This window comes from Melospiza melodia, chromosome 3, assembly GCF_035770615.1.
Source record: "Melospiza melodia melodia isolate bMelMel2 chromosome 3, bMelMel2.pri, whole genome shotgun sequence".
NCBI classification, from domain to species: domain Eukaryota; kingdom Metazoa; phylum Chordata; class Aves; order Passeriformes; family Passerellidae; genus Melospiza; species Melospiza melodia.
Window position 1 is genome coordinate 26,397,742 of NC_086196.1, and position 71,843 is coordinate 26,469,584.

General features: G+C 41.1%; 2 protein-coding genes across 2 annotated transcripts; both read left to right on the plus strand.

Annotated features, from left to right (window-relative positions):
- The first annotated feature begins 7,379 nt into the window (after positions 1–7,379).
- Positions 7,380–16,997, plus strand: LOC134416693 (nephrocan-like). Its single transcript, XM_063153436.1, has 3 exons — positions 7,380–7,565; positions 12,506–13,407; positions 16,550–16,997. Exons 1-3 carry the CDS (start codon positions 7,380–7,382, stop codon positions 16,995–16,997), a joined length of 1,536 nt encoding a protein of 511 aa, XP_063009506.1.
- Positions 16,998–20,267: 3,270 nt separating this feature from the next.
- On the plus strand, positions 20,268–36,442 carry NUS1 (NUS1 dehydrodolichyl diphosphate synthase subunit). Its single transcript, XM_063151065.1, has 5 exons — positions 20,268–20,649; positions 29,035–29,157; positions 31,299–31,451; positions 35,410–35,509; positions 36,209–36,442. Exons 1-5 carry the CDS (start codon positions 20,268–20,270, stop codon positions 36,297–36,299), a joined length of 849 nt encoding a protein of 282 aa, XP_063007135.1. The 3' UTR covers positions 36,300–36,442.
- The last annotated feature ends 35,401 nt before the right edge of the window (positions 36,443–71,843 follow it).

Sequence of the window (71,843 nt, forward strand, 5' to 3'; positions counted from 1 at the left end):
AAAAAAAAGCTACAGATGCCTTTACAAACACCTACAGAAAACATTCTGGCTTTGTAAATCAGTGTATTCAGAATAGGAGCTGAGAAAAGGCTGTAAGTGCTTTGGAGAGAGTCCAGCTGCACAGAGCATTTGCCTGACCTTCATCCTGATTTTCATTCTTCACAGTTGTATCAAATGTCTTTTTTGCACAACAGCATCCAACAGAAAATCAAAGTATTTGCTGGCTCAAAAGCCAAACTAGTTTTATTGTTTAAATTATTTCAGCCACACAAGAGAATTAATTATTTCAGGACCACCAGTTTTAATGTTTGATTCAACTTTGAGTCTGGTACTGCACTGGAGAAGTACCTATAGAAATCTGTTACATTCTTTGCCTTTTTTAATGGAACAGTAATGTATCACGTAGCCAAAAATTGGCAGTTTCTGCTCATATATCTCTATCCTTCATTTGAACAGCACCTCCCCATCTTGACAGAGAAGTTTCCCATAGTTAGTATGTAACATATCTATAGCAAATACTGCCTTCAAAAACTTTGACATGTAATTTACGTATGACTGCTTCTTTTTAAAGAATCACTTATTCTTAGTTTTTTAGTGTCCTTTTCCTTTAGCTCAGGGGTCAGTCCCACTCTATCTTTAATTTTCTTTATCTACAGTGGTATCAGAGCTCTGTGGTCATTACTTTTAATTCTTTCATCCCTTATCAGTGCTACCTTTGCTTTGCATGTCCTTACATTTCACCACTCAAACAAGGTTTTGTCTTTACTTATTCCACTCAGAGATTAGCTTCTCAAATAAAATCCTTTTAGAAGCTTACCTGCAGTATAGTATCTGTCTAATACATGCTGGCTTATGGATAAATGAGAAGAAATGCTTAAAGAAACATTTTTTAAAAATCAGTAAATGTAGCTATTATTAGCTATTTATATTCCTCACTAGAAATACTGTGTAAAAGAGAGGTTGAAAGTAAAAGCAAGTATCACTTGCTTTTAAGGGTAAACGCACAAATAATTTAGTTATCTCAAAACTATGCTTGCAGGTCCCCCAGAAAATTCTGATCAATTCCAGATACCCTTGAAATGCCTCCCAAAATTCCCACGAGCAACCATAGCTCTGTTCTGTAAGGAAGCTGTGCAGTAATTATGGAATTGAACCTAACAAAGGTTAGTAGTTTTGGCCTTCAATTAGATTAAATCAATTTAGAGTAAACTATAGCATACTACACACTGATAACATCAACAAAGTAATTGAAGAACATTTAAAGAACAGCAGTAGTCTGAGTCAGCTGGTCCAGTAGTAAGAATCCTTTCTACAAGGAGTATTTCTAACAATCATAGAGCTGAAGCAAGTTATATGTCAAGAAGAATTTGGATTTGCTGCCTTTAATGTCAGAGATTTCACTGAAAGCTTTGTGATCTGCTCCTTTGACCTTATCTACGGAGTGATAGAGCTGGTGAAGCTAATCACCAGTTAATTCCTCCACATATAATTTATGTACATAATTTCAGTTATTTTAGACAACGTAGAGAGAACGTGAGATCTCCTTATCACACTGATATTAAGTACATTTAAGTACAAATGGTCCTTCATAAATTAAAACCTGCATACTTTAATTGATTACTGGAGTACCTAATTAATCATCTGAAAACTTGCTTCGAGCTTTAAGAGTAAATGACCTTAAGCGTGAGGAGGACATATTTTCAGACAACAAAAAAAAAAATCCAAAGTAATACTTGAATCAAAATTTAAAAATAAATTTCTTGGATCGACATCTCCAATGCTGTAGATTTGCTATCTAGTGTCCATGCCTAGACTGGGAAAGTGTTGTGTGAGATGCAATGCAAACCTTTGGTTAGCCCTAGCCCCTGCACAAAGAATTTACAATATAAACATGTGTGTTTGCACATGAGGGTCAGTCCACCCTCTGTAATTGCAGCTGCCCAGCTGTGCGTGCCAGGCTGCAGCGCCTGCACATGTCAAGGCCACCTTCTGTGTGGTTTGTGCTGAAGCATCTTGCGTGGTTGCATTGCCTGGGGGGCTGTGCAGTCACAGGTGGGGGCACCAAAGGGGAAATGGAGAGAAAACAGGCAATATCTAACAGCATCAAAGGATGGGAGAAAATCAGAGATGGTAAAGCAGGAAAAGGAGTTAGAGAAGATGATTACAATGTGCCTGTCTAAAGCACACTCCTTTCTGAAAGAGAGGAGGGAGTTGTCCATTTGTACTGATACTTGAACAGCCATACATTTTTGGTTGTCATTACAGAAAATTTTTGCTGACAAACCCCAGAGATTCTGGTTTTTATATTTTAGGTGATTCCTGCCTTCAGGCCTAGCTAGTTCATAGTTGGCTGCATTTTACAATCCATGGGTGCAACAGTTTACTGATGACTATTCTGAATACCCACTCCCTATTGCTCTCACAGGTCACTTTTCAGACCAGCTTTTCTTTTTTAGAGTGCTATTGTGATCTTAGTCTCATGCTTCTTTCTATGTATACACTTAAGCTTAGCTATTTTCATTCTGAATTTTTGTTTTGTTTTAACAAATGAATGAAAGACATGACAAAAATGTTCGGCTTTACAGCATGCAAGAATGATACCCTCTTTCTATGCACACAGTGTGTATAATTTAAAAATTGCTGTTTCAGAGTCCTGTGCCTTGCAGTTTGAACAGCAGACAATTTTTACAGTTTAAGCTCCATTCTGATTCCGTTGGATGTTCAGTTATGAGCAGGCTGCTTTAAAAGCTAAAGATATTCACAGGAAATGGAAGGGCCAGAACTAACTTACTCCCTACAGGACTAGCAAAGTTCCATTGATTTTTCAGTTCCCTTATTGACTGGATAATCTTTCCCTTCTACTTTACTTTTAGGTGGTACTGCACAAGACACGGTCTCACATACATTAATTACAGATCTTATATAGCTCTTCACATACAAAAGACCTCTGTGTTTAATTCTAGGCTGAAAACAGACTCAGCCATCAGATCTACCCTCTTTACTTCCCCCCTTTTCATTCCTTTTTGGAAATTACTTGTAATGTCATTAATAGGAAACTGTCATTATACCATACCCTAATCTCTCATTTCATGGGCAGAGCTCTCCGTGGCTCAATTAATGAAAAACATTCCTCCATCAAGTGGATGCCATTGCCTACAATACTTTGAAGGGCAGTTGCAGCATCATTAGTGGCATATGTGTATGAAATTATGTAAATTGACATCCTCCAGGAGGGTTGTTTTTTGTGGGGTGCCTGCCCCAGATGCATCTGATCTGGGCTAGAATCCCTTAGTACTCATAAAACTGGCAATAAGTAAAACTCCTCAATATGTGGATTTCCATTTAACAAAATTTCATTCCTTTCAATCTGTTTCAGCGTGCTAGCTCCTCTGGAATGCAAATGTGCCCTGGACAAGCGAAATGCAAGAAATTCCTAAGGGGTCGTCGTTTGCATCTCCTCTATATTGCCAGCATGGAGGAAGAAAAGGAAACCTACCTTTTTGTGTGGAAGAAAAATCTGCTTTAACTCATCCAGCAGCTGTTTCCAGGGTATGAAGATGACCTTGCCTGGAGTTAGAATACACCTTTTCCACATACTATGAAAATGGATAAAAATAGTTCCACAAAATTCTTGGCTTAAGAAAATTGAGATACCTTTTTTTTTCCAGACAGGTCTCTGATTGTTTTTGTGAAACTCTGCTTTGTAAGATTAAAACACAAAATAATTCTTTATAAATTTATAACCTGTATATTAATTACGTCTTAATAATTGGCCTAGAATCCATTTGCTGACATTCTTGATTCAGTGTAACCCTCTGAGGCTCTTTGTTTAGGAAACATTTCTGTAAAACATTTCAGGACATTTCAACAGATGATTAAGAGACTCATAACATTTTGAAAAACAATGTTATGATTGTTTCCCTTAGCAGCCTGATCCACTCTGAAGAGAAGTGCTTGATTGGAGGTAACCTTTGCAGCAGACAAATGCCATTTGCTGTCCCTATGAAAAACTGGTCCAAATCCAAATTAAAAAACTCCAGCAAAAAATAATTATAAATTCACACGTACTCAGTGGCAGGCACTTGATAGCATATGGCACCTGAATGTGCCAAGGATTCTTTAGAGCATACGCCATCACTTAGCAGTTCCTACTTGCCAAACTGCTTCTGCTTGTGACATCCCTCAGGGATCGCGCTCCTGTCTGTGCCCTGTGCAAGCCCTGAGCTGGACTTTCGCTGCAATATTTCCTTTCCATAGGCAAGGGACACCCCAACTGCAAGAGCTCAGCTTCTCCATGTCTTTTGTGATAAGACAGCATCTTCCTTTGCATGGTCTGTGCCATCAGGTACATTACAAGGGATATGCCTGTGGGTTTGTGGGCTTTCTTCAGACATTTCTAAACACGCCATAACAAGAGTTCTGCAGGTTCATTCTTCCAATTTTAATGTCATCTTACTTTTATGTCATTTTCTAAATCTTAGATTATAAAGTTATGCCTTGACCTGAATATGTGTGTTTTGTCAAAAATGTGACTTTGGTGAAGAAAGAAAAGGCCCATACACCAGTACTGCTGAAATATTGTATGAGGAAAGGTTTGTACAAAAATAGCATATTTTTCTTTGGCTAACTGATATATTTGAAAAAAATCCACCAAACTTTACAGTCCTTTATGAGCCCTACTTCAGATTTGAAATAAACGCAGCAATCCTGAAAGATGTAATTTCCAGCAACTCAAGCTTGTGCTTTATGCAAATTTGTCCAATATATTTAATCAATGTACTTATTAGCTGCCAACAAGACAATGTCTTATGCAGACTTGGGATTTTGCAGGTTTTGATCTGAAGTGCTTACCTTTGGTTAAAGCACACACAGTGTAGGATGTGCCTGGGACTTCTCCCAGGGGCAGGTTTGGGGGCTATTGCTCATTCCTTCTGACACAGAAGTCATGGAGTGCTACATGATGCCTTTAGTCCTGCAGAAGCTGGGGAGAGTTTGCATAAAAACTGCTGGCAGGAAATGGCCACAGTGATTCATCTTCCTAATAAGGTTGTGCAACTCATGGGCCAGCAATGCCACGTCCTGTACAGAGATTCTGAAATGTTTATAAATCTTTTTTTTTTTTTTTGGGGGGGGGGAGGTTCATTTTGGTTTGCTTTTTTTGATTTGTTTTGGTGGGGTTTTGTTTGTTTGGTTTGGTTTGGTTTTGGTTTTTGGTTTTTTTTTGTTTTTTAATTATTGCATAGTCCACAACTTCCTGCTAAGCTTATGCTCATACAGTTCTGGGACTCTTTGTCTGTTCTGCTGCCATCAGGTCTCCTAAAGTCAATAAATGCCTGCAGGTCATAATTTTATGCAAAAGCAAAGTCATCAGCTCTGGTGTGAAAATTTGTACAAAAAAGGTTTAATAGGACATCATCTTTTATAGCTATTGCTTTAAATTACCTAGCAGCCAAAAGCAGACATATATGAGAAATTAATGGATATATAACATCATTCTTGATTAAATCATTGTTGTAAATATAATGGAAATGAACTATTAAACCAATAACGTTTCCTTTCATTAGTTTGAAAAGACCAAGGATAGAGACATTGCACAAAAATGCCAAGAGCCAAGAATATTGCACCTTACTATGGTGCAATTACCTTGGAACCACAGCTGGGAATTCTGACAGCAGCTGATTGACATAAAATATACAAAATAGGGAAGGATGCAATCTGTGATTCTTACAGGGATTTGACTGACTGCAGTACTCTAGAGTCTCAAAACCAAAACATAGGGTTGGATCTTCCTTTCTTTTTTACCCTCCGTGAGCAGAAAGCAGTTGGTTTTGACGACATTTTTAAGCAAGAGAAATTCCTACATAGGATGCTGAGCATTAGAATGTAAGCCCAAATCAGTGGAAAGATGGAATCAAAGAAATATACCACAAGTAGCTGTCAGTATGCAGAAAGGATATACACTCTTGTCTGAAAACTTTGACTCTTGTAGGGGAAAAAAGAAGTCAAAGCCACAAGCCAAGTATGAAACCCTAGACTGAGATACATTAAAACACTTCTTTTAATGCACAGCTGCTAAAGCTGCCCACTCACTCATTTTTGCTCGAGTGATCACTATGGCATAAGTCAGGCAGTATTTTTCTGCATAGCTTGTTAAACATGCCAATTTCACAGGCTGCTTTTGGAAAAGGTTTCTGCTCTTGTTGCTTGGTTTAGCAGATGCTGGCTTGCAGTTCTGCACTCACAGTATAGAGGATTAAGGAAACAGAAGGATCTTCAGGAAGGAATATGGCAATTGTCCAGTGTAAGCCCAGCTGCATCCAAAAGGCATTCCCATCAAGGACTGCTATCCATTTGTCAAATCAACTTGACATTATCTGCTTGGAAAAATAACTAGCCTAGTCTGCATTTAAGGAGTAGGATTACCTGCTTCTCAAGATATGATGGAGAGGATGGAGGCGAGCAGGTAACAGTGCAAAGCAGATCAGTGTGATAAGATACAAAGGTTTCACACTGGTTTGTATATTATAAACTGCTTGAGTGCAAAGGAAAATGATCACAACCAAACCCTTCAAAACTTCACATCTCCAGCTGGCACAGCTAACAGATATGTCAGAGAAGCACTAATAAGCACAGAGAAACCTCTAGGGGAAATCTTTCTGTTCTCCATCTGTCATGCAGTAAATAGGTCTTATTGATTATCTACCACTTGATTTATACTAAATGCTTTCAAACATTTCCCATTTATAATTTTCAAATACAAGAATAATTAAATTTTGATTTATGGGAATTGCACAAGATGATGTGATTTTTTTTGTCCAGTCAGCAGCACTCAGCTGTACCACAGATATTAAGAAAACTAATAGAATGTTTTAGCTTTAAAATAGTAGCAGCCTGAGTTTTGAGGTTTTGGGTGGTGGTCTGAATAATGCAAGAGGAAGAGCAAAAAAGCTTCAGTGTTGGCTGTAGTTGTGTTTTTACTGTTTCTAATTCTGGGTCACAGAAGATACAAAGGTTTTACAGCCCCACTATAAAACAGCTCTTTATCTTTTCTCCACTAATTCCGTGGTGTCACATTTAACAAAACTAGGAAACTGAAGATAATATGGATGTTTGCAGATTAGCTGTCAGGTAATAAATAACACTAATTTCACATACCTACAAATGTAAAGGCACCTTATCACTGTTTAAGTTTCTCACTCTTTGTAATGCCTGCCAACATTTTAACCCAGGCAAATTACAGTATTGTTTTTGCTGTTTTTTCACTGGGATAAATACACAGTCATAATATCCTTTTATCAGATTTCATGGTATAAAAGGGCTTTGGTGCTTAATTCAAGCTGTATATTGCTGAGGCAATTCCAGAGTTCCTGTTTTGGAAGATGTATTTGTCTTGCCTTTTAGTTGCCTTGTCTTTTCACTGTGCTCTAAGTACCACTTGCCCGAGAAGATGCAGCTGTGACCCTGCCCAGTCAGTGCAATGCTACAGGGCTACAGAGATCCCCAGAGAAATTCCTCTTGCCACCAGGAGACTCTTCATCAGCCACAGCAAAATTAAGCAACTCCAGGTAAGAAAACCCAGAAAAAATACTTTTTGTAGTGCACTGTAACTGAAAGTTGAATTTCCCAGATGGTGGTGGCATCTAGTGAGGAGAGAATCTTATTCCATGTTCTAAAAACTGATGAAGTGCTGCCAGATCTGGTTTTATTTTTACTTACTCTTCAAGGATATGTAAATATATTCCTGTAGTGTTTTCATGTTCCTGCAGTCTCTAAGCACACAGTTCACACTGTCAAAATTATATTTTGTATGAAACTCAAAAAAAAATAGTATTTTACAACTAGCAGCCAAAGGTTGACTTGTTTTATACATGACCAAATAACTATTGACTTTCAGAGTAATTTTTAACCTGTTAAAAGCTTTTTCTATTGTTGGTACAATGTAATACTTTTTCACAGTAAAATGAAAGGGTTTATGTCATTAGAACAATTTCCCTAATGAATGAAATTGAAGCTCTTTTTTCCCCTCTCGAGCTGTCAGGTACAACTGCTATTAGAAATGGTAGAGGAAGTAAGTTTGAGTCTAAGGCACAGCATGAGATATTTCTAAAAGCAAGGCCAGGGCCTATCTAATAACCCACATAAGTGAGATCAGCTTCTAACCAAAGCTGCCAGCTATTTGTGCTATGGAAAAAGTTTATTCTGGGTTTCTTGAGGCACCACTGGTTTGCTTTATTAAAGGCATCAGCTTATGCTCATCTTGCACTGCACTCTGGAATGGTGCTTCTTTGTTTCCTATCATGGAATAAATATCTTTATTTAATAAATTCACCTTGTATAGATAGACACAAGGGAAATAAAACCACCTGTATTACACATGCTTGCTGTGTATCAATTTGCTACAAATAATAAGAAATGTGCAATTCAAATGAGATACATTTTCTCTTACAAAAATTTAACTGCTCTGAAATGCATCTTTGATTTTGCCCTCAGGACCAAATGGAAATAGGCTAGAAAGCAGCTTAGAGCAGCATCTAGAATTCCTGTTGCCCACAGAGAAATAGTGATTGTAGTTTTCCTCTAGGAAAGTTTACTCTTTTAGCTGCTACTAGTATCTTTGGTTTTTTTGTTTTATCTCACACACCCACAAGAGTCAAACATTGGTGTGATTTAGCTATACTTGGGGTAAACAAAAGGTTTGTGAAATGAATTCTGTACTAGGAAATACATTTTCTGTGCAAACTCTTCCCTCCTCCTCCCCATTATTTTCTTTCCAAGATAAGTAGGATGAGCCATTTTCTGTTTCTTAGGCTAGTTGTCCCTACCTGTCAGCAACTCCTCAGTTACAAGTGAAGTGGCCTTAGGTTCTGACTAAAGCAAAAGACAAGTGTCATAAAGCATTTAAATGTTGGATATAAGTGAATGAAGTGGTGAGATGAATGTTTTATGGCCAATCAAAACAAATGGTGTGTGAAACCATCTAAGAAGAGAGTTTTTTCACTTTGTACATTAATTCCACTGGCTATGAGTCTGCCTTACTGCTGCTACTGACTGCACTGAAAGGAAAAAGTCCTTTCACACTACATCCTTGTAGTTATGTAGGCTGTTTCCTTGAGATTATACTGGCACTTTGGATCTATGTTTTTCTTTTTTTTTCCCATGCAACAAATTATACTTCTGAGGTCTTGACATCATAAATACCTATGCTTAATTTCACACAGCTGAGCAATTCCCCTGGCACATATTATAGTGCTTAGGGAAACATTTCTGCTTGTAAAGTACCTGTCTGCAAGCACTGAAATAACTCTATAGGATTTTAGGGTTTTGGTGTAGGATTTTTGTTCATTTGGCTGGAATGATTTGGGTGTTTTCATTTGTTTGGTTTAAAAAATTCCTTTATTTACCTATTCATAGAGAAAATAACATTTTTTTCCTAAAGAAATTGAAGGGAAGCCTAGAGCTCCCACAGCTGACCTCCCAGAGACTTTTATATCTAAGCATTCACAAATATTATGGTTTGGCAATTAGCTGCCTCAGAAGAATAAAAAAATATTGTTTCAATTACTTCTTCATCTTAATTTGCATTGATTATTATTACAATTGTGAAGAAATAGTATTGTAAAAAAGAATATATGTTTGCATGCTAAATCCATTATGTAAAAAAACCCCAAGAAATATAGTCGATATTTTGGGGGGTTTTTTTGGTTTTTTTTTTTTTTTTTTTTTTTTTACCCTGGTCAATTTTGTATTTGTTCTGACAGGGCTCATCAGTGTTAAAAACAGTGGCTGGCACTTTTTCTTTTGGTAATTTTACAGCCTGGGGTTTGTTATAATAAAAGACTTAATAATATCCAAACCAGATTAATTTTAGCATCTTTTTTCAATATTTTCTGCTCCCTCCTTGACTTGAAGATCAAGTATAACCTTTTAACTCTTAATTTAAAATTTAGTTTATATCTTACTATATTAATAAATGGGGTTTTATCTGCTAAAAGAAAATTATCTACCTTGCTTAGAGAATAGGGAACTGTTTTAAAAAAACTGCTTATAACATATCCCAGATCACAGCAACTCAAAAGCCAAAAAAAAGTAATTAAAACATCAAATTCCTCAAAATGTTTGTATTAAATAACAGCATATTAGATCCACTTTCAGGAGATCAAGGTTTTAAAATATAAAGCTATAATAGTATAATTTTACAGGCAATCCAGTTAGAGAATAAAACACTGTTTCCTAGCAAAAAAAGATCTGGTGGGCTTTCAAATATATTTTGATTTGTATTAGAAGGACTGGGTGGTTTATAAGAGTATGGATAAATATTTAAGTCTCAAAACAGCATGGTCACAAAGCTTAGCAATGCATACCAAATAGGTCGAAAATAGAAATTATAATAATCCACATTAAGAAGCCTAACATCATTACAGAGCAAATGTCTGAACATTAACCTTCATGTAGCTCTCTCGCTGTCACTTAATAAGATGAAAATTAAGCCTCTCAGAGACAAACAGAAATCAACTGAGGAAAAGCAGAAAAAATTACTTTTGTAATTTCTAGGAGTAAATGTGTTGAATTGTGAAGGTTCATAATTGGTTCAATTTCCATAAGATGGTTTTATAATTACATGTGATTATGTTTTTGTGCTCTTGACCAATGCAGCTCATTTCTATGTACAAGATCATCTTCCTAATCATGACCAAAACTGGACATCAGCAGTTCTGATATTGCTATATACCTATATATACACAAAACACTGCATTACAGAAAAATAAAATTATATCATTTGGATAACTTTGTTGTTTACTGTTGAAAATATAAGGTTTTTAATGGAGGTACATTCCCTCATTGAATTTAAATATAATTTATGGAGAAACCTGCTTCAATAGAGGTTCCATATTTATACTTTCTCAGTAATTGCATCAAAATTTGCAATTCAGAAATTGTTTTGCAAGACAGAATAAAGTTAATCTGAAAGATAAACTAAGGATACCACAGCAAAACGAAATCTGACTTGTCCTTCACAGCTGTGCAGGCTTTAATTTTAACAGAAGTTAAAATGCAGAGTTTGTAGCTGAAATAAATAGATACAGCCCAGAAATACGCAAGAGTTGGACAAATGAAGCTGTAAGACATCTTTTGGCAGTCACCTTTATGAGCTGATTTCTCTTACACAAGTATGATAGTCAAATGTACCCAACCAGGACTATGGAACAAGATGACTACCCAGCACCTGTACTGCAGAAGGACTTGTACTGCCCTCCATGGAGATTCCTGACTGGAATGAGGGGTTGTGCTGTAGAATAGGCTGCATAGCTTTCCCCACTGAGAGTAAAATGTGCTGGGAGCTACCAAGCCCTGGGGGAAATGGCAAGAAGAACCTACTGTTACCTTAGCCTCTCTAACTGGTGTGGTATGCCTGAGACCTGTAGTGAGATATCTTTGGACATGGGAAGGGAAAACAGATGAGGACACTCCTTCCCACCACTCCTGTGCAGAACACCTGCTCATGTTGCTTTTTGGGGGGGATTCCCATATGAATGATTTTTTAAGACTCAGTCACTGAGGGAAGCATATTTGGTAATTTGAGAAAACCAATGTTTTAACAACTGGTGTGCTTAGAGAACTCCCTGGCTCACCCTCATTGCACACTTCTCCTATCTCAGCTTAGAGAGCGCTGCCAGATTCACTTAGATTTGCTGCTTAACTTGAGACACAAGATGGCAAACTTTGTAAACAAGCACCTTCCAACAGAGCAGAAAAAGAATGGAACAATTGGTTGCCTCTCGATATTATAGTTATAGTCAACATCTAAATCTCATTTACCACTGCTAAGTATCTGTTTATTACCACCTAATAATAACTAAGTTTCTGTGAAAACTCTGTTCCACAGAGGTGGTTTTTCAGGCCAGGCTGATCTGACACTTTTGGTTTGATCATATTAAAATGTGAGGTTTTTATTTTAAAAGAGGAAGGTAGTGAGGGAGAGAAAAGTGTTGAATTTTAGTCTTCCCCCAAACGAGTAGCAAGAGGTAAAGATATTTGTGGGTACTCCCTCTGGGGAATACGTGCTGCAGTGACAGCACTGTTGATCTATGGAAATGACTGTATCATGAACTCAAAAGTGCTCTAGCAAGTACCATTGAGCACAATGAACATTAACAACCACCCACTCTCTGCAAAGATTTCTGCCACTGGTGATGTTAGCTTTCCATTTAATATAGGCTATCCACCAGGAGGAAATAAAAGCAGTATTCCTTCTTCAAATGTATATGGTTGCTCAAACCTAACACAGCATAGACTTAAGCCACAAAATTCTGGAAATGTAAATAAATACTGGCAAGCAACAGGTACCTATAGTAATACCTCTACTGTTACCACTTATTTTAGTTTCACATTCTAAATATGTTGTTTTTCAGCATATAATAGCAATTGTCCAAGCATCCAGAAGGAGTAACCAGTGAGGATATCTATAAATGTGCTATCATATTAATTGTTTCTTTTTCTCTTTAAGTTTACTGACTTCAGGAGAATGTCAGTCCTTGAAGAGCTGGTCCTGTCATGCAGTGGCACAGAATCAATAGAAAACAACACTTTCAAAGCTCTGAGCAGCTTGAAGTCCCTGGAACTCTGCAAAAATCAGCTAAAGCAAATACCCACCTTTCTCCCATCTGGCCTTGAAATTTTAAGACTCGCTGATAACTCCATCAATGCTCTGCATGCATCTGATTTTGCAGGTTTGATGAAACTAAGAGTGCTCGATCTTCGGAACAACTTGATTGTGACTCTGCCTCCAAGTGCATTTTCTTCCCTTTACAATTTACAGAGTCTGATCCTGGATGGCAACAACATGGAATCTGTGTCTGCACCACTTAGGCTTCCTAGGCTGAAGTATCTGAGCATGGCTGATAATAAACTGAATTCGTTTCCAACCAACTTCTTTGCATCTTTCCAAAGCCTGCATTTTCTCAGCTTAAGTGGTAACTTTCTGACAAAGATGCCTCTTGACCTACCTAAATCCCTGCTGTCACTGAAATTAGAGAAAAACCAACTTAAAATAGTGAGACTTCGAGATGTGAAACACCTAGAAAATCTGTCTGAGTTCCTTCTGTCAGAAAATCAGCTGACATCAATAGATGGTGCCCAGCTTCTTCCTAACTTAACAACACTGGAGCTCTCTAAGAACCAGCTCCACACTGTGCCCCTCAGGCTGCCCAGCAGGCTGCAGAAACTCGACTGCAGCAATAACCTGATCCAAAGGGTGACAGCACAGGACTTTCAAGGACTCCAAGACCTGAAGCACTTGTTTCTCGACAACAACGCTGTCAGCACGTTCGAGGCGGGAGCTCTCCAGCAGTGCGCGCAGCTTTCCAATCTGGCGCTGGAACAGAATCTCCTCAGTTCTATTCCGCTGAGGCAAGTGAATCTCAGGACTGCTGGTCCCAAGGTGTCATCTCTCCTTCCTTGCAGTATGAGAGACAAAAATTGGTATTCAGACCCAGTCACGGTAGAAGTCTGTCCGTACCATAAACCCATTGGCGTAACCAGCACAAATTAACACTCCTGTTAGCCGTCTCAGAGTAGAGCTGCTTTCATTACATCTGTGGCCCCCAATGAATCTGCTCAGTTTGCATCTCTCCCTGCCAGTGAGACCACTTTATTTAATTAGCACACCAATAAGAAGAACCTGCTAGGAGAATACAACAGACTTACTACCAAGGTTATACTGCTACTTAGATTTACCCTCCCCCACAAAAGAAAAATAATTGAGCATTTGATATAAAGGATAGATAGCAATTTTAAAGCTGATGTTTCTACCAAGCCACACCAAGTTTATTATTATTAAAATATTAAGATTTGGGGAGCTGAATCTGATCAAAAAGAATGTGCTTTTCCAGTGGTATTGGCATTCCCAGCTTCATTAAATTCACACATTACAAGGTACTTGGAATGCATATAAACTCTCCAGCTTCAGGCTATAAGAAAAATTCCAGTCAACAGAGCATAGAAGAAACATCCTTTGGGCACACTGTGTTCATTAATGCTCTGCTTAGAGGATCTCTTACATTCATCTGAGTATTGGAACTGGCCATTATCAGAGATGGCCTATTAAGCCAAATGGAGGCTGTTCTGATATAAAGTGGCAATTTTATTATTACAAAAGGCTGTGCAATAAGATGGCACAAAAATAGTGAAGTAATTCCATTAACATAAACTTCGTTAACAAAACTGGACTGTTACACTTTATTTTTATGGCTTGTAGACAGGTTTAACTAGCCTAAATAAATAACGCAGTAAAATTTCAATTAATTTAGTATCATGTCCTTTAGCATTTGAATCTATTTGGCAACAGCTTTATAATCAGAAACTGATTTAGTGGTGTATAAATATTTGATTTCAGTCTAGCTTGACAGGAATGTTTAATGCTTTCTAGTTACTTTAGTATTGTCTAATCTATCTTATTTTACAACCTTCATAGTCAAGAGAATTAACAGCAAGGAGTTCTCCACTAGCCTTTAAACACTACGACTTTTAAGAAGATATTGGGGATCTTTCATTCCAACAGTAAATACAGACTTCCAGGGAGGGCTGTAAACATAAAAGAGGTGAAAAAATTGACAAGAAGTAAAACTTATGTACTTAATTTAATTGTCTGGTGATGACTAGGTATGCATGGATATACAGAAAAAGAAATTATTACTTTTGACTTCTATCTGAGAATTCTGTCAGGTGTAAAAGGTTAAAAGATATGCCTGATGTACTAAAGTGAATAGGTCTTAGCAGGTTTTTGGCAGAAACGAGGAGAATGAAAGCTCCTTTCCCTTCTTTTCTGAAAAGAAAATAATCCACAAGTATTTTCCAAGTATTTTCAGGACTTTTAGAGAAGACATGTACTTCATAAGATCCTACAGGGTGTGGTGAAAACACAAGGAAAAACCTGATGCTATTCCTTAGAGTGGCAGTAGCACAATGTGGCTGCTGATGGTCAGCTCCCAAGTGAGTACAGCTCCTCTTCCAGCTGCAGGGCACTCAATCATGTACTCAGTGGCATTATTTTCTCTATTTCAACACAGCCTGAAGTCAAACAATATAGCCATAAAGTTTAAGTCTAACATTAGTACAGTAAGACTCTTCACAGGTTTAAGGACTTAGTGGTCAGGCTTTGGACTGTAATCAGTCCAGATAAACCTCTTGGGTGACTTCCCACTGCTTTTGACATCAGAGTGGCACTAGGGTATTACGCCAGAGTACCCTTCTGACATTACAGTGTCATATTGGGCAATTGTCTGCAGCTAAGTTTCAAAACTGATTTACTGCAGTCACAACCATTTTGTGAGGTCAGATTTTGTGAAGTGAATCACCATATCAATATGTGAAATTCTCATCTCCCCAGAAAAAGCAGCACAATACAGAACTGGCCTACTCTTGAAATAGTAACATTGAACTTGTCAAGTTTTCACAAATCTGGAAACCATCTTTCAGCTTAAGAGGTTCAAACTTGGCTTCACAAAAAACAGTGAGGGTCACCCATACGTTTACCAATTGTAGTATACTGCTGTTCTATTCTATTCTAAATGCTATTCTATTCTAAATGCTGTTCTATTCTAAATAGATCTTGGTAATATGATTATCATTTCCCTGGGAGGTTCAGTCAAGTTTCCTTAAAATCTGTAACCTTGACTCTTAATTTAATCACCTTGCATACTACCATAGTAAGGTATTTTTAAGTTACTTTCAAATTAATTTTATTAAAGATATTCCATGCCTATGCTTTTCTGTTAAGCACTTGTCACTAACTATATCAAAGGGAAATGAAAAGATCATAAATGAGAAAGACTTTTGAAATTAAGGTATTTTAATATAAATTTGCAATATATACGAAAATAAGAATTACATTGACCTGTCAGAATCATATCCAGAGATTATCAGCTTTTTCTCTGCTAAATGTAACCAGTTCTAATTCTCAAAAGTACTATTTAAAAGCATTTACATTTTCCCTGTTGCTGATTTCTTAGCAGCTTATCATCAGATGGATTACTGCTGTGATGATTAATGTTTGAGTCTTATGGGAGCAGGAGAACAAATGGAAAAAATATAATTCTTTACGAACTACGAAATGTTTTTAAACATAAAAGTAGTTGGAGGAGCAGCGCTGCCACAATTGTCTAAACTTTTGATCTTTCATGGCGCTGTAATTTGGTCATTGGCACTGAAGAGTACGAAAAGCATTTTTAAACTTGACAATTTAAATTAAACAGCTGATTTTCTTTATAATACAGCACAAGACTGCTGTTCAGTTCAGCTGCATGAACAGTCAGTACAGGTCAGAACTGCAGTAATTTGGGAAAACATTTCAATGGTGTGCACATAGTACATCTATAACGTAAAAACAAAGAACAAACAAACCCAAACCCAATGTGAACATCTGTTTTTGCAGAAGATTGCAATTTTTTAGTGATAGCTTTATTTTAGTACATCAGATGTGCCTGGACAAATACCACTTAGCAGAAACAGTATGATGAACATAACACCTTTCTATTGTTTTATTTTTGCTCAGACTTCCAGACACCCTTGCTAGATTGGATCTAAAAGGAAACGACATAGAGGATGTTGGAGAACAAGAGCTGAAGGACTTGAAACAGCTTCAGGTTTTAAATTTACGGAATAACAAGATATCTCTCTTGGATCGCAAAGTCTTGGAGTATTTGCCTCGTCTCCGTCACCTGTATTTAGATGGGAACCCTTGGAACTGCACCTGTGACCTCCTCAGAACCAGGAGAGCGCTGGTGGCCAAAGGGACGGATGTGCGGGGAGGGCAGTGCGCGGCGCCGGCACACAGCCGGGGAGAAAGCTGGATGTCTTCCAAAAAGATTCTGCAGCAGTGCGAGGACAATCTGTCCTCCACGGAAAGAGGCAAAGAGGACAGGAAGAAAATGAAACCCAATGAGGCCTCCAGCATTGGAGTGAACACAGATGATGATTACTATGATTATGAATTAGATTAATGTCACATTTGGTCTTTAGTGAACCTTAAAGTTGTCTAGAGCTGCCCACTGCCACCAGTGTCTCTACTGACAAGCAGTCTTCTCATCTTCTGTCATTAGCTTTTCCTGCTCTATTTGTACTACATGAAATAATAGCCAGTGACAGAAGGGCTATAGTAAGGCTGTCATTGTGAACTAAATGTAAAAAAAAAATAATTTGTTTTTCTATACCATTAGCATTATGTAGTTTGAGGGAAGCAAGAATACAATTATTGTATCTTAGAAAAGCAGTCTGTAACTCTGTATGAACCTTTTTGTATTAGAACATTTCTTAAGTTGCATAAAACCCCAACAAATAAAATTCTGCAATACCACAAGACACTAACACAAGGAGTCTGGCATTCAACATATTTAAACTCACAGGTCTACAGGTCAACATGGAGAGTTACACTGATGTGAGCAATTTTTTGAGATTGTTCGGAAATTCTTGCTTTTGAGAAATTTATTTTGGTTTTCCTGAAATATTTCCCTTTTTTGTTTATTTTAGACTATTTTAAATTACATTAGACTAAATTAGCTGAGCTCTAGACAAAACACAGAAGGCTTATCTTCATCACAGCAAGTGAAATAAACAGAAGAATCAGTGTCCTGGTTAATGAAATTTAATAGTAGTTCTGAAATTAATTAATAGTGAGGAAGGAAAACACTGGGGTCAAGTTGACTGGATTCTGTTGTTGTAAACAAAAGAAGGGAGATTCTCAGGAAATAGATCCTGGCAAATATTAGGATTAGATGAAGTGAGGTGAAACTTTTTTAAGAGTTTATTTTGGTATCTGAATAGCTAATTTGCTATAATATAGCTCAAGATACCTTGTGTATACTTTTAGGTTAGGTATACTTAATGTGCAAGTACACACTGCAAGTGTCCCCCTTCACTAGCCAGAACTTTCCAGACTTTTATTCACATACACACAAAACAAGACTAAATGCTATATAATTAATGCATTAACTCTGATATAAGTAGAAATTTTATCAAGCAGTTCCCAAAGTGCTTGAAAACTAAACAAAACTGGATTAGTGAGACCACTAAAACCAATGACTTACAAACAATCACTTGTTAGTTCGTGATCTCAGGTGATAACTGATGAGTAATTACATCAGCAAATTACTTTTCAAAGCAAACAGTTTCTATTATTTTTTATCTCCCATTGGCATTCAGTAACTGATAATCCCTCATCTCCACGGAGGCTGATTTGCCAGGTGTCAGAGAGCAGCTATTTGGTTATGTCTCCTGTGCAAATGTGACTGACACGAGCGTTTCTTAGGTCCCCAACACATTAAACTATACAATTGGAATGGGGAGAATGGAGCTCATTTTTCTTTATGTTCCCTTATCATCAGACTCTGCAGAGGGATGTGCACAGGTTGGATCAATGGGCTAAGGCCAGCGGTGTGAGACTGAACAAGGCCAAGTGGCACGGCCTGCCCCTGGGTGACCACAGGGTGACAACACCCCCCTGGCAGCACTACAGGCTGGGGCAGAGGGGCTGGAAAGCTGCACAGCACCAAAGGACCTGGGTGTGCTGGTTAACAGCTGGCTGGGTAGGAGCCAGCGTGTGCCCAGGTGGCCAAGAAGGCCGATGGGATCTGGTCTGTGTCAGCAATAGCGAGGCCAGCAGGACCAGGGCAGTGAGTGTCCCTCTGCACTGGTGACACCTCTCCTTGAATGAATGCTGTGCTCACTTTTGGGCCCCACACTACAAGAAAGACATGGAGGTGCTAGTGCCTGTCCGGAGAAGGGAAATGGAGCTGGTGAAGGGCCCAGAGCCTGAGTCCTGTGAGGAACAGCTGTGGTTCTTTAGCCTGGAGGAGGCTCCAGGAGACCTGGTCGCTCTCACAACTCCCTGAAAGGAGGAAGTAGCGAGATTGGGGTCAGTCTCAGGAAACAAGTGAAAGGGCTAGCGGAGATGGCCTCAAGCTGCACCAGGGAGGTGTAAATTGGTTATTATGAGAATTTTTTCATTGAAAGCCTTGTCAAGCATTGGCACAGACTTCCCAGGGAAGTGGTGGAATCACCACCCTGGATGTGTTCAAAAGATGTGGAGGTGGCTCTTAAGAATATGGTTAAACGGAGGACTTGGCAGTACTAGGTTAACAGCGGGAGTTGATCTTACAGGTCTTTTCCAACCTTAATGATTCTGTGGTTCTATGGTCATTCACCAAATTTTTGGTACCTAAAGATTTAGATATTTATGAAACAGCACAAGCCTTCCTTGCAGTTTGACTGTTATTTTTGCTGGCTAATGCTGGTCTGTATTAGAAGCCAGGAAAGTAGCTATTTTCTGAGTACGAGAAAAACTTTTGCGATACAAAATTCTTCATTCAGTTTAATATTGGCAGAATTCTTTTAACAGAGTGCTTTAAATATCCCCGTGCCGTCTCTGCCCACCGATCTGTCTGACAGCATCGGGCTGGCACTAGCTCTCACTCCATCTTTCAGCTATGTTTCATCTTCGGATCCGTGGGCCCTTACAAGCCAAGGCAGCGAAAGCCGCGGCTTTTGTGGAGGACGCGAGTCGCGGTGCGCAGCCCGAGGCCGCTGTCCCCGGCTCCCGAGCCGTTCTGTGGAACCCCCGGCGAGCATTCCCAGCGCGCTCTGAGGGTGAAGCCTGCGTTTCAGTAAAGACACCCCTGAGGCCCGACTGCTTCTGTGGTGTTCAGGCGCTTTCTCCCTCCACCTCCGCTTCACATACCAGCCTAAAAGAGGCATTGCGGGCGCCAGGAAGAGTAAGGCAGGGAGGGAAGGGCAGCGGGAGGGCCTGCAGAGGAGTCCGTGAAGCAGCGGGAAAGTTGGGCAGAGCCCGGCTGGGGGCAGAGCCCGCCCCCGGCCCGGCCCGGCCCCGCCCCGGCGCTTTTTCCCTCCCGCCCCCGGCCCCGCAGGGCCATCGCCAGCAGCGGCCGCCAGGGGGCGCGGCCCCGCCCCTCCCGCGAGGCGGGCCCGCCCCGAGCCGCTCCCAGCCCCGCCTCCCGCCCTCGCCCCGCCCTCCCCGTCTCTCGCGGCCACGTCATTCGCGCTCCGCGGGCGGAAGCGACGTCATCCCGCCCGGCGGCCAACGGGCGGCTCGCGTGTGGCGGGTTGAGAGGTGAAAGATCAGGCGGGGCGGCGGGAAGATGGCGGCGCTGGCGGTTGCCGGGCGGGGGACGCGGGCTCCGTGAGGGGATGGCGCGGCGGGCGTGGCGCAGCGGCTGAGGCACCCCCGCGGGCCCCACGCGCTCCTGTCGGTCGGTCCCATGAGCGGGGCGGGCGGCCTGGCGTGGCGCGCGCTGCACGCGCTGCTGCGCGCCTTCCTCTGCCTGCAGCGCGCGCTGCTCGCGTGCCTGCGCGGCCGCGCGGCCGCCGCCGCCGCCACCTCCTGCGCGCTCCTGGCGCCCGCCGCCCGCGCGCTCGGGTTCCGCGAGGCGCGCGCGGCCTGGCGGCGGCGGGGCCCCGCGCGCGGCGGGGCGGCGCGCGGGCGGCAGCGGTGGCGCGCGGACGGGCGCGCCCTGCGGAAGCTGCCGGTGCACGTGGGGCTGGTGGTGACCGAGGAGGAGCCGAGCTACGCGGACATGGCCAGCCTGGTCGTGTGGTGCATGGCCGTGGGCATCTCCTACGTCAGCGTCTACGACCATAACGGTGAGCGGCCGCCGCCCGCGGTGCCCCAGGGCCCAGCCCCGGGCCGTGCCGGGGACCGGAGCGTAGAGCCGGGGGGCCGCGCTCCTCTGGGGTCTGCCCAAGTCCGGTCCCGCCTCTCTGCTGGCAGCTCCTTTCCCATCCGCTGGAGCTGCTTGGCCGCTGCAGAGCTTCCGTCCCCGGGGAGCCTGGGCAATGGCCCGGTTGTCCTTCTGGCCCAGCTCCCGTGTCGGGATGACCCGGCCCTGCCTGCTTTCTGGAGCCTTGTCCACAGCCTCGGGCTCACAGGAATGCTGACATCGAAGTGTAGGGCAGGAATGTTAGTAGGGAAGAGCTTGAGGCTACCCGCTCTTCTGAGTGCTGTTCATTGAGTTGGGGCTGAACCTGCAGAAGTGAATGAATGAAAGTAGCCTTCTATTTTCAAGTACTCATGTGTGAAGAGACAGGATGGACAAGTAGTTAAATGTAAGCATGTATGTCCTGTGTGCTGTCTGTATTGTGAAGTTAAATTATGTGGTCTGTATTTGGTCCTGCTTGGCATTTGAGTTAACTCTGAGCCAGTGCTTCTCTGAGCTCTGGACTTTTTTCACATCTGCTGTGTGATTTATTTATTACTGAGTCCCAGGTGTAAAACTATTGAACTCTGGCTCTTGCAGGTATGTTGATTCCACGTCACTGACTATCATAAAGATAAGATCAGAGTTTGGATTTCACATACTGTGAGGAAGTTGTGGAACAAATCTGACTTCCTCATACCTAAAACCAGCCATATTCAGGATACTCTTAGTTGAAGCTTTCTGTCCAGCTGATCATTGAGAGATGATCTGTAACCTGTGCTGGACAAGCTGTCCACTCAGAAGGGATAACAATACATGGACTGTGTCCTTTTTGTGTCCTGCAGAGGAAAAGAACTTCATGCTGAAGATCCCTGTGCTCGTGCTGTCAGGGGCGAGACTGTAGGAGAGCAGGGTTTGACTTGTTTTGAGCCACTCCCAATGGCTGTTTAGGGGTGCCATGCAGTTTAGGTGGACTCTGTAGATTTCTGCCAGGTTAGAGGTACAGTTGTCTTCTAGTGCTCCTTCAGGAAATGCCCAGCAGTGCAGCCCATGTAATTAGGGGAAATCTTTTGTTATTAAGTGTGCAAAAGCGTCTAAGATATTCAGGCCTTTCCTTGAGCATAGGCATTTGTGATTTTTAAATTTTTTCTGCTTCATTTTAAACCATCACCATTTATATTTTGTTTCATGGTTGATCCTTCCTATGTGATAAAAGACTTGGAAGACTTGACTTTCACTAAATTACTCTTAAGATCATTATGAGAAACTGGGCTTAGTACCAGTCACTTAGCAGTTTAAAGTGGCCATCTCTGCCGGGCTGTTGTGGAACTTGGTTATGTTGTGTTTCAGAGGCAGAATGCTTCCTCATTTGGAAGTCAAAGGATGATATAAAATATTTGCATAACATCTCAAGCACACAGCGAACAGCACCTTCTGAAAAGTCATTTATGTGTTGACAGTTTTTACTCCCAACTTGGAAAGCATTCAACCAGGTGAAATGCTGCAGAGCAAACAGTACCAAGGAGCAGAGTTTCCCTCATAGCTTGAAGAGAGACATTTTTAATGTACAGGATCTTTAACTTCAAATTTAAATAAGGTATGGGCATATTGCCTAACATGTTTATGTATGGGCTTAGTTCCTTCTTCGATTCCAGCACTGTGCTCCACAAATTATATGTATGAGAGCTGAACTGAGGGGCAGATCAAGCTGAGAATCATGTTTCTTGGTCGTCTTGGCTTTCATCTTGCCTCCTCTGCAACAGTGAGGAGGGAGAAGGCACCAGCCAATGCTTAGGTAGTCACTGCTGCTGAGCTCCTGTCTCACAGTGGGGAGCCAGAGCTGTAGCAGTGTCTGAAACATTTTTTGAAAACCAACTACTGCTTCTCCAGCATGTGTTGAAATTCAGTCACATCTAAGATTGACTGTTAGAAGACTAAATATGATGACCAGAAATGACAGTTTTGTCCTCTGAAGAGCTGACATAACCTTGCAGAAGAATTGTTATTGCTGGCAGTTCAGAAAAACAAAAATCTTGGGTTATTTGCTGCTGTATTGTTTCATTCAATCTAAAGTTACGTATGTTAATTGTTTGCTTTTGTTCTGATGTTATTTTTTGTTTTGGTGTTGGGAATTTTTTCTTTTGTTTGGTTGGTTTTGTTGTTCTACATTATGTGATGCGTGTGGATTTTAATTTTTCATTCTAAAGTTGCATGTTAAAGAGGTTTTGCTGTCACTGCTGAAAATATAGCTATTATCTCATGATTTCAGTATCGAAGCATAGTTTTAGTAGCTTGATCTTCTGTTGATCCTCTGATACTGGAATGTGCTGGTTTAATTGCTAGCTTGCTTTCCAGTTTGCTGGAGCAAAATCAAAGAAGGCAGAGCAACGAAAAAGTTTTAAATCTGTGGCTTTTGCCAAACTTGTAGGGTGCATGAGCATAGCCTGCCATTGCACATCATGCTCCACACAGGTGTTCAGTGGGTTGTCCAGGATAGCAGCTGCTTTGTGCACAGCTGAGCTTTTCAGCCTGACTTCAGCTTCAGAGAGCGAGCAAGCAGTCATTCATACAGCTCTAGTGTAGCTTCCTGCTGGTACTAGCACATATGCTGCCTTTCTTGTGGTGCTGAGCTCCTTAGGGTGCCTTGATTGGGCATACAGCATTTCCAGATAGACTTGTCATTAAGTGGGATGCTGCAGCTGTTGCTAAATCCAGTGCTCAGTGGTGGTGGTGGTGTGGAACCCTCAGCACTAACACTGCTAACAGTGAATGTGACTGAAGTCAGGTACAGCTTGCTTTTACCAGAGGGTGACCCTTAATTGCAGTGTGCACTTGTTTCCATCCACTCAGATGGTGAGCGGTGCTTTTGGGCTGCTGAGCTGCTTCTGGGGGTTTGTGTTCATACAAGTGTACCAACTATTGATTTTGTGCTAGCTGTGGTGGAGAAGGAAAACTAATTTTGGGTGCTCTGGATCAGTGTTAGCTGTGGTGAGATACACCTTAATTTGTTTCTTTTCCTTCACTGCATATCTGTAGTACTGAGATTCTTTTGATTGCTACAGGAAATCTTGTTTACCAGCTTGGTCTTCCATGGTTGCCTTCTCTGCAGGAAATAGTGTGTCAATTTCCTGCAGAAGGATTAAATTCAAAATATGTCCTTAAACTGCCTCTTCTATAGGAGGAAAGGGAAGCATGAAGTTCTTTACAGAAGAAGTGCTACATAAGCTGTTTATTTGTTTATAGTAAGGAATTTCTGTATTTTTTGCAAAACAGCCAAACAGAAGGTTGTTCATGTATTCTTCAATGTCAAAATAAGTAGCTGCATACCAGCTGCACCAGTAACTGTAAAGGCAGCTTTGCTGGGGTTGTGCAGGGCTCAGAACTGAGACTTTGTTTCCTCAGCATGTTTGGAGGCCCAGGGTGGTCTGGCTTTACTGGCCCTGGTGTGTGGAAGCCCTTTCTCTCCACTTTCATTGTTGTGCAACATGACAAAGCCATAATAAACTTAATGCTACTGTGCACACCTGAGTTTAATAATGCAAACTAAAGTTTCAGGCTTTTGATCAGGAATTTTTCTATCAACTTCTGTATTGCCAGTTATTTCTTGGTAGAAATCCAGCCATTCTTTGGAGACCTTATCTGAGGAAATACTGCAGCTTTGTTGCAGTCAGAAGGCATTGATAATGCTTTCAGGTAATAGTGCTTAAAATACCTTCTGGGGAGCAGAAGCCTTTTACTAGTACTGTGTACTTTAGCTTTCTTTTGGTAGTTGTTTTGCCTTTTGGGAGAGCTTCATTGAGTTTTACTTTTGTGAAGCTTTCCTGCTCTAGTTTAAGACAAGTCTAGAGTGCTTTTTGGGAGCTTGCTGAATCTTGGCATTTGGGTACTTTGGACTCCTAGATAGATGCTTCATGCTGAAGGTTTCTTCAAGCCCATAGTGTGACTGTATTGAGAATTTGGAGTTATTCATCATAGCTTTCTAGTGAACTGCTTTGCTTCTGAGCATTTTTCACTTAAAAACTCTTTGAAAGGATAGACTATGGAAAAGAAATCATTTAATTAGCCCCAAAGTAGGCTTCTAGTCTCTTCTAGATTTCTTGGTAATTTAGCTAATTTGATCAATCCATAAAACCTTCTGGGTGTGCAGTGTGTTTATTTCCCTGGGCAAGATAAATATGTTCCAGGTTTTATGTCCCTGGAACACTTGTGAGATACCAGTATCACATCTGCTGTGGCACCTGCTGTGGGCCTTCACCCACATGAAATTTCACGTTCCACAATTTCATTTTGGTGTTTAGTTGAGAGGAGTTCTCAGACCACATTTATTAAAAGGGATAACACTAATCTGTAGAAGGTGATCTTAAAGGAATGGGAAATATGAAAGAGGTATCTTTTCTCCTAATTGCTGATGAGCCCCTGTTCTCTTAGTGGAGAATGACCCTCCAAGAAGAAATCTGGGCGGAATGGTCACCTCTGAAGTTCTAAGTCAAATTCTTTGATTGGTTAGTGCTGTCTGAAGTGGCTTTAATGTGATTGAAAGTTAAGTGACTTTAGTTACATTCAAACTTGGGTTGCTTTTTTTCCTAGACTCTTGGAAAGAAGGAGGTATTTGTAGCTTTTCATGTCCTTTGAGGTCCTGTATAATGGCCGTGCTTTCCTCCCTTATCAACCAGTGTGATCCAACAGGATGTAGGCAAAAGTTGTTCAGGTATTAAAATGGTTTCTTGCATGTGCATTCTTTGAAGTGGTTTATTATTTGATGTTCTCAAAATGTTAATACCTGATAACAATTACAACTTTTGATTACTCTTTCCTTGTCAGCTCTGGAAAGAAGTTGAGAAAGCAAATAACTGAAGTGTTGTGGAGATATGTTCTTAACTAGACTCCGCTTTTGTAAGGTGCTCCCTTGCAAGGGAGAGCTAACTGTTATTCTGTGTTTTACCAGATTCTGCTGCTTTAAAAAGCAGGAAAATTAAAAATGGTGAACTTTGAGATGCCATTAACAGGTGGTGGCTGTGGTAGTCTAGTCAGACAGACAAATGGTTGACATCACCTGGTGTTTCTTTGTGCCAGTTGTTCACTTCCAGTTCAAGATTCTTGTCACTTCTACACTTGATGAATTAATGACAAACTTCATTTGTCAATATCTAACCCTAAAATATTGCAACACCATGGTTGCAAGCAAAGGGGCATGGCTTGTAGTTGCTGTAAATCTGAGCAGAAGATCTGTGCCCTGGAAAACACCTGTGTAATGGAGGACTGCTGCAGGAAGCTAAAACTTCTGGTTTGCCTCAGCTCTAATAGCAACAAATGACAGACAGCATGCTTGCAGCTTCTGTTGTAAAAACAAGTAGTCTCCCTGAAAATAGCTCACAAGTTCTCAGTAGTTAAAGGAAACAAACCAGGACAGAGTTTGATACTCTTTTTCATTGGGAATTTTAGTGCTTAAATACATGTGATTCTTAGAACACTTCATTTGCAGAACATACACATTTGCGCCAGCTTACAGAGGTTCCAGAGTTCTGACCAAGCAAATGTTTCTGCTCTTCAAAACCAGAATATCTTCTGATGAAAAATAATAGTGACTACTTCATGTTTGTGTTCCGTGTTAGAAACATGAGTAGTGCTGCATTTTTTTTCATTTAACAGCAAACAGCTGTTGTATTGCCAAAATTTATTAGGCCTTTGTCAAACTAATTTTTTATACTGTTAAAATTATATTGTGGACTAGCTTTAATTTTGTGAATGAAGTTGGAGGGTAGCAGTAAATCAAGAGTTAACTTTCACTGCCTAGAAGCACATAATTCTGTTACTGAGTTGGCCTACTCATGCACTTGTTTGCTATATTTGTCATGTTTAAATTAAGCAGCAGCATCTCCCAGAACTAACTTGGGTGCATTTACAAAAGTTTTTAAAAATGATCCTTATAGATAAATGGGGTTTTGAGATACTGTAAGGGAAAGGAGAGTATAGCTGAGTCATGACCATGTAAAATTTTTGAAGTTGAATATGGATTTGGCCTGTGAATATTGCATTTGGCAGGACTGTGTTTGCAGTGATGTGCCTTCATGAGTCTCTAGTGCACTGACTGAGAGACAAACATTGAAGGAGTATTCCCAAATGCTGTTGGTTTTTAATTAAGATCTGAGTTAGTCTGAATTTTTACTATATTCTGTTGTGCTTCAGGATCTTCTCTTCAGGAAAACTGTGTGTGTGTCAAGGTTGATGGATCAGTGGGAATTTAGGTGTGGAGGCCTTTCCAAGGAAGGCCTGCTGCAGCTACATGGTACAACTACAGTAGCTTCCTGTTTGTTAAACTGCTGTCCCAGTCCCCAGGTTTGAACAGCTGAGGGGGTGGGTGAGATAAACAGGCAGAATAGAAGGGTGGTACTCAGATAAATCTTAAGAACACATTTATTTAGCAAGTCTTCTGTGTCTGTTGTGTGTGTTAAGGACCTTCACTTTGGAGCTGGACCAATTCAGTATATGATATCCAAGCAAACACCTTGGTCAATTCTTCTACTTGTCCTCAGTGTCTTAATTTACTTTAGAGCTGGAGTGTGCAGTCTTAAACTAGTTCTTCCAGTCTTTGGCAGGAATAGGCAAAAAACCTTCCATGAGAAAGGATTTGGTATCATTAGTATTGGGTGAGAAAGGGGAAGAAGAGCAGCAGCTTATTTCCCAGATTGGGAGCCTTTCCTAATTATGTCACATGTTTGTCTGGATATTGAACACAGTTTTATTTCTCATATCTAAAAGTGTGTGGAAGTCAAGTGACTCCTAAAGGTGAGGCACATGCAGCCTTGTCCAGATCTTCCTTGAAGAGGGTACAGGATTGGCAGTTTCAGGGGCTGCGCTGCTGCTGACCTTGGGAGTGAGGAAGACAATTTGTGTTAACCCCAGCACGAAACAGCCCGAGCCAAGCAGAGTTGTATCAAACAGGTGTATTTAAAGCAGCATTCTCAATTTCTGTTATGTGTAAGTATATGCTAGAAAGCAGGAGCACAGGAAGCCACAATTTAACTTGAGTTTAAACTTAGCAGAAACATTCTAACACACCTTCTTCTGTAGAGGTTTGTGCCTTACCGCAACTTGCTTTTTTGTAAACATGTGAAATTAATTATAAGCATCACTAATACTTCTATAATGAAATAGGGCTTTTTTTACAAGAGCTATCCAGGATGAGAGGAAAAAGTAGATATTTTGCCACCTAGTGAAACCTCTAATGAACCCTGTAGAAAAGTTTTAATTCATTAGACCTAAAGGCTAGCATATTAAATAAATGCATTGAATCACTTCATATTGCAAACTAACTCCTAGCGTATTATGGTCTTGATTCTGATGGTACACATTGGTTTGACCAATGTGGGAACTCTTGTAGCAGTTCCAGATTCTATAGTCAGGTTGTGGTGTTGAATCCTGAGCCTAGTCAAAATTTTATGTCTTACATTCTTTTGCACTGTCTACATTGTAAGATTAGTGTGTGGACATTTTTAGACTGGTCAGTGGAAATGTTTGACATGAGGCTTCTGAATGAAGTACAGTAAAAACCTCTGAATACCCAGTGAAAAAAGCATTATCCAATTCCTGAGTGAATATGCCTAGTCATGCTTTTGGATTGTAAATATTTAAACTGTAACATTTAGTTTTTGCTGTGGCATTTAATTAGAAGTAGAGTTATGTTTTTCAAAAGCTAGAATTTATTTTAATACAAGAAACCAAGTATGTTTGAAGCAGGCTTTTGTGATTTCCTGCATTTGAAATTTGTCTGCTTTAAATATGTAAGTATAAAAAGGCCTTGGGGACTGCATGAACTCCTTGAAACATACAGCTTGTGAAATTCTCTTATTAGGAAATCCATGCTGTTGGATGGCTTAAGAGTGGATACTTACTGAGACCCGAAATGTTGATTTAGTGGTGACTTGCTTTGTTAGCCTGCAGCCTTAGGCATGTGGCAGTAAGTGGTAGCAGACTTAAGCAGTGTGGGCTTTAAAGAAATTTGGTGTTAATCTGACTTGGTGTTCTTTGCTGATGATTGCTTTCTCTATTTGTAGCATACCAAGGACAAGGAAATAAGTCTTAAGCTATCCCCTATGCAGTTGCAACTTGCTGCTTATTCAGGCTGGGTGAAAGAAGAACAAAAGCACATGAGTTGTCTTTCCAAGGTCACTCACATTAGTCACATGCAGTAGCATTTGCTTTGAGTTCTTACCCACACTTGTGAACTCCAGTCTGAAACCAGTTCTGACTAATTTTTTCTGCTTGCCTAGTGTTAGTTTTATTTGTAACACCCTTTATAGGAGTTGGCTGATATGCAACTTTTTTTTTAAAGGTATTTTCAAGAGGAATAATTCAAGATTGATGGATGAAATTTTAAAACAGCAGCAAGAACTCTTGGGACTAGATTGCTCCAAGTACTCTGTGGAATTTGCAAATCACGACAAAACTGGTCAAGGTAAGATCAACTACAAGAGGGGCTTGGAGTGCCCCTAAATAGCTGTATATCAGTCATAAATCTGCTTTTACTTAAACACATCTCTATGTACAGTGACCTTTTTCTTCATGTGTGTGCTTCAGTTTTTCCAAACATAAACCTCAAAGTGGGGAGGAGAAAGGGAAAGAGCAAGACTGCTGGTTGTTATGGCAAGGTATAATGCTGTCAGGAAGGTAAAGGGCACAAGTCAAAAAAATGAATTTGGTAATAATAGCTTTTACCCATACTTAGATGTGGGAAGCAGGAGTAGGTTTCAGGCCTGATGTTCCTTACACAGCACTATCTGCTATAAGAACTCATTTCCTCATCTGCTGCCTAAGACAAATGCTAGAAGTCTGTTCAAATATAATAAATCACAGGCACGTACTTGAATCAGGCCTTTGTCTAAAGAGATGGGCTGATACAGCTCTTCTAACTACAACTCATAATACTAAAGTAGATCTTGTAAAAAAATACCTAAACAACCCTTATGTTTTAAGATCATCATAATTCAAAGAGTTATGAAAAGTTTGCACAAGTTGTGGTACATTTAGCTGCATTGAAAATGCTGCTTGCAGGTTTTGCCTGCCCTATGAGAGCTGACCAAATACTCAAATCCTTTGTGCCAGTTTTCCAGTACAAAGTATAATATTGTAACATGAGCTTGCCTTATGAACCACGTAGCCTAAGATGCTAGCATTTATGTGGAAGAACTCAGGTTTCATGCTATTTTTTTTCTTCCTGTGAAGGTTGAAATAACCAGCAGAAGATGGGGTAGACAGGCTATTAATATCTTCAACTCCAGCATACTTAGCTACACTTACCTAAGTTGGGATATTTATGTTCACACCAAACAAACTACTGAAAGACTTCTCAGACTTGCTGATGGGAAGAGTGCTTTTAAATCTCAGGAACCCTTTGTGCTGGAAACTGTGAAAAGCAGAGGTGTTTTCTGTTCTCTTTTTAAATTCTTCATTCTTTTTTAGAAGGCTTCACAGTCAGATCAGATGCTTCGTGTTTTCAACTGAACAAACTGACATCTATGCAGTTTATTATTATCTGCAGTTTTTCCCTTCTGCATAACAAAATTGCATGTATTGCAATTTAGGGATACTGTTAAATATTTTTTAATGTAGGACATTCGATGCAAATTTGCAAATCAAGCAATATTAAGGAACAATCATTTTCCTTGTGATGGCTTTGGATAGATGAACTGAGGAGTTTTAATTGTTCTTATGAATCTTGACTGTGCTGTGTGGTCCTTTGCCGTCAGGTTCTGCAATTTTAAGAAATGTATTTTTAAGTATCTAGTAATAGCTATCCTAAGTTTGGTATCAGCTTAAAAAGTTGACACTTTGATACTTAACCCACTTAGCTTCAAGCCAGTATAGTGCACCATCTCTAGCCTTGAGCTTTCTTAACAAGTTTACCTCTTAGGTACCTCACAGTACTGACAGTGATGGGAGTCATGCAGTATGGGAAGACTCTTGCCTGTCAATTGTGTAGGGTTAAGATAATTACTGTTGGGAAATGTCCTCTAAGTCAAGACATCATTGCAGATGAATAGATGAATTCTGAACTATTATCTTGTTCCAAGCTTCAGTGTAGCCATCTTTGATCCTTACTGTAACTCTTGCATCAAGATGCTGTGATCAGAGCCCCCAAGCTTAATACTTATGTCACATGAATGTACACAGTAGCTGTTAAAAACACCTTCCTCTTCTAGGGTAGAAATTAGTTTGTTGTTGTGGTTTTTTTGTTGTTGTTTTTTTTTTTTATTTCCCTAAACCCCTTAAGTTACTATCCAGGCACCTTTCTTCTCAGTGTTTTGCCTGACAGTGTAAGAACCAGTCAAAATTTCCTGGAAAACTATGTCTGAAGACTGAATTAGGCCCCTTTGCACAAGACTTCTCAAAGTAGTTGTCTTAAGCTTGTGTTTTAGTAATACAGCAAATACAGAAAACTCTTACCCACTTGTCTAAGTGACAGATGAGGTGGATCTGTGACTAGTTGTAATTCAGGAATTAAACTACAAGTTACTTTCAGTTGTATCTGTGACTATCTAAAGCACATGCAAAACAATTATATTTCTGTTGCTTTTAAACTATGTTTTGTACTTTCAGTTTTAAATTGCCAATCTACATTGAAGGTGCTGTCTCCGGAAGATGGAAAAGCAGACATAGTCAAAGCTGCTCAGAACTTCTGTCAGTTGGTAGCACAGCAGCAACGAACACATTCAGACCTGGATGTGAATATGTTAGACAACCTATTAAGTAGTAAGTATAATATGGAGGGGAAAGAGTACTCAATTCATAACAATTTGGTTACTAGTGTATTCATTGCTTGCAATGTATGCATCTTGATGCTTAGTCTATCAGAGTAAGTTATGATTATTGCTTTTAGGCTTCTGTGAAAAAATTCTTTCTTGTTTATGCCTTTTGAGCTTTTTTTTAAGCAGAAAAATTATTTAGCAGAAATATTAAGCTAAATTGCAGTTTTGGCTTTTCAGAGTTTACAGCATCTGTGGTATATTCTGTAATGAGCTTTCTGAAAAAAGTACTTTTGGGATTACCTGAAACTAGACTATTCTAATTTAGGTTAACTTCCTGCAAGCTGCAAATATGGATGGGCAGAGTCTTTTCCAGATCTGGTTACAGCAATTAAAGCTGTTCTTGCTGCCTGACTACTATCCTGAATGCAAATGATAGAACACTTGCTGTTCTCTTGCTGCTCTATAACCCACACTAGCTTAGTTGTCTTCATTACTAATTCACGCAGATTACTGACTGCACTGTGATGTGTGGCTACATGCAATAGCCATGAACAGGGCAGGACTGCCCTAATAGCACACCTGGGAGAAGAAGTTTAGAATTAGCATCCACTTTTCCAGTGGTATCATGGAGCTATAATGAGTTGCTCAGCTTGCCTAGGTGATCCATGCATGTTAATTGCAGCTGCAATTGGCTCATCAGGTTTCAGATTGCACACGTGAACTTGGGTGCCTTTGGGCATGTTGTTGTAGTGTGGTTCCCATTAATGGGACTTTAGAGAGTGATGATTTCTTCTTTTTCATATGGTTGATCAGCTGAATTGTTCTGCAGATGGACTTCCATGGCAGTTTGGAAGTTTGGAATTCAAACTGAATTCCATCCCTGTTGTCAGCATCCTCCTATAATGGAACTATTAAATGTATTTAATAAGGCACCTGAAGAACTTGGCACATCTCTTCTGTTATACCCCAAAGGCAATTAAAAGAAATTAACAATCACTCCTTCAGAACAGTTACTAATTTAATGGAAAACCAGTGACAGTTGTTACCTGTTGTGTGTATTTTGGTCAGTGATGCTTAACTGGAGCTTTTCAAACTTGTTGATCTTCTGTCTGGATATGTTAAAAGTATTAGGTCTAATCTTAAAATTAGTGGATTTATTTTTCAAGCATTGCATGCTAGCTGAGCACTGAAAGAGAACTCTAATCTGTCAAAACTATGAACTTTGAAACACGCTGCTTCATGTATGTGTCTAATAATTAAGGATAATATCTGTAACATTAATTTGTTTACTTAATGTTTGGGACATTGTTGGAGATAAAGTATTTCATTACTTAGCAGCAGCTTTTTAAATTTTGTTTTACTTGTAGGCAAATTTAGTTTGTGTGCATTTTTAATGGAACAGTATTAAAAATATGCATCTGTGCATTATTGATTTGAGAGCATGTTCTGGAAAGCAATACTTGAATAGTTACGTTCTTAGAGTTTGTATTAATGGTGTCTTCTGTAAATCTTTAGGGTTTTACATTTTGGTTTAAATACCTGTTAATGTAGTTTTTAAACTTTTTGTTCATGTTTAGGGTGCAGTTATTGAAGCCTAGTCCTAAAATGGTATGATTCTAGCTTGTCATGTGGCTTTTCTTCTTAATTCAGTCATGCACTTAATTCTTACAGTTTGAGTTTTCTGCAGTGTAAAAGTACTTTCTTCTGAGCAATGCCTCAGCTAACCAGCTTGTGTTCAGAAAAGTAGGTGCCAGCTGCATTTTAATATTGCTCTGCTTGCTGTCTGCCTTCCAGCAAAGAACATGACTATCAATTGAGGCTACTCAAGTTGCTCTGTAAGATCTCTGTGGAGAAGGGTATAGTTATCAGCTCTAAAATTCCTTCATGTTCCCCTTGCAGAGCTCCTGACCTAGAAGGGATGTTGCCAGATTGGCATCCTTTGAGTGTCCAAGTCTTTTGGCCTCTTTTGTTGTTTAAAGTTTGCTCCCAGATCCTTGTATCTTGTGTGTGCTAAACTTGACTGCTGTAACTCTGTCAGCTCTGAGGGAGCTTCCACGCACTGCTATGTTTAGGTAAAGAAACGGATGCAGGCTGGAAAGCACAGTACTGTGTTTTCTAGTAGGCTGTTGTGACAGTAATACTACAGTGTGCATTTTCATTTTCCTTCAGAGAGGAACCAGAAGGAAATGTTAGCATTAACTGGGCTCTCTGAAGGTCTTTTCCTGTTTGAAAAGCCAGGTTGAAGATCCTGCTGCTGTACCAGCTGAGGAGTACTCAGCTATTGAATCAGCTGATGAGTAAAGCTGTCCACTTCCTCCAGAGTCCCCACTTCTAAGTATTCACTGCTTCTCTGCAAAGCTCTTTGATACTAACGTGCTAGCTTCTGAACAGCAGAGTGGCTTTTGCTTTGCAATTTTTTTCTTAACTTTGAGATGGGATTTGGACTGTGGCACAAGACACCCCTATCTAAAGGCTTTCTTAGAAATGCACATGCTTAGGGAAAATAGCTTCTCTACCTCTGGTAAAAGGTGTCATCACTATTGTGGTGATTCAGTGGGGAGGGAGGATGTGAACTTTTTGAAAAATCTCCAGCTTCAGTTTCAAAACCTGGGTGGAGCAAAATCTGGCCTTAGTTTCCTTTTCTGTTACCCCCGAAGTTAAGTTCCTCTACAGTTTTTCTGAAAACTGTAAAAGGCTCTCGACTGCTTTTGTGTAGTGGGTTTTTTTCCTCATTTAAGCAAATGAGGAAATATTTGAGAAATAACATAAGTTTGGAGCAAGTAGGCTGTATTTATCTGCAAAAGGTGGTCATTACCCAGTATAAGCACTTTTGCACTTAACCTGCAGAATTGGTGAGTAGTGGAAAAGGTGACCACAAATTACCTGCAATAATTGTGACTAATTACAGCTTTATAGCAAAACAGGGTTCTGACTGCTGGAATGCTTTTCAGATGAGCTAGGCAGGTGCAAGAGGAGCAGTTTAGCTTCTTGGGTCCCCTACTCTTTTCCACAAGATGCTCTAATCAACTTGCTAGAATTAGCAGGGAAAGCTGGACTCAGACTGCTCATTGTAAGCCTATTTCCTGTCTGTCAGTTATAGCCCGGAGCCGCTTAGGCACTGCAGGAGTATATGGAAGGGAGACAGGGGCAGTGGTGTTTGGTCACTAATTGCCTTCAGCCTCAGAAGATGAGCAGGATGCTCTCATGAGGGAAATGACCGGCTGGGGTTTTACGGTATGGGTAGTAAGAGTGTGGGCACTTAGTGGAATTCATCAATGTTATCTTCCTCTGCCCTAGAATAGGTCAGGTTGTCCACATAGTAACAAAAAAAAGACACACTGCGCTGTTCTTCCTCACTCATTTAACCAGAAGGATGCCAGCTGCAGCAGTATCTTTGAAATTTTATAGTAAGTTGATTTTAAAATTTCTGTCTGGTCTCATACTGAGAAAGAGACAAGTCTTCTAACAAGTTGGGGTTTTTTTTCCTTGATGGTCTGTAGTACCAAGGTGTTCTTCAGTGAAATTTCCTTTAGCTTTTTTTTGGTGTCCTTTTACTCTACTTGATTGCAGCTCCACGTAGTTAAGTAACAACTATAGTAAGTAGTCAGGGTACAGCATGTTCTGTGCTACTAAAATCGAGTTTGCCAAGACAAAACTAGAACAAGTCAGATGAAACAGCATTGTTAGGGTTTGCTGTTACTCAAAACAATGTAACTGTTCCTGTACTTTCCGTAGAAAGTCTTTGAAAACTACCTGACATAAAAATAGCAGTCCAGCTGGGCCTGCATTCAGGTGTTGCAAGACCAGTCTGTCCTCTTGGGCTTTTAATTGTTAACTTGTCCTTGGTACCTTCATTTAAAAAAAGAAAAGCATTTCGTGAAAAAAGCAGATGCCTTAGGGTTTAAAACTAAAACAAATCCTATGATGAATTTAATAAAACTTAGTGTAACTTGTTATTACAGGTACACATGGATTTCCTGATCCTGATTTAGTCTTGAAGTTTGGTCCTGTGGACAGCACATTAGGATTCCTTCCATGGCACATCAGACTGACAGAAATCATGTGAGTTGCTTATAAGTGTTATAAAACACACTGGAATGAAAAATACCTAGCTAAGCAATTCCTTATGACATAACTTATGGAACTGGCCAAAAGAGGTGATTCAGCTAAACAAGTGTCCAGAGAGTGATTTGAGGATATTTTAAAATTATTAACTAAAACCTGTCAAACATTCATTGTTTTTTCAGCCCTGACTAGCAACAGCAAGCTTCATGCCCCAGGTTTAAGGAACAACTTCTGTCACCACCTAGTGTGTGCTCCAGTCCCATTTGACAGCGTTCCTTATATCAGTGTTGATTTTCTGTGGCTTATAGGTTCCTAAAAGGGAAACTAAGGATACAAGGGAAATGGAATAATAGAAGATGATTGCACCAATGGATTGCTTTTCAATTTTAACAGTAACTGAGCTGACTAGATTTGCTGAACTTCTTAAATCCAAGCACATTTATAGTGCACTGAAATGTCTGGGCATGCTGTGCTGCTCCAGCTTTTCACTGGTTTGAAGGGCCCTGTGTACTCTGATGGGAGGCTTTGGTTTAGAGGGTGACTGGTTTAGTTGTTGGAGTGACAATAACCATGTTGAGAACAACTTCACAAGGTTACTCAGACAGTAGCTTGCTTTTAGTGATATTCCTGAGTGGCTGTATGAATCGTGTGGTGTTTATAAAAGCTTATTTTAATGTTTGTAACTTGCTTTCTCAGTTCTTTGCCTTCCCACCTAAACATCAGCTATGAAGAGTTTTTCTCCGCCCTCCATCACTATGCAGCCTGTGAGCAACGGTGGGGAAAGTGACTTCGGGCTGAGTGCATGGAGACAAGCTTTCTGTGGGAAGGAACTGATGTCTGTTTACAAGCACCTGCTACCCATAAGTCTGGTTCATAGTCCTTTCTTAATTTATCAAAAAAATTCAATAAAGTGTCTTACCTTTCTAGAGAGTCTGTGTGAATGCGTGAGAATCTGTGGGGAGGGGAGTTCACAGATTTCCTGTTTGCAAAAAACAGTTACTAAAAGCAAAGCTGAATTGCTCTCACTTTGGCATTCAAGTGTCAAAATGAACGTGCAAGAACTAAGTGTTGTGAAATCTACAGGACAATGTAAATAGGAGTCTATGCCCTGAAGATCCTTAAAACTTAGAAAGAACTTCCGTCTTTGTTTCTTAATTCTTCATGGTCAGGCATTTCAGAGCTAACGGTTTATCTTCAGATATATTTACTATGTAATATGTGAATTCTAGAGAAGTTGGTTTTGTTAACTGAAAATAGAAACTGCAGCTCGGCTGGGATGACTAAGCCAGCTGTAGGTGTTAAGTTCTAGAAATACTGAGAAGATTCCATAAAAGGGGATGGATGCTTCTATGGTAAGTGGATTAGGCAGTCTGTGTTGCAGTATCCAGCTTTTTTTTTTCTTAATGGTGGGATGAAAGTATTTCTACCACCCTGAGTGAATGCAACATCTCAACATGAGGTCGGTTTTCCATTGGGAATAAGCATAAACAGTACTATGTATTGTTTGTATACCTGTTCTCCCCATAACACGCTCACTCAAAGTAACAAGCAGGAAAAGGCTCTGACATCATTTGCTGAAAGATTTGAAAAAGGTCTGAGTCAACTTCTATGGCTAAATGTGATTTGCTGCTTGTACTTGTGTGCCCAGCAAGGGAGTCTGCTTAAGCCTTTTTTAATTTTTATTTGTTCTGAACTGAGCATTAGAAGTTTGAATGGAACAAAACGGACAAAGAAGGAAGATGAAATGAAGCTGCCCTACAGTATTTCAGCACTGACATAACTTAAGTAGAGATATTGGCTAAATGGTCTTCATCCTGGAATGGCCTGTTGGAGTTATATTCTTGTTTTGGAAGTAGTTTAAAATTACAAGTTTATGGCTACACTTGGACAAAGCAATATCTTTAGATCTGTGTTACTGAAGTCAGACATTGATACTGCAGCCTTCTGCCCTGCAGGCTGCAGAACTCTTGAATGCTTCATTCTGGAAGTGTTTTCTGTTTCCCCCTCCCTCCCTCCACTCTTCAAACTGAGCCTGGCTTTATCTCCTTTGGGATAGCCATGTCACTAGAAGGGAAAACAACTGTTTTTAAAAGGGAATTGCCAGATTTTAAATGAATGTCTGCCTCATTGTGAAATGGTGTATTTTAACTTGTTGCTTGATGTAATGTTATAAAGCAGATTGCATAAACTCTTAGCTGCGGTTTTTTGTCATCATAAGGTTAGATTGCAGTTACAGAAAGACCTGTGGTCACTTTATCTCAGAAAAGAGCAAGGGATATTCAATAAACTAACTAAGGTTTTTGACATAAAATAGCTTTCCATAGGAGCTGGAATATTTTGAGTACACTTTGTCAACTGGTCTCTGGTGTGTGCCAGGTCCTGTATTGCAGAGACGGTGAACAGTTGTGCAATGTTTCCTGGGCCCTGTCATTGACATGGGTAAATTTTCTCACTGAGTGTTAAGTTCAACTTCTTTGTGGGGAGTGGGTAGCCTGTTGAAGGGTATCTGGAGTATTGACATTCATCTGTAATATGAATTTTGTTTCATTAAAATGTAAGGTTGTGTTTACGTTCCAATATGTGTTACTGTGTCCCTGAAGCAGTTCTGGTGCTGGCAGTAATGGGAAAAGCTTAGTTTAGCCCTCAAAAATAATGTATTTTTTATATTTGTATCAACCTGCCAAAGAATACTTCTCATACCTGAGTTCCCTCAGTCTTCAAACTTCTGCATATCTCAGCTAAAAAGATTTGTTTAATATTGGAGACAGATTTCAAGGCCTAGAATTTGTCTACAGAGGGTTGCTTAATAAAACTAAAATGATTAGTTCAGCTGCATTTGATTCAACTTAAATCTCTTCTGATGGCCAGCTTAATTGTGAATTAAGTGTTCCTCCTGGAATTAATGTAGTTGAACTAATCCATGTTATGACTTAGTTGGGATAATTTTACTGTCCCTGCGTGGGCAATCTTCAGTGAGGTGTGCCAAAAGCACTGTGCATATCCACGACTCGATCTCTGAATGTACGTCCTCGCCCGTAGCGCCTCTGCCCAGCTTGTTCTGTGTGAAGGTCTGTGCTGTGACATATTGGGTACCTGTACATAATGTGTAAAATGAGTTTTTATGATTAGGGAATCGATTTATTGAACTTTATTATTGAAAGCTGAATCTGTAAAACAATAAATCAATAAAAGACTATAATCTTTCTACAGGCTATGGTGATACATGAATACTTTTGGAAGTTCAGCTGGGGTGCTGTAGCCCCATTCATGTTACTACATCTCTCTGGGGAAGTAGGGAACTTCAAATGTTGTATTCTAGTAATAGTGTAAGAACTGGGCAAATTTTCATCTACCACTTCCAACTTCTTAGATGCTTTTATGAAAGCTTTCATAGTAAAGCATTTACTGTAAAAATATGTCTTTGATAGTCCTGGGAACCTGCTAAACTTGTTTCTGGCTACTAAAAAGCTTGCTTCCTCCCCCTGCTGCTGAGTCAGTCCTGGGCCATGGGCTGTGCTGGGCCTCCTGCCAGCCCTCTTGTGGAGCAGGGTGAAGTGAGGGTGTGGTGTGGAAGAAGCCTCTGCAATCTGAGTGATTTCCATGCTCAGTAATAAAGGGGAAGCTTGTGTTAAGGTGAGTTTTGAAAATGCACTGGGAATCAAGCTGACCTTGAGGCAGCCTACAACAAAGGCCAGCAGTTTCCCAGGCTGTTAGGAACTGTGTTGCTGGCACATCAGGGGTGATGATCTTTTCTGCAGATCTGGTGAGACATCTGGAGTGCTGCATTCAGAGCTAGGCTTCCTTGGTACAAGAGAGACTCAGATTTATTGAACCTAGGCCACCAAAAGGCTGTGATGATAGGAGATGGAGCATCTGTTGTGCAAGGAGAGGTTGAGTTGGAACTGCTCAACTTGGAGGATGCTGAGGAGGGACCTTACCCACGCACAAATGCATGATGTAAGGGGGAGTAAACCCAGCCAGGCTCTTCCTGGTGCTGCTTAGTGGCAGGCTGAGAGGCAATGGGCATAAAATGAAATACAGGAGAATGCTGAAACGTCAGAAAAACCTTTTCCTATGAGGGTGCTCAGGCAGTGGAGCAGGCTGACCCTAGAGGCTGTGGAGTCTCCTTCAAAACCAGTAAGTGTGCATGGGGATGAGCATTGGACTAGATCACTGCCAGAGATGCCTTCCAGTCTCAGCTGGAGCTGGCTGTACAGCAGTGGTGCTGCTGGGCTCTCTTACCTCAGCTGGTTTTTAACAGCAGCGGAGGCTTGCTGTAGTTAATTTGGCATTTCAATAGCAAAGAATATTAGAATTTTCTGTACAGTGGAAAATTCTTCAATTGCACCAGTGTGAGAGCTCCCCTTCACAGTGACTCCTTCTCATTAACAAATTACTCACATTTCTGTGTATTTCCTCTTTTCCCCTCTTTCATTTTGCCTGGTAGTTGATCTGGTAAGGGAGCTAGATGAGTTTCTGAAATAGTTGCTTTAGAGCAGGGAATTTGGGGACATGGAAAATAATCCAGCTGTTACAGAAAATAGGCCTGCAAAGCAGTTCTTGAAATTATAGTGCTTTTTAGGTCTTCTTGTATGAACATGCACCAAGCAAGTGCACAGCATAGCATGCTGCACTGAGCTAAAGATTGGTGAGTAGCAGGTAAAGTAAAGGTGATTCTTTATAGAAGAGAGTATGCTCTTACACATTTGCACATCTGTAAGTGCTTCCTAAAGTACTTCACAAAAATAGCAAAAAAATAGAACCTGCTGGTTTGATTTCCTGTGTGTTTCATGAATTCAGCTTTTATGTGAAATCATAACTGCCCTGAATAGTCTCTTATGTTTAAGACAATGATATCTTTGTCTTTACTGTTGAAATAATGTTTCACTATTATTCATGCTTATTCACTGCTTGTGAGAGACAGGTCTATAAAGTCAGAGGGTAGGTGCAGACAGTTTTGGTCCTTGCTGATCCCAAGGTAGCAGCTGCCTTGCAGGTAGGCTTAGTCCTGCATGGCTGGCCTGTGCTGCCCAGGCAGTGCTTGTGCAGGAGGAGCTCTGGGGGCACGGGGCAGGTGCTCTGCTCCATGCTGGCTTCCATGCTGCCATCCTCCCTGAGGGCACAGCCCCCATCAGTCACTGCTCCTTGGAAAGATGTTTAAAGATGTTCTCTTTGCTGCTGCCAAGCACTTAATGCAACAACAGCAGCTTCAGCTCCAGGGTGAGGAAGGTACTGGAGAACAAGGCGGCGCTGTCGCCCATCCTTTGCAGAAACTTCTAACCAGTGTTGCTGTTGCTGTGAAGGTTACTATTTGTCCATTTTTCAGCACACCATGGGTGTGTGTAAACAACTCCTAGCTGTCTGCTATGAGTTAAGCCACTTTGATAAGCTTGAAATGTTCAAGCAAATTAATCAAAGGCCATGCTTTAAAGCCCACAACGTTTTTTCCCTCAGATCTGCCAAATTAAAAGGGAGAGAGAGTTGCAAGCCCTTCTTCTGCTGTATGTTTGTCTGTGTTAAATGATGTGAGACCTCCTTGAATTCCATTGAATCACTGCTGAGAGCTGTAGGATTATTCCCTAATTGCATCCTAAACAACTTTTTTAGATGATAAATAATATCATGTATTATACAGAAGCACGCCTCAACCTAAACTTTGAAGTGCTTCACAAATTAATGTTTAATGAAACTGTTCGCCTGGAGGTTTTTGCTGTACTGTGTAACTGGCTGAATACACACAAGCCAGGGCTCTTTCATCTCCCTGACAAGCCTTACTGCTTTAATATAGCGTATTTTCTCCAACTGTGTGCAGTCAGTCAGTTCTCAGTTTTCCACACATCTCCCTGGCGGCAAAAATACTACCTTGTCCCCCCAAAAAGCCCACACATAGGAAACCCTAATGGATGGATCTTATAGAAAACACACTTTTGGGGAAATGTTTAGTGAAACAAAATATGGCTCATAAATGGTTTTGTAATACAGTTAATGGTGGTGAACTATGCTATGTTATTGTGTAGTGGGGGTGCTGTTTGACAGCTGGCTGAAGATGAACCTGCAGTGTGCGCAGGTGGCCCAGAGGGCCAGTGGCTCCCTGGCTTGTGTCAAAAATAGTCTGACCAGCAGGACCAGGGGAATCATTGTCACCCTGGTACTCAGCACCTCAGATCTTGTGTCCAGTTCTGGGCCCCTCATGACAAGAAGGACATTGAGGTGCTGGAGTGAGACAGAGAAGGGAAACAGAGCTGCTGAAGGGTCTGGAGCACAAGTCCTGTGAGGAGCAGCTAAAGGAGCTGGGGGGTTTAGCCTGGAGAAAAGCAGGCTCCAGGGGCACCTTATGGCTCCCTGCAGAAAGGGGACAGGTGGGAGTAGCTAGGTGGGAGTTGGTCTCTTCTCCCAGGTAATTGTGATAGGACAGATATAGCCTCAAGAAGATACAGCCTCAAGCTGTGCCAGTGGAGATTCAGACTGGTCATCAGAAGAAATTTCACAGAATCACAGAAATTCAAGGCTGGAAGAGACCTGTAAGATCATCAAGTCCAACCCATGTTCTAACAATTCAACTAGATCATGGCAGCAAGTGCCACATCCAGTCTTTTTTTGAATTCTTCAAGGGATGATGACTCCACCACCTCACTGGGTAAATGATTCCAGTATCTGACCACTCTTTCTGTGAAATATTTCCTTCTTAATTCTAACTTGCATCTCCCTTGATGCAGCTTGAGACTGTGTCCTCTTGTTCTATCTGTTGTCGCCCGGAGAAAGAGGCCGACCCCCAGCTCACCACAGCCACCCTTCAGGGAGTTGTAGAGAGCGATGAGGTCACCCCTGAGTCTCCTTTTCTCCAAGCTAAACAACCCCAGCTCCCTCAGTCGCTCTTCATATGGCTTGTGCTCCAAGCCCCTCACCAGCCTCGTTGCCCTCCTCTGGACACGCTCAAGCATCTCAACGTCCCTCCTAAAGTGAGGGGCCCAGAACTGGATGCAATACTCCAAGTGAGGCCTCACCAGTGCCGAGTACAGGGGAAGAATGACCTCTCTGTTCCTGCTGGCCACTCCATTTCTGATACTGGCCAGGATGGCATTGGGCCTCTTGGCTACCTGGGCACACTGCTGGCTCATATTCAATCGACTGTCAACCAGCACCCCCAGGTCCCTTTCCACCTGGGCACTGTCCAGCCACACCGTCCCCAGCTTATATCAGTGCAGGGGGTTATTGTGGCCGAAGTGCAATACTCGGCACTTGGACTTATTGAAGTTCATCCCATTGGATTCTGCCCATCCATCCAACCATTCCAAATCTCTCTTCAGAGCCCCACGTCCCTCTAGCAGAAATGGTGGTTAAGCATTGGAATGGGCTGCCCAGGGAGCTGATGGAGTCACCATCCCTGGAGGTGTTCAAGAAATGATGGAATGTTGCCCTTAATGCTGTGGTCTAGTTGACAAGGTGGTGATCAGTCAAAGGTTGAACTTGATCTCAGAGGTCATTTCCAACCTCAGTGATTCTGTGAACATTAGAAGCCCAGGAGCTACAAACTGAAACAAGACATTTGTCATACAACTTGGCTGCAGGTGTTTATTGTGATTTGAATGGAAAATTTCTCTCTGAGTCAGCTATCAAAGTTAAAAGCTTCCCATTATGCTTTATATTCTATAATTCTGCAAAAGTTGCCACTTTGTTGGTAGGGTGCCTAGTATGTCTTTGCAAGCACAAACGTGTCTGAAAATGGAATTTCTAAGGGGCTCTCTCTCTAAATGTGTCAGTGTAAGGATGTTTTTGTTAAATTGATACAATGAGTCATTCTGCAATTTGCAATATTTTAAGTTTGACATCCAAATAAAATCTCTTTTTAGAGAGACAGAGGAGTCATGCAGTTGGAATTGGAACCCTAGGAGAAGATACTGGCATTATGAAAATAACAATGTCTTACAGAATTAAGTACTGTGCTGGTCCTGATTCTTGCTAGTACAGTGATACTGAAAGAAAACAGAGTAAGATGGTGATGAGAATTACAAATAGCAGGAAAATTTTGCTCAGGAGGAAGGTGGCTGGAGATCACCTAGTCCAATTTGGATTTTGGTTTTTCATGGTCCTTTTCCAGCACTTCATCCCTGCTAAATCTCTTGCAGAGCTGGGCTGCTGTAATTCAGTACCCTGAACTGGCAGCTTTAAGGTGTGAAGGAAAACTTGGGAAGGTTTTAGAAATGAATCCAAGTGTTTTGCCTTAGACACTGTCAGATTACACACTTCAGGGTTGCAGAGGAAACATCAGGGTCTGGGAAGCTGCCCTGGAGAAGCACCTCCTGGTCCTCTCTATCTTTTAGAGCAGAAACTTCGATTTTCACACTCAACTTGCAAATTTTATGGGTGGCTTATATATTTTAAAGTACTTTTAACTGATCAAAACATCTGTAATCTCTTTCATGCAACAACTGAGAGCTCTTGCAGTCTGTCTCAGAAGCTCCCTGGCAAACCCTATGTCAGCTCTGGGGTGGGCTTAGCTCACTGCCATCCCATTGCTTCAACACCAGGGATGGTGGCACCAGACTTGCAGGACTGGCAGTGTCCAGCCATGACAAGATGCTTTCCAAGCCCTTGGCTTCATTACTGAAGCCCTGCTCAGTCTGAGGAGCCTCTCTGTGCGAGCATATTCAGGAGGCATAAAACAGCATGTCTGATGATGATCACTACCTTGCAGTTATCTCCGTGTAGCTGCTTCTGACCACATTTTATTTAGCTGGCTGCCTACAACAATCTCTGCTCTGCAAGCCTGCAGCCTCCTCCAGCTCAGAGCAGTTCCTCTGAATGTTGTGCTGTCCCAGTGCTCTGACTTGCTCGTGCCCAGGAGGGAGCTGGGCAGAGCCTGCCTGTTACACCTCAGGGGAAGGCAGAGGTGAGGGCAGCGCCTGCCAGAGCACCAGCAAGGAGCCCTTCATGGCAGTGCCTTGTGGCCCAGCCACAGCTCCCTTCCCCAAAGCCACCTGTCACCTTTTCCCTACCTTTGCAAAACCCTGCCTTTCCTGTGGGCAGAAAGCCTCTGCTGGTCCCATATGGAGGGATAGAATGTAAGAGAATAGTGCAGAAGGTTTTCTCACACCTGAGGAGCTGCAGCTGCACTAATCAGCAAAGATTAGGAACAGGCCTGCCCTTAACAGGCCACAGCTGTGTCTAATAAGAAGATGAGTGCTATAAAAGAGGGGGGTCAGCTGGGTGAGGAGAGAGCTGGAGTTTGTTGGCTGTGCTGTGATGAGCTGACCATGAGAACTCACCAAGAAGGTATGGAACTTTTGCAATAAGATGATAACTGTCCCATTTGTCCCTTCTGCTCTCACGTGATTCAAACCTCCTTGATAGGACAACTTGTTGAAGACCAGCCTCTTTCCTTGGAGGCCCCTGATCCTGCAGGATCCCTTTGTGCAGGCAAAGACAGAGGAGGAAGCTCCTCTCCAAGAAGCAGGTTCCCTCCCAGCAGCAGCAGCCTCTCATGCTGCAGCTGCAGCTCCTGTGAGTAAGGCTTTCAAGTTCTCCCAATTAAGAAGTCTACTCTCATTAAGAAGCTTTTTTTTTTATTTTTTCAAAATAAATTAAAAGCTGACTTACTTTGAATGTGTGTTTTTTTTATTCATAGTGAATCTTTAAAATATGTGAAATGTATGTGAAATGTGTGGGAGGTGACAGCAATGCTGGAAGATGAGTTTTTGGGGGATGTCTTTCTTTTCAATTGAAAGAGAAAAGAAAATTAAATTTCAATTTATGCATCATCTCCAGTATGAATTTAAAAGTGCATAGGAATGGGAGTAAAAAGATAAAACTTATTATACTGACACCAGCTCAGCTGAATTGCACGCATTGTCTATGTGCAAAATGAGATCATTAATACCACAACACTTGTGCAATATAACGAGTTTAATACTGCTGAGCTTTATTGCTTCCTGCTCTCCCTCATTTTACTGGTAGTGGCATTTAAATCCTGATGCACTGAGATTGTGTTTACCCAATTTATCCTGTGTTTTTATTGTGACCAGGTCAAATCAATCCATTTTTCTTGCAGTAGAAGCAAGACCTGTGATTGTTGCTGTGGTTGAGACTGCTTACAGGGTGTTTTGCCTTCCCAAGGCATGTACAGAGATGGGAACAATGGTTGCAGCTGTTTGCATTGCACACAGGCTTGGGCAGCATGTGAGGAAGGTTGTGGAGACCTGCAGGCACAAGAGACAGCAGCTTTCTGCAAGAGACTTTTGCATGTACATTTATTTGGAAACCTCTGCCACACCTCTGCTGGCAGTGTGCTACTGACCGCAATCCTGAAACAAGCTTGCTCCTAATTTCTGCTCTTTTTCAGGTTTGTAAAACGCTGGTTTTCTGGGGGACCAGGAAGGTGGAAGTCACTTTGAACACCAAGCTCCTCAGAGTTGTTAGGTTGCCCTATGTATGGACTAAAAAGAAATAAGATTAGAAACAGAATCACATAATCATTAAGATTGGGAAAGACCTTCAAGATTGTCTAAGTGCAGCCTTTGACCAAACACCACCATGCCAACTAAACCATAGCACTGAGTGGGGTGTCCAGTCATTTCTTTAATGTTTCCAGGGATTGTGACTCCACCACTTCCCTGGGTGGCCTGTTCCAATTCTTGACAACACTTTCTGTGAAAATATTCATCCTGCTGTTGGACCTGAACCTCCCTGCTGCAGCTTGAGGCCATTTCCTCTTGTCCTGTCACTAATTTTCTGATACAAGAGGCTGAACCACACCTGGCTCCAACCTCCTTTCAGGGAGTTTTGGAGAGCTATAAGGCCTCTTCTGAGCCTCCTTTTCTCCAGGCTAAACAACCCCAGCCAGCTTCCTCAAATGCTCCACATATGATTTATACCCTAGACCCTTCACCAGCTTCATTGTCCCACTTTGGACACTCCACCACGTAAAGTGCTTCTTTTCTTGAAGTGAGGGGCTAGATAATCAGTGAAACACCTCCTAGAGTCTTGCTGGAAGTAATTGTAGGAATCTGTGGGCAGCAGAGCTGCAATCCCAGTCATAAAGCAGAAGCAATGCTTTCAGCTCTTGAAGGCACTCTACCCCACTTCCCAGCACTTGCTATTTGCCCTGCAGTGCTGCAAACCTGAAAGGTCAGAGCTGTATGTGAGGATAGCAACACAAGAAAGGAACTATCAGCTCTGAAAAATAACTGCAAGCTTTTAGAGAGCTCCTTGTACATGATGTTTGTAGCCCTTGGCAAGCCAGCAATACATTACTGTAGTAGCTGTGTTAAACTGCAGAAAGATAACTATAGGGAAAAAGAGAGCATACAAATCTCAAGGTCACTTGCATTTTATTCATAAAATTAACTCTTTCTCATAGTGTTCAGATTTGAGAATGTGCCATATTTCAAAATGTGCAGAGCTCCCACACCCCAGACAGGCTGTTCTAAGCTATTGATTTATCTCAGGTCTTTTTTTGCATGATATCAGGAGTTGATTTTGTTATAGCATCTTATAAAGCCCTGGAAATGTTTTAGGCTTCATGTTTTGGAGATTTCAGGAGATTTTTTTCTTCCCTCTGCAGTATGCAGCTAAAGCAGGTTTTGGGAAGGTGTAAATGCTATTTAGGCAAAGCTGTCCCACTTCAAACACTCTGCCAAAATCTGTCTGAGCCATCACAACCCTTATGGCTCACTCTGGTATTGTTTTTGGTGTGTGGGCTAGGTTTTACCCATCTTTTCCAGTTTTTAAGGAGCTTGCCAATGTGGCTATGCCCATTCTAATCACAATTCCAAATCACTGTGTCGTGGGCTCCTGTTCCTTCAACAACAGCCTCCTGCATCTTTAGGCACCTGAACTTGTTGCACATCCGATCCCAAACCTTGGGAGAATCCATAGGAATGTGTCTGCTTGTGACAAAACCTGATAGTTGTTTGCATTTTTTCACCATCTGAAGAACTGGTATCAGTGCCTGTAAGGGTATTATACTATTTTTATTGGAGAAGTGTGAAAAAGACTTGTCGTGGTTTTGAGCTGGAATCCCATTTCCTCACACTACATCCACAGTCCTACCAGGGCAACACAAACTGCTTCATGGCCTCTGGCTGCCACCTTTCTCCATGGAATCTCTCAAAGCACTGGGGAATTAACCAGCCCTGTATTCCTGGGAAGTATCAGTGCTGTCACCTGTCACTTTGTGCCCATGGTTTCCGCACTGAGCAGAAGTGCAACCCTGGCTGCCAGCCCAAGGCTTAGTGCAGACACGGGCACAGCAAATCTTTGTGATTCCATGTGTCATGGAAACATCCTACCTGTCCCTAGGGACAGCAGCTGGTGTGAATTACAATGCAGTGGCTCGAGGGTGAAGGTCAGTGCTCCAGAAAGACCAGGCAGATGGCAGAAGTGCCCAAATTCTGCTGGGACAAAGTAGCCAGAAGATAAAATAAGGGCAAATTTAGGATACTTGCATGGGTAGACCCAGTCTTACTGCATCCCAAAGGATCAGCTCTTGCTTTGACCCAAGGAGAACATCTCCTCTTCAAGTCCTCAGCATTTTACTGTCCAATGTGGAAGGATCAATTTCACCTTCAATTATTGTTTTGTAAGCAACTAACTACTAGAAAATATAGGTCACCAGGACTTTTAGAGTAAGACATCCACCACCAGATAGCATCAGCTTTGACATTAAATCGGTGAATGGGAGACATAACCTACTCTTATTCATTTTTATTAAGGTTGTAAAAGAGATGGCTCAGGTAACTCAAATCTCCATGGCCAGAACATATTATCTGCCAACAGGCCCACAAGCGACCGATCATAACATTATTTTGACCTTAAATTGTTCACAGTCTTATTCTTCAGGGCATTGTGTCAGCTTATCTTGATCATTACACCTCCTGAATTGGGAATCAATTAAATGTCATCTGATCTCTCCAATCTGTAGTGCACGGTTTATTTTTATGCAGGAAATGAATACTGCAGCGTGATCATCCTGCACCTTCAATTTTCACTGTGTACAAATACTGAATAAATACTGCTGCTTTGGCATGTTTAGAAAAATACCTCCCAAAAATATATGTTTATTTTCAGCCCAGTTCTCGAGGTGAAAAAAAGGTTGTACTTTTATTGAAGCAGAACTACAATATTCCTTAAGAGTGTGATAACATATTCTTATTAATAGAGTTGATTACCTATCTAAGAAGATAATGTCTGACGAGTCAAAGAGTAAACTGTTGTGCAATTGTGGTTTTTTTAGAAAATTACCTTGAGTTGTTTTGGTATGTTAGAATACATCATATGTTAAGCAAAACTCCAGCTTTTAAAGACAAAGACACTTGTGTAGAAAGAAGTGCTAATGTTGAAGTGTTAATGTGAGCCTAGAGGGCACCAGCACTGCTCTAAAAAGAGGAAATTCTAGCAAGGCTGTTGAAAACAAAGTAAGCCATAATATGCTGAGAAAATGAAATTCTTTGGTTTAAATCTGTACCATTTTTAAGGCACAAAAGTCTGCAGATTTCAGAGGAAAAAAAAAAAAAAAAAAAAAAAGGCAGCATGAACCAGCCAGAACAAGAATAAACCAGAAGGTACAAATGTTTGGATGTGAAACTTTTGTTATCTGACTTTGGGGAAGAAGCATCCGTCTGCAGAGCATCCTCTGCTGCTCCAGAGGGAGCAGGATCTCTGCAGAGGTGACTGTGAAGGTTATGCTATTGTCAGACTGAAAGCAGCAAAGTGCAAAGCAGGAAAAGGAAAGAATAATATCATATTGATTCCAGATCATGTTTGGGGACTTTTTTATATATCTTTTTAGCAAAAGACCCGTGATGAAAGTCCATCTGGGGCTGTCCTGTGGGAACATAACATTACATGTGTGAGCTTAACTCAATCATCTCTAGGCTTTGCAGCCAAGCTCCACCATTCTAGGGGATAGTGTCCAGTCCCCAGACTATTAAAAAGTGAATCTGGCTTCCTCTTCCTTTCATCCTTAAAGCCTCTTTTGTTGTTTGCAGGCTGATAGAAGAAAGTCACTTGCAAAGGAATGGAGCAAATTTCTTAACATCAGAAGGGCGACAGGAGGGCATCCTATGCTGCAGAATCTGCAAACATGCAAAAAATGAAAGTTAGTGATACTTAAAAGGGGAAAAAGGAGTAGGTTCAAAGCAAATTGCTCAGTAACACTTTTTTAATCAACAAACAATTGTGAGTGGGAATGGGTATAGCAAGGTGTTAAGTTTAGAGATAAGACAGAAATTTAAATTACAAAAGAATAAAAATTTTCTGTATAAGAGAAGCTGCAAATCTAATACATCCCATCCCCACTCCCATAAATAAATAAAATGGAAAAAACCCCTTAAAGGTAAGTTTTTTTCCATGACTAGAACATAACACTGTTTTTTATGTTTTGCACAGTGCTGAGTTGGCATCCAAAAAATCCCTTGCTTGCAAGAAATGAACTTCCAAGATCCATTCATGCTCTCAGGGACCCAGCCTGAAATAAATATGAGTTTTTAAGAAGCAGTGAGCTTCTTCTTCCAGAAACACAGGTCTTTTGGGACAGTAAACATTACTGACAATTTTTGAAAAATTTGTGTGGAGCCTTAGCTGTCCTTAACACAGTGCCTTCCTTTGTACTGCCCAGAGCAACAGCAAACCTGAAACCACAAGCATCAGAGTGCTTTGGGCAATTTTCCTCATCTAAGGAGCTGCCAACTTTGGGTCCTGCTGCTACAGGTCCTGTGGTTTAGTACTCCAAGATTTAGTACATCCAAGATCCCCTTATTATGCAGTTTTGGTCAACAAAGGGTTGCAATAGTAAAATATATGGAAAAAAAAAATAAAAGATTGCCCAGTGTAGCAGATTTCAAAGCTATGGAGAATGTGCTGGGTCTGTAAGGAGTCTTGGGAAATGTCTGACATTCCTGGGTTCAGCACTAGAATTTCTAACATTACAAATCAACACATAAAATGAAAGGGCTGCTGTGGGGATAAAGGAGGATGGAGATTGTTGTTTGGTGTATCCCTATTGTATACAGTGTTAGAAGTTGTCCTGCAAAAAAAGGGGAAGCTGTGAAAACTGGCCATGTGCTCCCAATTCATAGTGGGAAAAAAATCCTAGTCCAAAGTGGCTTTCAGCTTTCAAAACATGCTTTTGGAAAATATCCCTACTGGCACTCAGAGGGCAACAGAAGATGCTCTTTCTCCTTGCAGTCATGTCTTGTCCTCTAGCTGGGCATGCATGCTGTGTGTGGCCACAGCACAGCAGCTTCCCAGTGCCATCACACTGAGTTTTGAGAGAGGCAATTCTGCTGACCTTGCTGTGCCTCAGCTCAGCCATTCAGGGACTTGGTCTTTCTTACCTGGCCTAAGGTCACTGTGGAATTTAAAACCTGCCTTCAACCTCTGAACAAAATTTCAAAGGAATGCAAAGAAAACACATTTTAACTTCAGTGCTGAATACAAGCAGAGGCCGGAGGGCACCATGTGATGTCACACAGGTCGTCCCTTGTCACCTGCTGCAGGCCATTGCCTGTCACCATATTGAGTGACTTTGGGTTTGACCCAGCAGTGCCATTCTCAGGTTCTTATTGAAGCAAACCTAGAAATCTCCTTGAGCATATTAAACATTTGGCTGACATGCTCTTCCCCTCAGGGGCCAGAAAAGCATCTCAAGTTGTAGCCTGAAGAGTAGCAAACATCCTGAAGGCCTTTTGGGTATTTTGTTCAGTTAGGACAATGTATCCTCAGTGACTAAAATCTGGGTAATGCCTTCTTTTCAAGATGCTTGTTGAGGGCACACTGCATTTAAAACATGAGCTGAAAGCTCTTCAGTCATTTGTTATTTTAACCCTAGGGACTGAAGTTGAGGTTTGCACCACAAGAGATGGATGTCAGCTGGATAACAGCTGGGTTTTGTGGGGTGAGCTGATACACACTGGCTCCTTCAACAACTGCTTCCCAGGTGTGCAGATATGTTCTGGAATTTTTGTGGAATTTTTCTGTGGTATTTTTTCATATAAAAAGTAATATTGTGTTTGGCTGGTATCTGGGCTCCACTGGAAAAGAAAATCCATTTTCTTTTAATTTGAAATTATGTTCAGAAATTTATCAGCATCTCTTTTCACTTGAACTGAGGCAGCAGAGGAAGGAAACTTAAAAAATAAAGAAGCAAATGAACAACAGAGGAAACCTTGAACATTATTTATGAAAGAGCAGGAGACAAAATTAATATCCATGTACTTTAGACACTTGATTATATTGTGTTTCTTATTCTGTGTAATTGTGCCTCTAAGTTCCCTCTCTCACCTTTCCTTCCATCTGCATTAAGAAAGAACTTTGTATAAATGTTTCTAGGATGTACAGCTCTGACAGATGTTCAAGTGATAAATATTTGCAGGCAGGGTAGTTTTCAGAACTGGTGTCATTTTGTTGATTTAGGATTTTTCTGTACTTTGTATTTGTGTGCAAACACATAACTCTGGGAAATAAATTTGTCTTAATCAAAGAAAAAGTAATTAAAAGGATTGTAGCTGAAACTGCTGATGTTGCTTCTGAATGTCACAAAAAATGGGATTTCAAGTGAGGCATGATGCTTCTCAAGTAGATTTAGGATATACAAAATGGATTGGAAATTTTCTCTGTTTGAAATGATGTATGGACTGGAAAGCATGGACACTAATTTACTGCAAAAAACTAGTAAAGCAGAAAGGAGAAAAATATAGATAAAGCAAACAAAGATAGAGATTGAAAGAGATGAGTAGTCAAAAGAGAAACTGCCTTTGAGAAACAGTGCTCTGCAGTCAGGAAGACAACTTGTACACAGCTGAAGGGAACAGTGTTAGGGGATGGCATCCCTGCTGCACTGCTCTTCCCAGTGCACTTCCAGGCCAGCAAAGCCACAAACAGTGTAAAAAGGAATTTTCTTTTACCTTGCAGTTTTTCCACTTTTTTCTTAAACTTATTTAAAAAAAAAAAAAGCGAGGAGAGATATATTTGTGGTCTTCTAAAACAATTATTTTCTGTCTAAATGTTTCATTTTTATTGTTCCTGACCCTCCAGACTTCTGAGTCAGGGTTAAGCAAGAGTGTTAACAACAGCTAATATTTGGGTGAAGAAATTTTACCTAAGCCACTGGCTGAAACTTCACATGGACTTTATTCATCAGACAAGCTTGATTTTCCCTGTCTTGTAAGGGTCTAAAACTTTCGAAAAATTCTTGTCAAAATTTGCTGTCAAATTATGACAGCATTTGTAAAGACCCACTTCCTTTTTCTTTTTTCCTTCCCTTCTTTGAGAGGAAAATCTTGTGGCATTTGCACTGCAGAGATTATTTGTCAGACTGGGTTAATTCTTTTGCAGGCATCCAGCACTTGTTCAGTACAAGATTTTTGTATCCATGCAGTCAATTAACACCTCACAAAAGCCTCTCTTCATTTTAGCCTTCAGACAAAACTTCAGATATTTGTCTTCTAGAATAGAATATTGCCTCTTTCTAGGCAGTGCTAGAGCATTTTCTAGTATGAGCACACTGTATCAGAGGAGCTTTGGTTGCCCCAGGTTGGTGAGTGGAGTTATCTTCAACATGATATTGTAATGGTGTTGTTGAGAGTAAAAATTGCTGAGGCTTATGGTAAGCAGAAATTTTATTGTTGTGGACATTCAGGCAGTGAAAGCACTGCTTTGCTTTGTTTTGGTTCCTTTTTTTTCCCCCTCCCCAGAATTAGATGAAGGAAACAGAACATTTGAAGATGACACTGCAGTTGCAATTCAGCTACTGAGACTTCTTCACTCCTTTCCACTGAATGAAGAGTGCTCTCTGAAACTGAGATTACAAATTAGTAGTGGCCATGGAGGAAACACAGGCAGAGTGAGATGTACTGTGACAGGACCAGGGGTAACAGTCACAAGATGCAGCAGAGACTTTCCATCCATATCAGGGAAATGGGAAAACAGAAGTTTCAATGAGTGGGTCACATGCTGGAAACAGGACCCAGGGTACGGTCTCTGCAACCCTGAAGATTTATTACATTTCAGTAAACAATGTCCCTAAACAACCTTAGGATCCCTACCTAACTTTGGAGCTGACTCTGGTTTGAATAGCAAATTGGATTACATCACACCCACAATAACCTAAATCTTTCTTGGATTCAGTGGAATTTTGGATACATTTCTTTTAATGGCATTGTTTCCCTCCTGATCCCACTCATTTCCTATGAAAATCAAGTATTTCAAATGAAAATTTTCTCTTTCCTAAAAAGCCTTAACCAGCCCTGTTTATCCTTTTAAGGACATAACCTCTCTCCGCTTAAGGATGCCCATATCATATTCAGCTTTCATCTTGTTCTTCTGGGCAATAACCATTTCTTTTTGATGTGCCTTTTTCAAGTTTTGGGGCCTCCGGGCGCTACTATAGCAATGAAAATGCATTTCTCCAGGCATGCCCCAAGGGGAGGACTGAGTGTGTTGCTGAAGAGCACAAGAAGTTTTCACCAAATCTCCTGGTTCTTCTCGTTCCCCATCAGGCCCTGTGTTCCCATGCAGTCCTTCAGCTATGGAGTGCACATGGGGCAAAGGAGCCCTAAATACCCAGTGCCATGGGACAGAAACGCTCAGATGCCCGAGATTCTCTGGGGGCTGACTCTACACCCTGACCCTCACATGCATGAGAAGGACAGTCCTGTTTCAACATCCCTTTTTGAGACAGAATCAGCAAAAACTACTTGAACTGGCATCAAAGCATGCTCAGGATCCCTGTCCTTCCCCTTGGAGCAGCAGTCCCCGAGGAGCAGGCTGTGGCAGAGCTCCTGCCAGCATTCCAGCCTGGATTTCTCATCTGTGTGGTATTTCAGGGCAGGTTTGGAGGGAGGCTGCATTCATTTTGGCCTGGGGGAAGCAGTCCAGAAGAAACAAAGGGAAATTCTTACAATTGACAGGGTGGCTTTGAAATCAGCACAAAAAGCTGGGTTGCTAAGTAAGGGAGATCAAGGTGAGAGCAGAATGGGAAGTGTTGATTCAGCCTCTCCTGTGACAAAGAGAAACAGCCTGTCAGTGCCAGCCGGGAGTGCTTAAATCACCTGTACCTCAAGGAAGCCAAAACCCAGAAAGCACCCAAGAGGCTGAGAAGCAGCATTGAAGGTATTTATGTGTGCTCACACTTGGCTTGGTGAAACCTGCTCATGCCGATGTTCAAACTGAGCGTGATGTGTGCGCAAGGCCACTCCCACCCAGCCATGACACAGCTGTAAATAACCACAATGGCTTTTTGCGCTTTGGCATCTGTTGGGTGCCACCTGCCTTGGAACTCTACCTGGGTCTTTTCCAAAAGCGTTGGTTCTCCTTCTCCGCAGGAAAAGGAGGGGCAAGGGGGGTGTTTGCCTTGGCTGGGAGCCTGGGCACACCTGCCCTGCAGTGCTCTGCTGGCCACTGCCCCAAACCTGCCCGGCTTTCACGGGAACCAGCTCGGAAAAACAAGTTTGTCCCGCATTTTCCAGAAGATGGAGCTCAAGAGTCTCCCATGTGAAATGGTAAAAGGTTGTCTGCGTCTGGGGAATACGGGAAGATAGACGTTGCTCCTGGAGAACTACCTGAATAATAATTTTGTAGCGAAAGGCTTAAAATATCTCATTGTGAGAAAAGGAAGTACACTCCCTCCCCCTGCTCCCCAAGAGTGTGTCTAGAAATGATACAGAAACAGTGAATTTTAGTCTATGGTAAAAGGTAAATGAAAAAGTATAGTTTATTTGGGAAAAAAAAAACAAAAACAAAACAGTAGGAACTAGACATTTTCTGAAGCAATTTGGTGCCCTACATCATCTCCCCTCACAGCCTTTTATATCCATACTGGCCAGAAACTGCATTCCCTGGAAAAAAAACCCACAAGAAAACAAGGGGGGGATTCTTATTTTCTTGAGATTGAGCCCATCACTAACAGAATATTTCCAGAATGGATTAAAACATTTTCCAAATGCTGCAAGAGGAATGACAGACCAGGCAGATTGAACCACCTCCTCAGGAGAGAACCATGCACGTACAAGAGGTCAGCAGGAATTTGCAGAGATTAACAACTAAAACCATCTGCACTCTGGAAAAAATCAAACACATACCATATATTGTGTGGGAAATCCATGCAGCAACCCCAAAATCCCTGGGGGCCCTATTAGCCAGACCACAAGATAGCCATGAGAAAACAGCTGAAATGAAAATTATTAGCAGCTTGCTCTCTCCAGGTCCACCTTAGAGCAGTCTAGTATAGCTTTTGAAAGAAAAATATGAGGTAATTCTCTGTTAAGCTCTTTGGGCACTGATAACAACTTCCTCCAAATCCAGATGGATTTTTATATCCGGTCTCAGCTGCCCAGTTCCATAGTTAAGTAAACACACTCCCAATCTAACTGAGATGGTGTGGATGTAAAGTAGTAAATATTTATTTTTATGCTACTGTTATAGTATCCATGTTCTATTCTATAACATATAAAGAAACATTTCTAGAACTTAACTTTTAAATAGTATTGATTTAAATAGTATTTAAATAGATCTGAGTAAAGCTGAACTAATAAAAGTTGGAGGGAATTCTGCTCCTATAGAATATCTGAAGGCCAGATACTGAGAAGTTTGAAATCTCACAATTTCTATTTTGCAACTGTGAAAAATACTATCTATATATCTATAAATCCATAATGCCAAATAGGCTGCTTTTACTGCCTGGGGTTAAGAAATTCCCAGACTTATTAAGTCCTGTTTCCTTCCCACTGCTAGACTGAAAGAATGTAGAAATCTCTGATAGGTCAACTCTCAGGGGTTTCTTTCCTCCAATTCCTTCCTCCTTTGGGTTTTTCCCATTATAAAAGACCCAGTGCACCTGCCTGTTTTCCCTCTTGGAGGAAATGTGAGTGCACATTGCCAGGTCATGTCCAGCCCTTCATCCACCAGTACCCCCAGGGTTAACCAAGAGCATAACTCAGGCATAGCTCAATCCCACTGTATGATGGGCCTCTCCTTTCAGCAATATCACCTCCATAAATTTGATCAGAATTCCTCCCAGGCGAGCTTTGTGAGAATATCTTTGGGCTCTTAATACAAACCTTTACCCAGAAGGAGCTCATGGAAGGAATGTAACAGACATCAGCCATTTCTTTTCAAGGAGGAATGCAGACACTGCTGCTACAGAAAAGAAATATCCGGGACTAGGGCAGGGAATTGTCCTCTGGAAATGCTTTTTGCTCAAGGCTGCACACAAAGAAAGTCCCAAGTACTGACTGAGACAACCAGCCTTTAGATATTCAGTGCTGGTGAGCAGAGGCCCTTCTTTTTTGGTCAGAAGCATCCTTTTCCATATTTCAAGAACAATTTCTATGATGCACATTTATTATTGTATCTTTTATAGGCACGTATTTGATGTAAAGTCAGCTAAAGACAAATCAGTTTACTTACTTTTGCAACAAATGGTTATTACTTGACTTTGCTACTAACCTTTTTATTTCAAAATTGGTGTTGAAATTCAAGATTTTCAACAAACTTCTTAAATTTGCTGCTGGAGGCCAATTAGTGTGAGTTTATGCAGAGATCAGTGCAGAAGCAGACTATTCCTGAGATACTGAATAAGCAGTGCACTTTCAGGAACACTGAGTAAAGATGATAAACAAGGTTGAAAGCAGAGAAACATCTGAGGATGATTTTGCCTGCTGAAAAGGGGTGTGTAAGGGGAAAAAAGTAAAACAAAATGAGATTTAATGAATTTCTATTTTGTAACTAGACGATAAAATGGACAAGACATATACGTCAATTATCAAAGAAAAAATTAAGCATCAGACTACACTGAATCAGACACCGACAACTTGGAAAGCAAATTAGGTGAAGAAAACTTTGCTTTTGTCTGGCTGGAAAAAGATTTATGTCAAATATTTATTAAAGCACAGACTCAGCATCCTGCCCTAGTTGTGTGGAACTGAATCTCCCTCCACTCCCTAAACCTGCAGAGGTGATTGTATTCCTAAGATTTGAAAACAAAGGTAAAAGCAGATTCTGCCAGAGACTTGGCCACCTTCACCCAGTGCTAGTAGAGAGGCACAGATTGAACATACCTTTCCCTGTAACCCACAGGTCTTTTTTGGAAACCAGCCAGTGAAGTGTTAATTACATGCCCAAAAAAGTGGCAGATTAAACCTATGGGGGAAACTGTGTTTGAGTAAAGATAAAACATGATTTACTGCTCTGTGATAGCTTGTACCTTGCAGGAACGTGCAGCTGACCATGCCTTTCACACAGCTAAGGACAGTCACCCCTGTTCGTTAAGCATATTTCATTTGTTTCATTTTTGTCCTCCTTTTTTTTGCCTTTTTTGTTTTTACTGTGGGGAGATAGAATGCAAGAAAATAGAGATAGTGCAGAAGGTAGTCTCACACCTGAAGAGTTGCAGCTGTGCTAATTATCAAAGATTAGGAACAGGCCTGCCCTTAACAGGCCACAGCAGCGTCCAATAGGGATGAGTGCTATAAAAGAGTGGGTTAGCTGAGAGTTTGTGGGCTATGCTGTGAGGAAGAAGGAGTCATTGCTGTGAGGAGGTGACCATGAGAAATCACTGAGAAAGTATGGGAGCTTTGCAATAAGGTGACAACATTTTATGGCAAAACTTATGTGGTTTGCTCAATGGCACCCAGACTGATAATCTGTGATACAGACACACAGATAGATTGATTCTTAACACCAGATATAAGAAGCCTTAAGATGGACACATGCAGTAACTCTGCCTGCATGGTGAAGACCACAAACTCTTTGCTCATGACTGTGCTGGGGGAGCTGGGGGTCACAAGAGCAATATCTTGGACTGTCTCTGAAACTACTTCAGATTTCCTGTTAGAGTGTTCGACATGACAGCTTCTCTCCTTTTCAAAATGATGACCTATTTTTCTACTGTCGCTGCAGAATACATTATCATAAACTACAGTTTTCAAATGTATTGCTCTGGACCCTAGAATCATTATTTATAAGAATAATAAGGTTGTCTACATGTTTTATTTTTAGCATTAAACATGACTGAAGCTTAGAATGAGCTATTTTCCATTCTTACCTTATTTTGTAGACCAGAAATGCTGTGTGGGTGCAAAATACAAAAGGTTTCACAGTTTTCAAAATTATAGCACTTTCCAAACTATTTCTAATGTTAGGCATTAAAATAAAGTAGAATACCACTTCACATGCATTTATTTTCTTTCTTAAAATACGAAATTAAAATATCTACTTGCAGGGTGAAATAGCAGTATATTAGGTGTTTAGTTGGAAAAGACCTGAATACTACAGTGAATCAGTAATTCTGTGTTGTACAAAAATTGTTTTCAAAACAGTCTTTGAAAGAAGTGTGGCATTAGAGCTATGCATCTTCATATTCTTGAAGTATCCAAACAGCCTCACCTCTGTCTTTTTTGCAAGGTCAAGCCCTTTTTCTCTACTTCAGATATGCCTGTCTGTCATTTGGATACATGTTCTTCCCTTGCAGGGAAAGAGCTCTCCCACTGAATGACCTCTAGACTATGGAAAACTTGGCTTGGAGTTTGTTCTCCTCTGCTGGCAACTAATACTAAAAGAAATCCTGGAGCATGAGCCTTGCTCTTTTCTTGGGAGAAAGTGGAGAAGGAAATATCTAGCTCCAATATCTAACTTTTTTGTCCAAACAAAGGGGTGTTCTTAGGAAAAAAAAATCCTCTCCTCTAGTTCAGACTTTTGAAGCAGTGAGTCAAAGCTGGCTGGGAGGCTTCCTTGGCAGCCAAAGAGAGCTTTACACTGGTGGGATGTGGTGTCTTTTGGAAGTGCCTGAATATCCATGTACATGATGGCTGGAGAAGGAGCCCCTAACTACGAGGTGCTAAGACAGTGTCTTCTTCTGCCCTCAAGGTAAGTGAGGCTTGTCTGGAGAGGAACAGCAATAAACAGGCTTTCTGCCCCAAATACTGTTTCTGTGAGTGTTTCAAGATCAATCTCTGGAGTCAGAATTAGAAAAAGCTCAAACCAAGTGCTTCATGGTCACTGACTGGCGCTTTTGCTCTTGGCTGTTGATCAATATTGTGACCAGGTCGGACAAAGGCAACACGTCACTGATCGTCTTGGGCTATTGTTCACTTCCCTTTCACTGAGCACTCCCACAAATCTGTGTTCTGTTTGTTTTACCAGAAATCTGGGGCTACAGAAACACCCCAGATTTTTCTGGATTTGTGAACCATGCCGCTCTTAAGTGTCTACATTTTGACACAGAGACCATCAAACTATTCATATGGCATTTAACAATTTCCTCCCCAAGGAACTATAAAAGTTAAAGTGTTCCCAAAACCTATGGTTTTGTAAACCAAACAGTTCTTCAAATGGATCCTGTACACTGCAACATGATAATTTTATCTTTATCCTTATTCATACTCCTGTCCTACCATGGAAAATTACATTTCTAATTGTTCTACTGTGTGCCACACTTTGACAGCATGTTTTGCTGATAGCAGACTTCTTTAGCTTAAGTTAAGAGTTGAAGAGTAGAAAAATATCTGGAGCCCACAGACATTGTGCATGTATGAAATTTTAGAGATATTTCACATTTGTCTCTATTGTACAAATGCTTGAGTAAACACAATATATCTGTTCTAAGAAGAGTTCATATACTCCAGAACACAATCTGACATTTACTCCCATTTATTTTGAAATGCAAATGAATCTAGTTTATTCAGGATTCTTTTGCAGCTTACCGTCTTATTAGTGATCATGCTGATAACTTGAATTTCTGAGATGTTGTTGCTAAGCAATGCAACTTCAGGCATGTAATGAGGCTTTCCAGTGGCTACTTGAAGATGAAGAAAATTATCTCAGCTTCACAGGTTGTTTGATCATCAACCACATTATAATGGTTGGATGATAAATAGGTTTTCAGCTTGCCCTCATTCTCCTGCAAATAATTAATTTTTGTATGGTAACTGGAGATCATACAGTATCAAGAAGAAAGTTGTGTATTTTGGGATGCAAAGGCAGAACCAAAGAACTTGTGTAGTTCCTTTGTGTAAATTTCTATAAAAAGAAAATTCTTCCCTGCAGCTCATTACTTCAGAGAACAGTAGAGGAAAATTGGGATGCAAAGTTGTTCCAGCAGGACCCCTCCCCACACAAGGTGCTGCTGCTGCCCCTTGCAGAGCAGAGCTCCTCTTGGTGGGACCTGACAGAGGAGACCCTCCAGCTGTGACAGGAGCAGGCAGCTGTGCTGGGGCAAGTCGTCTTGCACAGGCTTTGTTCTTGAGAAGCCAAATCCATACACGGAACCAGGACAGGTGAAATTCCTCTGATGTGGCCCAGCCTGGAGCTCCCCAGTGCATCCAGGCGGAGCTCCTGCTCCAGGCACCCCATAACATGGCAATACCAGCTGGAATCTGGCTATTCTTGAATTATATTTCCTTTGTTTTCCTTCATCGCTGCAAAGTCCAGTCACTTAAGCCTACTGTCAAGAATCTGACATTCCCCTTTTACTATGGGATGATCCTGAAGCTCTTCCCTTTTTCTTCCCCCTCCACTGTAGACATTATAACATGTCTACATGTGGTGTTCACATGCCCTCTGAACAGAGACAAGCAGAGAAAAGAATGATCAAAACAATTCTTATCTCCCTTGCTGCTCCTGTGTTTGTGCCCATGTGGAATGTGTTCTGGAGATTGTTTACCTGAGGTGATTGCTTGATTGGATTCTGGTGATGGTGTTTTGGATTCATTGACCAATTGGATCCACGTGTGTGTGTCAGGACTCTTGGGCAGAGAGCCACGGGTTTTCTAGTTAGTTAGTGATAGTTCTTGTTAGTGTAATAGTCTGTAATATAGTTATTGTATGATAAATTAATTAATTAGCCTTCTGATATCATGGAGTTCTGTGCATCATTCTTCCCAGACGTCAGGCATCTTAGCACTGATAGAAGTACATGGAACCATGTCCTGAACAGCTAACCCACTCTTGTGGGTGCTGCTTGGGAGAAAGAAGGTCCACCCTGACCTTCATCTCCCACTTCCTCAACCCTCCACCCACCAAAAGAGGCACTGCCTACAAGTGAAACCAAACCAGCATTTGAAGTATTCAGAAGTAGTAATAAGGCTAAAGAAAAGGCCAGGGGAAAATAGATGAATCTTTATTCAGAACTGGTTTGAAAAGTCTGCAATAGACAAGGCCTGGGGCTACAAATTGGAGAAAAAAATGAAATGAAATAAAATATTGACCTCCTGCTCAAAAAGTGCCTTACCTTCTCCCATGCATTTCAAACTGCAGCAGACCAAGTGAGAAAGGTTGTGTAAGATTGTGCCACACGAGTCATGCATGTGGATTGAGTTCAAATTGTACAAATAGCTGTCACATTGTCTCTTCAGAGCCTCATTTTTGCAGATTAATATTTTTGAAGTAGGTGAGTGTTTTGTAGATGTCCGTGGTATTGGTGTACAGAGTTTTTCTTGAGGAATCTTGCTAGAATAAAAGTAGCTCCTACTACTGAAAGCTGATTTTGCAAAATTAGAGCAGTGTTACATTGAAAAGTTAAAAGTGTAATGTAAGATGATGCAATTTCTTGCCCTGAAGGATTTATTTTGATATACTTTTTCCCCTGAACATGTCAATATTCAAAGTGAGGCAGTAGTTTTGGAGTAGTCGCCCACCCAGCCAGGACACATTTTTCTGTGGGTGAAGGAGTGACATTTTTCTGCCCTCATCAAGGCAAATTTTTGGCTGCTTAACAATTAAAACCTTAAGGATTTAATCCTGGAAAAGAGAACATTTTAAAGGTTGTGGGTTTGAGCATCTTTGATTTCATTTCTGGCCAAAAAGCCACTAAATCCATACTTACAGTGTGTAGACACGAACCTAATCTAAACAGCAGATTAATTTCCTTACCTGTGGGCAAGCAAGCCTTAAAACTCATGCAGCCAAACATTTGTGTTATATTCAGTGCACTGTTCTTGTCACTGCTAAATGCTTGTGCTCCAGGAGAGATTTCTGTTCATTTTGCTCCTGCATGTTCTATGGATGCCACTGACAGTCAGTAGGTGCACTGTTGGCTGCATCTCATTATAGTCACAGCCAGCTATGTTGAATCATACAAGAGAGGGAAAGCATGTGGGGAAAGGTGAGATGATGGGAAGATTTTTTTACTTTTAAGGAAGGAGGAGAAATTGGAAATTTAAAAAACCAGACACCAAAAGCTTAATTCAGAGCTGGTCGTGCAGCAGCACAGGATATTCTCATGCACATAAACTTGGCACGAAAGCACATATCCCTCCTTTCCTGAGCTGAAAAAGCCAAGAGAAGACACAGGCTCTGAGCTTCTGTGGAGAATGTCACCCCAGGTAGGCAGCAGACCTCGTATTTCAGCCCTGCAGCACCAGTACTAGGCAAGGAGCTCAGTGACTTTGATCCTCATAATGATTTTTGTCTTATCGCTGCTGTTGCTGGTGCAGGAGCAGTCAGGTTTTATTGGTTTGTGCAGTTCCCTTTCTCAGTGGCACACACGGTCTGTGGCTATCTGAGAAGGGGATTTATTTTCTGTATCTGTGATAAAATGTTTTCAGTTAAGTCATTAATCTTCTAGACTGACATTTAACCCTATACAGGCCCAGGATTCCAGCAGCTGGAATCCTCTGCATGAAAAGCCTGCTTAATTAATATCCTCCATTTCCAGTCAATTAGGAGGAATATATTTTCTAACACAGAAATAGCACCGTCAAAAAATAAAAAAAGATACAACAGCTAACATTCAATGAGAATAATCTGATAATGTAATCAAAGGTTCTCTCTAGTGTGGCAGTTAAAATTAAGCATTGTGAACAGTGCATAATGTTCCCATCTCTTAACAAGTTCACAAATACTTTAACCCTTAGTAGCCTGGATAATTCCAGCATGTTAAGCTTGTTGGACATGGTTGAGCCACACACACAAACATGTGTACACATACACACACACACACAGACAGGAAAAAACAATTAATTTTAAAAATAAAAATCTCATTCTGTACTGTTTAACACTTTTACATTTCTTTACATTTTTAGATTGCTTTCTATCCTGTTTTACTGTTGGTGTTTGCTTTCACTACTAGCACCCCTGTGTGCTGCTCTGCTCTGGCAGGCAGCAGTGAAGGAGATGGGCCAGGGAAGGCAATTGGGTGGTAGGAGGTCCCCAAGCTGGAGGCTACCCTGGGGCCAGCTACAGGGTTAATGGGGAGTGGAATATGCAGAGAAATGCAGGAGAGGAGCCTGAGGAAAGAAAAGGATCCATAGCAGCCCAAGGACTGAGCTTAGTGATCTGTATCCTGATCCTCCCGGGCCACACAAATGATTGCTCTGCGCCATATGGGAGGGAGCGACTTAAGTGGTTCAGGCAGGTCTTGCTGGGGACTCCTCATTCATGAGGCAGCTGATCAAAGGAGTCAGGCAAACAGCCTCTAAACTTGGGGTGAACAAGAGGATTTGTATTGCCTGCGCCACCTTCAAGGTCACTGATTTCATTATGAGGTCAAGCTCATGACAATGATCAGTCCTCGCTGTGTGAATGACAAAGGCTGGATGGGAGAAAGTTTAGCTTCTGGTCCTCTGTGAATGAACAGAAATGCTTTTTAGCCATTGTAATTCAAGAATCCTCAGTCAAGAAGGAGCCGGTGCCTCTAGAAATAAGATTAACAGCTAGCGAGCTTCACAAGAGGGCTTGAGGATTGATTAATACACCGGGACTGCTCGATAGCATAGAAGTGCTACATAACAGTTTACCCAGGGAACTGCCAATGCTGCATAAGATTAGAGCATGAGCCCATGATCCTCAGATATACAGCCTTCCTTGAAGTGTTACATGCTAGACCTTGTAATAGAGTGATTGCAGATGAAGATGTATGGAGGGCTAGTCACCCAGGTGAGGAAGGTAAAGCCCACGACACTTAAACACAGAAAACCTTCAGCTAAGGAATAGTATTATATGTATTTGTATGTGAGTATTTGCTTTTGCATAAGTAATTGATAGCTCATTAACAACCCATTAGAGTAAAAACTCCTGGGATAAAGAGCATGCTTGCTGTTTGTATTTGAAAACCTAATACAAATAGAAGAAGGAAAACAATTTTGGAGTCTGACATAGTTGACTGCTGCGTAGCAGGATTCTTCTCTGGCTTCCACCTGCTCTGATCAGCTGACCTCAGGGAGACAGGGAGTTTCCATCCTGACCAGAGGAGCTCCAGCTTTGCTAGGTCTGTAACTTTTTTGCAGTAGGATTTTTAACAGTTTGCAGTGTAACGTCCTTCCTGCAGCTTAAGGGTTCTGATCTTCACAATGGTATAAAAAGGCCAAACGGTTTTCTTCTGGCTGAAAACCTAAGGGCTGGTAGAAGGAAAAGAAATTCCTGGCCGGAGACATTCCATATTTCAAGTACAAACATGAAGGGGAACCACCAGCCCTGTTGTACAAGGCTTGGAGAGGGTTAGGGGCTAAGGAAACAGCGGCTTGGGCCCGGAGCACCTTGTGATAATCTTGTGCTCAAGGCTGACAGAAAGAAAATGAGAGCAACCTCTCTTTGCCGGGTGGCTGTATCCACAGGTCAGTGCTATGCAGTGTGTAAAATTCTTTACCAACATTTGTCTGAAGGGCTGAGCATGGTTGCTGCCTGTCAATGGAATGGCTGCTCCTCTCTTGCTGAGGGCTTGGCACAGTCCCCAAGGAAATGAAAGATTTAGGTCCAATTTGCACCACGCACCATCCATTTCATCCAGTAACTGCAACATAAGCTTTGAAACAAGGCAGGGTGAAGGGATCAAACTCAGCTTCCCCCTCTCCACCCTCCCAATATCCAAAGGATGGACTGCTACTATCCCCACTCTTCTCCTCTTGACCCAGCTCTAGGCTTCTTGTCCATGAGTGAGTGCAGAAAATGTGAGTGCCTTCACAAATGCAGCTCTCAAAAGACACTGGGGTAAATAGGATGCATTTTCCAAAAGAATTAATTCTATGCAATTATGCATCTGACCAACCAAGGTATCTCACTTGAAAAACATTGATAAATGAACTAGAAAATAATGCTGATCCAGGGTCAAAAGAGATTTCTTGCTCTTATGTTTATTTCACAGGAGATCAGGGAATTAGGGGAAGACTGATGGAAGAAAAAACAGAAGTGTGTACCTTATGAAATATGAAATATGTCAGACAGAAGTTTTGTTTTTGTCTTGCAATAGAAAAGATCACCATGTCTTCCACTTTGCTATCATGTAAATCGTTTTCAGATTTTAGCATAAATAAATTTTGCATAAATGGAATCTTTTATTTGGCACTGAATATGTAAGACAGACAAGACATTTAAAAATTATGGGAAAATTATTCAGTTCCTCTGACAATTTCTAAAATCAAAGGCATGTATTTTGGAATAATACATACTAACTAGGAAAATAATTTTTAAAAAGTCTTTCACAAATGTTACCAAATTAAATACAACCTTCAATGCTGTTTCTGAAACACATATTTTCTTATCAGATGCTCGCTGTGCTCAATTTATTCTGTTGTGCTTCTTTTACATCATAGCAATGTAATAGTCAATGACTGGAAATACACATTTATGCGGGAGAAATAGGAGCATCAACACTTTCTTCTGAGTCTTTAAATGCTCTTTATCAATGTATTTAGCAGACAAAAGCAACATCTCGTTCATAACACAGGAAACTTAACAAAAGGCAAGCAGATCTCCTTGCTACTTGATCCTGTAAAATATTCAAATGGAAACAACAAGTTGCAGGTGAAAAAATCTTAAAAAGAGAGAGAGCGCTATTTTTGACAACTAGACCAAACCTAGTGATACATTTATTTTGCGAGGAACTGTGACAGGGCAGAATGTAAAAGGTCAGTGTGGGGATTATCTGCAATCATTGCAGAGCAGCGTTGTCGGGGAGGGCTGGGCTCAGTGGGGCACCACAGGCCTGTGGGAGCCTGGGGCGAGGCACAGAGCCCAGGAGCCAGGGCAGCCCCAGCTCTGGAATCTGAGCAGGGCTGGAGCATGACAGGCGTGTGGGAGCCTGGAGCCAGGCACAGAGCCCAGGACAGCCCCAGCTCTGCAGCCTGAGCGGGCCTCCAGGCCCATGGGGAGCTCAGCCTGCACCATCCTGCACTGTGGTGCAGGCCCAAGGGAAGGAAGGGCCCCTCCTCACCCAAACACAGATATTCCTTTTGGAACTGTGAAAGATAAATACAGAATTATTAATGATAAAGCCTGCAGACTGTGGGGAAAGTGTGAGGGCATCTACCCTGGAAGGCTAACTAGCCCTGGAGATTTCTAGCAAAACAGATGTGGCTGCTTTGCAGCTGCATGCTGGCTCCAAAGAGGCAAGGAACACAGATTTTAAATCTCACCCCTTTCCAGGATAAGAGCTATTTTTTTTTCTGAAGCTTTCCTTCTGTTATAGTGAGCACTTTTCTCAGTTCAAAGTTTCAGTTCAGATTTCGTATTAAGCTTCATCTAAGATCATCACCAGCAAAAGCATTTGCTGAATGCCTGGAATTAGTCAGAAATTCCCCTTTCATCACGAGTGATTCCATCCATCCATTATTCAACCATCTCCTCAGATCAGTTTTAACCCCAGAGAGGAGCCAGATAAGACAGTCCACCACTCTGATCAAGCCTGAAAATTCTGGTAGTCTTTCTAGCAGTGTTAATACTCTACAAATCACACAGGCAGTTTTTTTTTAAGGTATTTAGGCACCTAACTTGCGGTGTGATAAATTTAAAGGTCTTTGAACAAATTCTTGTGCAAGAAACTCATATTAAGGAAAGAATGCTTGTCCTTCTCACTTAAAATGAAATAAAAGATCTAAAGTCTGCTAATGAGCAGTGATATTCTTGAGTGCCAATTTAAATGGAAAAAATTGCTTTCATTATGCAGATTTTGATGCTGGCCGTGTCATGACACTACTTTCTCCAGAGGATTAATTTAAGTCCAGTAAAGCAGAAAAGAATCCCCTTGAAAGTGATGAAGTGAACAAGAAGTGAAATTGATTTATGCAAAGTGAGAAAGTCCTGAAAGTGTTGTAGATTATGCAAATGATAAAAAAATAAAAGACCAGGAATAAAGTAATTTGAAACTTGGAGGGGAAAAAATCAAATTACATTATACAAGAAATAGTAGCTCTTCAGTTAAAGGTCTTTATTTGATTTTGTAAATGGAATAAGTTAATAATAACTTTAAAAGAAATTAAGAATGCAATGCATATTAAAATGAGCCCCAGTCTTGCCTGGGACTAGACCTTTGCCAACTCCTGTGACAGAAATATTGAATAAGAACACCCATGTGTGGTTATTTTTAAACAGCATCACTGGCTGCTGGCAGCTCGGATTGCAGTGCTTTGGAGCGAACAACGAGAGGAATCTGATTAGTATCTCGCACAAGGTGCAAGTTCAGGCTCATTAGCCAGTGGTGATGAAAGCATTAACGCCCTTCAAGGAGTGCCTTTACTCTGAACACATTTGCTCATTAGGAGGATGAAGGCCTCTTTTTTCACAATGCATCTGAGCTGTGAAAGGGTTTAAGGAAACTCTTTGCTTTATCAGGAGCTTTGTCTCCTCACGCTGAAAACCAAAGGGAGGTCCCAGCGCACCATCATCAGGGGTGGGACTGAATTCTCTTGTTAGTGCCTCTCACAGGGCAGCTGCCCCAGCAAGGTTTACTAAGGCACAGAGAGAGGAGCTGGAACTTCCAGTTATTTGAGATGAACTCAGTAAAAATGCCCCATGTGGAAAGAGAAGGCAAATTGTTATGAGCCAAAGAGTGGTTTAGATGACCGGTTTGCAGAGAATTGTCCACATTAGCCCTGGGCAGATGAGTCGCAGCCCTTCTGCCTAGCACAGAGTCATTGCCACTTTAATCCAGCCACAGGTACAGCAGATCTTATTTTCCTGTGGATCAAGCCGACTGTTAAAGCCAACAGGAATGGCAACCTCCTATTGCATCCTGAATGGCAGCCTTCTACTGCATCCAGTCACAGAGCTAGAAGAAATGAGGGAACTAATTTGAAAGTGGACCCTTCAAATACTGTTAAAGACATTCAGGAGTTTCTGATCTGTAGCAATGCCACCAAGTAGTTGCACACATTTGAAAGAAACTTTTGCCCCAAGACACTTGCCATCTTTGACGTAGGATCAAGGCTGGACAGCAAAACAGACAATTAATTGCTCATAGGACATGTGTCCTTGCTCCTGTCCTTATTCTCCTTCAAATAAGGGGATTTGCTTCCAGACCCACTTGAGCTGACTACCCTTTTCCTCCTTGTCTTCCAGAAAAGAATTCAAAAGCTATCAGGAGAAGTGTGGTCGTAGAAAAGGCTCTTTCTTAATTATTAGTCTCACCAAATTTAGCCAAACTATTGTGTTAGTTTTCTGGCACATGGCGGAGTAGTTATACACACGGGAGACATGCAAAACAAAGGAATTGTTCCATGTTCTTTCAAAGCTGCTTAAAATTTCTTCCCACTCTGCAGCCTATTATTGTTCTGAGAAATGTGACACACTGACACCCCTTGCATGAATACTTGTGCACAGCTTTGTTAGCCTGGTACAAGTATTTCTACAAAAACACTGACTTGTAAAGAGGGTCAAAATACAGATACATTTGCCCAGTGAAAGTTCAGAGAAAAACAGAAATTGCAGTCCATGCTGCAATAAAGAAACGCTTTTTTGTTTTGTTTTGATTTGTTTTTTTTTGTACATTAACCCTCTCTTTCACAAGCTTCCAATGTCTTTGATAGCAAAATCTTTTCTTCAGACATGATGAACTGCCAAACCATTGTGTTATTGTTGGGAAAGATGCTGTCTTCATCAGCTTTGTCAGCATTTTGTCTTGCGAGTTCCATTATACATGGCAAAAAAAAAAAAAAACACACTGTGCAGGGAAAGATGCATATATATGTGACACAAAATCCCTCTACTGTGCCACACTAAAAAAGGGGAATTCAAGAAAATGATCCTATCTGTATCTTTCATCCTTCTGATCACCTATTAATTATGCATGGAATATATTAAGGCATTTGATTATTTTGGGGAATGTTAGTTTACTACAAAGTTACATATGATTTAATAATCTCGAGCTGCATCTCTACAAAGGTGGTGACTTTGTGGGAATTGTCACAACAAGTGGTTACTCCAATGAGAGATTTCTAATGAAAGGGAATTATACTGATTATTAATGAGTTCCAAATGAATTCAAGTCCCATGGTAAGCTTAAAATAACACAGGCAAAAAATACTGCAATGGAAAATGGTTGATATGATCAGAGATGTATGGAAATGTAGCTTCAAAAGAGTAATCAGTCAGAACTGAGACAATTTTACTTGCGAAAGTAATTATTTTGCTAATGTCATACCTCTGAAAACTGTTCAAAAGGGAATGGTTTTGCTTTACCAGTCCATGGGTTCATATGATTGCTTCACCAATCCATGGATTTTTGTACCTCCACAAGAGACAAATGCAAAATAATAAAAAAGACCAAAAAAAAAAAAAAAAAAAAAAAAAAGAAAAATAAAAAAAGGGAAAAAAGAGGCTCAGAAGAAGAGAAAAAAGAATGAGAGGGGAGTAACAGACACTGATCATTCTCAAAATGTGTTAAAACTAAAGAAAGAAGGTGCAGTATGGAGGAGGTTATGCCCCCAAGCAGCCCAGTGAAGCCCGAAGATAAATGCAATGTATTGTCAGCACAATGCCTTGCTATAAAGAAACTGGTGCCAGCACTCAGAGGAGGCAAAGATAAAGGAAATAAAACTGTTAATGTGGCCACACAGTGTTTAGAACAGAAGAAATACTAGTTTTCTATCCTGGGAGGCAACTTCTGTCATTGTAAGATTTGCATGGCTGGCAGCCCCAGGTGCTGATGTTACAGTGCATCCTATGGTATGGAGGTGAGCCACCAAAACTGCAGAAACAATTTTGGCAAAATAAAGCTGAAATTTCTGGTACCTGGAATTTCTTGTTTGGGTTGAAATGAATTTCTGCTGCCTCTGTTTTCTATGCAGGGCTGTGCAAGGTGTGCTGCCTTCAGCATCAATCCCTCCCCTAGGCAGGATGCACCATCCCACCTGGAATGCCAGGAGCCCTCCATCCTCTGACCCCCACCTCCACAAAGAGCTGCCAAGGAAGATTCAACAACTCACAAGTCAATTTACATAGAGGGAAGGAAAATGAAGCTTCCAGAATGAAAACAGAACATAAGTGCCTCCATAGCACCTTTCCACCTGTGGCTTCACTGGAATGGGCAAGGAGTGAGATGCATCTCTGCCCATGGGTCTCTGGGTTTTATTTGCTTTTTCTTTGAGGTTCTTCCAGAGAAAGTGGATTGTGCCATTTCTCTGGCATTGGATGCTATGGTCCCCCTCTATGGAAAAAGGCTGTTTGAAGGAAACAACAGCCTAAACCAAGGGTAGTGAACTTGGTAGGGCAAGAGTCTTCTTCTGATTTAGTTGGGCTCCATGTACCACCTGGACTTGAACCAAGTAAAGGCACACTGGAGACAAAGCAGATTACTGTGGGGTTTGGCATCACGAATAAATTAATTACTGAGCAGATCCCTTGAAAATCCCCTTTCTCCTCTTTTTTCTTTCCACTCCTGAGTTACTCATCCAGCAAGCAGCCACCTGGGGCAGGCAGACCTTTGGACACACAGCCACTGTGCAGATTACACTCAGAATTGGCAGCTTGTAATTTAGGTTGCTAAAGACAGCATTAATCTGTTGGTGATGTAAGCATTCCCAGCTAAGAGTGTTGTGTCAGTAAACTTAATCTGTAATTAGCAGAGTGCACAACCTTTTTTTCTCTTGGCATTCACAATCTGGATTCTAATGGCTTATGAAATATAGGTATATCCCTTCCTTTTATAGCAAAGGATATTTCCAGTTTGTCATTCCTGCTCAGTCTCCTTGAAGTTGTGGGATTCCAAAATCAAGCAGATAAGTGTCTGGCAAGAAAGCCCCATCTTCCTGTGATTTCTTAATATGTGCTAACATTAAATTTCATTTTGTTATGGGAGCTCCTCCTCTCAGTATTGCATGAAATGCTGAGGAGGAATACTTGTGCTCAATAGTATTGCAATCCAGATATCCCATGGGGAATCAGATAGTTTTAAATGTTAGGAATTTGGGAAATGCCGAGAATCTCAGTTCTCTAAAGCACACACAATGTATGTCAGGACATGCAGCTTACCAATAATGATGGATGGATACAATAAACTCTCCAGAGAGCAGTGGAGTACTGAAGCACATTTTAATTTGAAACCAACAGCAGCATCTTTTCTCACTCCCTGGCAGATAAACAAGGTATCTTGGTTGCATTTCTTGTTGTGTTGACCTGTCTCTCTGGAATT

Coding starts and splice junctions, on each gene's coding strand:
- NUS1 (XM_063151065.1), top strand. CDS start 20,268: ATGAGCGGGGCGGGCGGCCTGGCGTGGCGCGCGCTGCACGCGCTGCTG. Junction 20,650..29,034: donor CAGCGTCTACGACCATAACG/GTGAGCGGCCGC, acceptor TTTTTTTTAAAG/GTATTTTCAAGAGGAATAAT. Junction 29,158..31,298: donor TCACGACAAAACTGGTCAAG/GTAAGATCAACT, acceptor TTGTACTTTCAG/TTTTAAATTGCCAATCTACA.
- LOC134416693 (XM_063153436.1), top strand. CDS start 7,380: ATGTATTTGTCTTGCCTTTTAGTTGCCTTGTCTTTTCACTGTGCTCTA. Junction 7,566..12,505: donor GCAAAATTAAGCAACTCCAG/GTAAGAAAACCC, acceptor TTTCTCTTTAAG/TTTACTGACTTCAGGAGAAT. Junction 13,408..16,549: donor CTCAGTTCTATTCCGCTGAG/GCAAGTGAATCT, acceptor ATTTTTGCTCAG/ACTTCCAGACACCCTTGCTA.